Source organism: Heteronotia binoei, chromosome 17 (genome assembly GCF_032191835.1).
Source record: "Heteronotia binoei isolate CCM8104 ecotype False Entrance Well chromosome 17, APGP_CSIRO_Hbin_v1, whole genome shotgun sequence".
Taxonomy (NCBI): Eukaryota; Metazoa; Chordata; class Lepidosauria; order Squamata; family Gekkonidae; genus Heteronotia; species Heteronotia binoei.
Genome location: NC_083239.1, coordinates 4,220,940 through 4,281,887, shown reverse-complemented (window position 1 = coordinate 4,281,887; position 60,948 = coordinate 4,220,940). Strand labels below are relative to the sequence as shown.

Genomic DNA, 60,948 nt, shown 5'->3' with positions numbered 1-60,948 from the left:
ATGTGATGGCCAGAACTCCCTTTGGAGTTCAATTATGCTTGTCACACCTTTGCTCTTGGCTCTGCCCCCAATGTCTCCTGGCTCCACCCCCAAAGTCTCCTGGCTCCACCCCCAAAGTCCCCAGCCATTTCTTGAATGGGACTTGGCAACCCTAGAGCCCCAAAAGAATGAAAGGCATTAAAAAGATGTGCCGTCCCTTTAAATGTGATGGCCAGAACTCCCTTTGGAGTTGCATGATGCTTGTCACAGGCTTGATCTTGGCTCCACCCCTAATGTCTCCTGCCTCCACCCCCCAAAGTCTCCCGGCTCCACCCCCAAAGTCCCCAGATAGTTCTAGAATTGGACTCGGCAACCCTATTTTTCCTCCATTTGCCCAATATGACTCCCAAGTAAATGCTTTGTGGAGTTCAAGACAAATATTGAAGAACGCCTTCAAGTCAGATCAAGGTTTACTTGGGAAGCATAAAAGCAGGTGACGGAACTACTGTGGAGGACCTTTTTTTCCCCCCTTACGGGGGAAGCTTTTTTCCAACGCACCCGTCCTCCGCCAGGGTTTCCGGTTCCGCCGGCTGGCCGCCGCTGCTAGGCAACCCCGCGCGCAATGGCTGCCACGGCGAGCCGGGCGTGGAGGGCTGCGAGGGCCAGGCGGTGGCTTTGCCGGGGCAGCCTGCCTCCGTGGCTGGGCGACATCCCGCCGGAGCAGCTGCTGCGGACGGCGACGGTGGAGGAGGAGGAAGAGGCGGTGGCGGCGGCGAGGCCCCCCGAAGAAGGCTCGGTGCTCCTTTTCCCGGGGCAGGGCAGCCAGCGCGTGGGCATGGGCCGCGGACTGCTGCGTTATGGGGCCGCGCGCGAGCTCTTCCGCGTCGCCGAGCGCGTGCTGGGCTACGACCTGCTGGGCTTGTGCCTGGGCGGGCCGCGCGCGGAGCTCGACCGCACGGTGCACAGCCAGCCCGCCGTCTTCGTCTGCTCGCTGGCCGCCGTGGAGAAGCTGCACCAGCAGCACGGAGCGGTGAGGAGGGCCGGGGGCACGGAGCGACCGAAGCCCGCGATGGAGGCAGCTACGCGCTCTGCAATGGCTGCACAGGTGGAGGCGCTTTTTGTCCCTCTGCTTGGGTGCCGAGCAGGAGGTCATGGGAACACAGGAAGCTGCCTTCTACTGAATCAGACCCCCCTGGGTCCATCAAAGTCAGTATTGTCTTCGCAGACTGGTAGCGGCTCTTCAGGGTCTCAAGCTGAGGTTTTTCACACCTATTTGCCTGGACCCTTTTTGGTTGGAGATGCCAGGGATTGAACCTGGGATCTTCTGCTTCCCCAGCAGATGCTCTACCACTGAGCCACCGTCCTTCCCCTAACTGGCAGTGGCTCTCCAGGGTCTCAAGCTGAGGTTTTTCATGCCTATTTGCCTGGACCCTTTTTTTTGAGATGCCAGGGATTGAACCTGGGACCTTCTGCTTCCCAAGCAGATGCTCTACCACTGAGCCACAGCCCCATTCATGGCTCTCCAGGGTCTCAAGCTGAGGTTTTTCACACCTCTTTGCCTGGACCCTTTTTTCAAGATGCTGGGGATTGAACCTGGGACCTTCTGCTTCCCCAGCAGATGCTCTACCACTGAGCCACCGTCCTTCCTCTAACTGGCAGTGGCTCTCCAGGGTCTCAAGCTGAGGTTTTTCATGCCTATTTGCCTGGACCCTTTTTTTTGAGATGCCAGGGATTGAACCTGGGACCTTCTGCTTCCCAAGCAGATGCTCTACCACTGAGCCACAGCCCCATTCATGGATCTCCAGGGTCTCAAGCTGAGGTTTTTCACAACTATTTGCCTGGACCCTTTTTGGTTGGAGATGCCAGGGATTGAACCTGGGACCTTCTGCTTCCCAAGTAGATGCTCTGCCACTGAACCACCGTCCCTCCCCAAACATATGAACATACGAAGCTGCCTTATACTGAATCAGACTTTTGGTCCATCAAAGTCAGTATTGTCTACTCAGACTGGCAGCGGCTCTCCAGGGTCTCAAGCTGAGGTTTTTCACACCTATTTGCCTGGACCCTTTTTAGTTGGAGATGCCAGGGATTGAACCTGGGACCTTCTGCTTCCCAAGCAGATGCTCTGCCACTGAGCCACCATCCCTCCCCAAGCATATGAACATATGAAGCTGCCTTATACAGAATCAGACCCTTGGTCCATCAAAGTCAGTATTGTCTACTCAGACTGACAGCGGCTCTCCAGCGTCTCAAGCTGAGGTTTTTCAGACCTATTTGCCTGCACCCTTTTTTGGAGATGCCGGGGATTGAACCTGGGACCTTCTGCTTCTCAAGCAGATGCTCTACCACTGAGCCACCGTCCCGCCCCAGTCTGTAAAGGTCAGACTTTGTGGTTTCTTTGGGCTGGGGAAACACTTCACCTGTAGGTTAATAACATAGAGGACAGGCGAGGCCGCGAGAAAAAAGTGTGTTTGAGGCAGTGGGATCCCTTTTTCTTTATGGAGATAAGGCTGAAATGGCAAGAAACCTTTGTATCTGTCGTTCCCTTTCCTAAAGTCCACTGTTTCCTCTCTGTCCCATTCCCCATGGTATGTTTTAAGCCGTACTTAATTTGAGGAACTCTAGCACTTCGGGCTTTACCATGTAAAAAAATGGGGGGGGGGGTGTTTCCAGAACCGGTGCACAATAAATTTTATTTTGTTCGCAGCTGTATAAAAATGTTCTGTCCCTTTAACCAAGGTTTAATGGAATGTTAATTCTTTTCATGTCATAAAGTTTCAATTACCGACTTCAACACATTGTTCAAAGTATTTTTAAAAATACATAGTAAAAAACAGAACTATGAACAAGATTTAAAACGTAAATAATAAAATGTGACAGAATGAGACTATAACTTTGCCAAAATTCTTGTATGGGTGTCTGTGGTTATCATCTTCCTTATTTTTGTTGCTAAAAAGATGAAAGTAGCCACCTTAAGGGAGAGCCAGTTTGGTGTAGTGGTTAAGTGTGTGGACTCTTATCTGGGAGAACCGGGTTTGATTCCCCACTCCTCCACTTGCACCTGCTGGAATGGCCTTGGGTCAGCCATAGCTCTGGCAGAGGTTGTCCTTGAAAGGGCAGCTGCTGTGAGAGTCCTCTCCAGCCCCACCCACCTCACAGGGTGTCTGTTGTGGGGGAGGAAGGTAAAGGAGATTGTGAGCCGCTCTGAGGCTCTTTGGAGTGGAGAGCGGGATATAAATCCAATATCTTCTTCTTCTTCTTCTTCTAACATCTGGAATGGCATCAGCCAAACAAAATGATTGTCCTGAAACTAACCAATAAACAAACAGTACGCCTTCACTATACCTGATGTGTTGTCAATTTGTAAATCCTAACAGAATAGTACTGTAAATCAATTTGTAAATCCTAACATAATAGTACTGTAGGCTCAATGTGAGATAGCTTACTCCTTAGCTCTTGAAACTGGGCACAAGAGTCTTGGATTCAGCAAGTACATAGGTTGAAACTTTCCAATTGACCATATGTGTCTAGAAATGTCAGCTTTAAGTAACAAGAAGATTTTTTTTCCCATTCTGAAATGTCTTTATCTCATTTCTTCAGGTAATTGAAAACTGCGTCGCAGCTGCTGGATTCAGCATTGGAGAATATGCAGCACTTGTTTTTGCAGGAGCTATAGAGTTTGCAGAAGGTATTGAGAAACATCCACACACTACCATGTTAAATGATTGTCCTTATGTAACATTGCAGTGTCAATACGAGTATCATAGTGTTTTGCTCTGGTTTGTTCATCAGTATGTTTTGCTGACACAGATTTAGTTGTGAGCGTAAAGTTGTTCTTCCTAAATCACAAAGTAAAGGCGTACAGTTGCATATTGCATTTTCTTGAGCTGCATTGTGAAACTTAATTCAGAATAGGGTTAAAGGTAACGGTAGTCCCCTGTGCAAGCACCAGTCATTTCTGACTCTGCGGTGACGTCGCATCACAACGTTTTCACTGCAGACTTTTTTTATGGGGTTGTTTGCCATTGCCTTCCCCAGTCATGTACACCCTATAAGAAAATGTCTTAAAAGAAATGCTGGGAACTCTTCATTTAATTTCAACCCATTGGTTCTGGTCCTACCTTCCGGGGCCACAGAAAACAATTCCACACCATCCTCTATAGGACAGCCCTTCAGGTACTTGAAGATGGTGATCATATCACCTCTCAGCCGCTGCTTTCAAACAGGCTATGACTCAATTTATTTACATGCCAAACTGTAGAAAGTCTGAGTTGAAAGTCCTCATAGAATGCTATGCGGTGATAAGTTACAGAGTTTTTGACCTTTCCCCTCTATATATTGGCAACCAGGCCTTTTTTTGAGCAGGAACTCACAGGAACGTAGTTCCGGCTGGCTTGGTGTCAGGGGTTGTGGCCTAATTTGCAAATGAGCTCCTGCTGGACTTTTTCTAGAAAATAGCCTTGTGTGAAACAATGGTGACATCAGGGGGTGTGGCCTAATATGCATATGAGTTCCTGCTGGGCTTTTTCTACAAAAGGAGCCCTGTTGGCAACCGTTGGAAGTGGCAGCAGTTTTTCTTGGCAATACCATTTGCCTTACCTGAAAAAGTTTTTATTTGAGGCCTCTGAAGCGTACGTTTTCTTTTCTTTTTTTAGCTTTATATGCAGTAAAGGTACGTGCTGAAGCCATGCAGAAAGCATCAGAAGCTGTTCCCAGTGGAATGCTGTCTGTTATTGGTCAACATAAATCAGATTACATTACTGCCTGCGTAGAAGCTTGCCAACACTGTAAATCAGTGGGCATAGAAGATCCTGTGTGTGAAGTTTCAAACTACCTGTTTCCTGATGGCAGAGTCATTGCGGGACACTTGCAGGTATACTTTTAAAATAATGTTTTTCATTATTTTAGAAATCATGACATTTTCCATTAGCATCTGTGACGACGACAAATATAAAGAGACCCAAACAAAACAGTGATTTGCTTCTGCTGTTCATTTGTGAGTTAAGCCAGGCTTTAGGAATTAACTTTTAAATGACACTTGCGCTGAGGTAACTTTAATGGTGGCTAGATTTCTCCAACAGGCCATGGAAATACGACAGAGAATAGTTCTGGAATGACCACATTTTATTTGTTTTAATTATTTAATTTGGCTGAACTCGACATATATATTTTACTTATTTCATGTATATTAGCTCCCTATGTACTCTATAATCTAGGATTTTATATTATTTATATTGCTACTTTACTGCTAAATCTGTTTTATGCCAATAAAGGCTTGCTGTTTGCTGTATTCATTTGTGATCTGAAGAGAAACCAGAGCATATTAACCTCATACTACAGTCTATTTAGTTCTGTTTTTTTAGGTTAAAAATTTGCATGCTTGTTGCTTTGCAGGTAGACAGGTAGATGACTAACAGACATGGCATCATGTAAACCTTCATGAAGTATTTAAAAATGCTTGTAGTTTAAAACACCCTTTGTAACATGGGTTCAGGCTGTTCAGTCCTTCTAAAGTGAAGAATCTGCATCTTGAGCTGAGCGCAGGAACTGATGTTAGTGTTATGTATTCTGATGTTTGCAAACTAATCACTGGCAGCCTCATGCCATTTAGCTACTGTCCTATCGGCCACATTTAATGACCTGTGAACATAAAGCATCTTGAAAGCCAAGTGGACCAAGTACAGCCCACTTGCTTGCTCTTTTTTTATAGCTTTTATATTTACCTTAGATTCAGTTTTCTGAATAAAACTAATAAGCCAGACACTTCATGAGCAGCCAGGGCTGGATTTAGATGAAGAGAGGCCCTAGGCTGCTCCACTTGTGAGGCCCCTCCCAGTCCCCCACCCTCACGACTAGAAGAAAATGGAAGAGTGTTATAAACAGAATTGAGTGAAGCCAAGAATGATGACGGGTATTTAAAATTCTGCAATTCACAATTTCTCCTCCAAAGGACATAAGGTGTTTTTGTTAAATACCGTAGCGGTTGAAAAAAAACACGCATAAATGTTAAAATCAACACTGAAAAACTTTTGCAATAACTGAACTTTGTAAAACTTTTGTAGAGTAAGCATTAATTTTTACGAAAAATGAAGTTGTAATGTTATTCTCAAGAAAAAAAACAACCCTTGACTGAGTAGCCGGCTCATGAGCCCCGCTTTGCCTTCCCACTTCCTTGGTGGGCTTCTGTCACTCTTCAGTAGCTGCCGCCACTCGCTGACTTCCCTATGCCTTTCTTGAGGGGAGGGGAGACCCCCTCTGGCTGACTCCTGGGGTTTGGAGATAAAAATGCCTAACTTTGTGTTTCTCCTGGAGAGTTGGCACCTGCACATGTTTGGGCTTTTTCCCTCCCCGGACCCTTCTGAAGGCACTGGTAGTAGGCAGAGTGGGGGAGACTCCATGGTCAGAGCACCAGGCTGGGGTTTTAAACAAAGAACAAAGATTTTATTGACTATTTACAAGTAACAGGATTTTAAACACAAAAAGGCACTTTAAATCAAACACAGAAAGGAAAACACCACCAGGCACAAATAAAATAAGACAAAATGCAGTTCCTCTGTCCCTGAACTGATCCCTACACTTATTTTCCCTTGGGATGAGGTTCAGTTATCAACCTGCAGCCTGGCCTCCTGCCGTCTACAGGTAGTTCTGGATCCCTTCCCACTGCTGCCTTCCCTGATTCCCAAGGCCTCTCCCTGCCTTTGGGCAATCTGCAGCAAGAGCTTCCTGGCCTCTCTGAGGGTTGCAGGACGACTCCCCCCCCCCCAGGCTGGCTGGAGCACTTATATCTTCTGACTCTGCCCCCTGGCTTTCCCACACTTTTTGGCCGTAGAGGCATCTGGGATTTGTAGGTCTACCCTGGAGTTTTGCCCTACTTCCCAGGGTGGGTGGCCATTTTAACTAAACTAAACAACCTAAACTAAAGCAAACACAAGATGGATATTCTGTTACATCCAACAAGCCAGCCCTATAGCACAACACCATTTTCCAATCTAAACATTTCCAAAAGTTTATAAACTCCCACAATTGCCAGTGTCACAGCCGACACTTAAAGGATTCAAGGATAATTGAAAGGATTCAAAATAATTTTCTCCAAGACACATGCAATTAGGAGGCTTGAAAATGATGCAAAAACATAGGTGAATAATTAACTATAATTTCTCATCTAATAATCCCAGCAGCAGCAAACACCAGGCTCCCATCCAGCAATCGATACTAGCTATTTAAAAGAGCCAACTGCCAAAAAATGTTATATAAAATAAATATGTAAAACTTTGATTAGATTCTTCAATGGCTTTAGAACAATTAACCTACTATTAATGTATGAAGCAGTACTGTTTGGATTTATTGGCATGACAACTGACACCATCCAGATTTCTTTTCACGTCCAAGAAGGTCTGAGAAAAGGGTTGCAAGTGCAGGCTGCAGGCACCGACAGGGCTCTGTGACATGTGAAAGACAGACTTCCCTGCCTGGGAGGGGTGAGGCCAGTGCCAGTCACATGTGCTTGACCTGTTCAAGCCAAGGAGGAGGGAAGGAATAGAAGGGACTTGGTGTCAGACCCAGAGGCAAGGAAAAGACAAGTAGAGTTCAAGATCTTTATTCCAGCATCATGGGCATACACACGCGTTGTCAGAACTGGCTCTCCCGCCAGTTCCTAGTGCTTATAAACCTTTGCCTTGACCATTATAAATTGCCAAGCATGCCAAGCTAAAGCGGGGATTTGCGCAGGTTCTCTATTAAGTTCTCATCACCCCAGGTGGTGTTATCAGTTCTTGAGTTACATCTCCTCCAGCTCCTCAACCATGGTTGTGTAGTAACTAGCCAGTTCCCAGACGTGCCACCCTCCCTCCAGATAAGCTGCAAGCAATGGGATGCTTCAAAGCCAGCATAGCAAAGCACAAGCATTAGCATTGTATAAATTGGCATGTGGCAAGAGGAACAAAATGGAGTGACTCTTGACACTTGGGAGAGCTTGCTTGCCTGGTCTATCTGCCCCAGCCAGCCCCCCACTCGCACTCTCCCACTGATTAAAGTGCAGCACGTGCCACTACTGACCTGACCCTTGAGCTGGGCAGCTGGTTGTTTTTGACTCCGGGCTGCTGGCTCTGGAGTCCTGGAGTCTGTACTCTGAATAGTGGCACCAGGGACCTAGAAGGGGCAGGGCTTGTCAGTCCAACCCCTGCACAGTCTCATCAGGGCTGGCCTTAAGGCAATTGGAGTAATTTGGCCAAAATGGGCCCCACGGGCCGCTCCTAAGGGGGCCCCTGCACCAGGGCAATCTAGATGGATTTTATTTATATCTCTAAGATTCTGCAGACTTTGGCTGTGAACGGGGGCCCCACAAAATTTTTTCCAGCTGGGCCCCAGAGTTTCAAATTGGGCCCCACTGGCCGGCCCTGAGTCTCATAGTTGCTGGGCCTGAGTTGCCATGCCTTCGCATAAAGTCTTGGGTTTGCAATTTTGGGAGAGGGGAGACTGCCCGCTGGGGGTGGGGTGGGCTGTGGAGGCCCCCTAGATTTAGAGGCCCTAGGCTTCAGTCTACGTAGCCTATACATAAATCTGGCACTGTGAGCAGCCAAATGTACTATTACCTCCATTAATCACCACTGTTATCAATTTGTATGTTTTTCATGTCTCTTTTGGCACCTGTACATACAGACAGCTTGAATTTGCAGTGTTGTTAATTACATTAATAATAGATTTCGATTAGGTAAAATAATACTCTTCCCCTTCCATCTTACAGGCTTTGGAGTTTTTGCAACAAAATGCCAAAAAATTCTCATTTGCACGTATGAAAATGTTGCCAGTCAGTGGAGCTTTTCACACTCAACTTATGGAGCCGGCCGTCAAACCTTTATCTGAAGCTCTTGAATCGATCAGCATTCAGAAACCTCTCATCCCCGTCTATTCAAATGTGAACAGCCAGCGGTACATGCAATCAAACCAGATTAAGTGTATGTTAGCAAAGCACCTTATTTCGCCAGTGAAGTGGGAACAGACAATGCATGCCATTTATGAAAGGAAAAAAGGAGTAGGGTTTCCTTACACTTATGAAGTGGGACCTGGAAAACAGCTTGGAACAATACTCAAAAACTGCAACAAGAGAGCCTGGAACTTTTATAAAAATATTGATGCTTTAGAAGATTATGAAGAAGAAGAAACATAGAGGTGCCCGCAAAAAAAAAGATTTCACAATGAATTTTGCTTCTCTGCCCTGCTTAATGTTAAATGGGCATGACCGCAGGGGAACTTCATAGGGGTACCATCATAGTCTGTGAACAGAGAACCGATGCGAAGACATTCCACCTTCAGGCAGAGCTGCACACAGAAATTGTGTGGTTAAGCTATGTGCTATGAATGAAGAAAATGACCATCAAATGACGTTGTGCGTCCTGGTCCTTCGAGCTGAAAGACTTTCCCTCAGGAAGCCTTCTAATATAATGGTCCCAGTGACAAGGCTTTTGAAATCTTATACATGTAAATTTAGCTGTCTTTGTTGATCATTTTAAATAAACCAAAGACTTGTGAGGACTTCTGATGTCTTTTGTTCATCGGTATCTCATTTTGTCTTTTAAGAATCTGAGATGCAGAGCATATTTTAATGGGTTTTGTATCCAGCCACATCTTTCACTCAGTCACACCCAAACCCCATCTTTATTCCAGCTTCCGTCCCACATGCAGGTCCCATGCTTAGCAGCATAATGTTCTGGGGTGGTCAAAGGGATTCCTCACTTCTTCACCATGGAAGACTGGCTAGCTCCAATGCAATATTTCTATGGTTGGTTTTGTGGTTTGGTACTTATAACTTTGGATGCAGCTGTTCTTCCAAGAATAATATTTCAGGTTATGCAGTTGCAGTAACTCATGGCACAGAGTCTCTATGGATAATGATGACTCTCTCAGCCCTTTTTTGGGGTCTTTAAATATTCATCGTTCAATTTAACCTTTGAAAATTCTCATTTTTGTGGACTTAGGGCTGGATTAAACCTCAGTCCTTTGCTAAACCTGTTACATCAATTTCTGTAGTAAATTAGCCTCTGTAGTGGAATCTTCAGTTCTGTTTTCAAAGATGCTTCGGGGCTCAGCTAGCGTGTTAACCTTGGATACAGATTGCCTGGTCCATGACTTTTGCCTTAGAGCAGGGGTGTCAAACTCATTTATTATGGGGGCCAGATTTGACATAAAGGAGGCCTTGTTGGCAAGGCATATGCGTCATAAAATGTAACGCCCGGTAGCACAGACAGACAGACAGACAGACAGATAGATAGATAGATAGATACATTTTATTTGTATCCCGCCCTCCCCGACCAAGCGGCTCAGGGCGGCTGAGATAGGGCACGGACAGTGATTTTTTTTTTTTACTTAAGACATGCTTAAAACATTAGCACACTTGTAATATTTTGTTTAACCGTCTCTGATAACTGACACCTCTTGCTCTGAGTTACGGCATCAAAAACCGGAGACGATGTCTGAGCTGTAGCAATCTTGAGTATGCAGTTCAGGTGTGCATCTGTAAGCTGCAAACCTCCTTTTGATTTACTGACATTCGTTACAGAAATCTCATGGTCATTGCTTTGATCCTAAGACCCAGAAGAAAACATGAAATGGCTGGGCATTGTGAGCTTTTGTACATAAACTGCTTCATGTGCTGGTCAAGACCATGTGAAGGCACCATAGCACGGACTGAGGGCTATGTGTCTATTCACAAAACTATAGAAAAATAACTACAGCTCTTATGAGACAGTACAGGAACAGAGAGACAATCATGTATAGTATAGGCAGTACCAGCTTATAGTCTTGGAAGTCTTAAGTTCAGAATCCCCAATCAATCAAAGGAAACTGAAAGAAAAATCAAAGGAAATGTGCTGAGTAAACTTGGTTTGGATGCACACTCAGTCTAATCCTGGCTTCTTGTTATTCCTCTTCTAAACAGTTTGTATGCTTTTCCTATTGAGAAAGATTGGATCATGAGAACATGAATAAAGGGGGAAGCAAACTCAGCTGCACCTAAAACAAGCCCAGCAAAACACATGCACACTCTGTCTCTGTAGTAAGGCAAAAACTCATACCTTGAATAAAACATTGCTGGTCTTGCAGTTGCTTTTTTAATATCTCTCCAGTGGAATCAAAGGAACTCAGCTAAGGAGACTCTCCCTCTTTCCCTCCTTCCTCAGGAGATGAGGAGAGGGAGGAGCCTCAGCCACTAGGAGGAAGAGAGGCTTGGCTCAGTAGCTCTTCAGTATGATTGAGCCTGGCAAACTTAATCACACCAACAAAAGAGGACGCCATGTAAAGAAAAGCAAACAACTGCTCACAGCCACACAAGCTGTCAATGTACTTTGTCATAGAAACAAAAATTTAATGACACAGTAATTGAGAACACCTTCAAATGTATACAATAGGTTGTGATTCAAACCCTACAATGTTTTTCATATCCAGTTGCATTGCAGACTCAAAAAGAACATATGTAAAGTCAATAAAGAGCACGAAGTCCACATATAAGCTTAATATATTTCCCAGAACTCCCGTTCCTTTCCATGCGCTGAAAACAAAAGCTCAGTTGCCCCTGCATACGATGTTGCGACATAGCTAGCAATACCAAGCTGTTTTCCATAGGCTTCCTCAAGTATGCATGTTCTCAGGACACATTCATACAAAATCCGCAATTGCTTTCGAGTCATGCAAAGATGCTAGCGTCATGGTGTAGGGCTTGGATTGCAGCCTATTTTTTGTGTATACAGGGATGGTCCTAGACTGTATACAGGGATGGTCCTAGCCTAGGCAAGGCTGACTTCTGGTTCCCCCCACTGCAATGATAACATCACCGAGTCATGGGGGGCACCCAATTTGGCACCCCCAAAAGGCCGGCACCCTAGGAAATTGCCTAGTGCACTCCCTGCCCTTTGCAGTGCCGTGCTCCCATCACACACACCCCCACCACAACGAGGCAAGGCTCCCCGCCACCACCAAGGCCCATCCGCTCCCTTTCCCCAGTGCCGTGGAGCTCCGCCCCCTCTCCCCCACCCACACGATCAGAGGAGGCTCAAAGTCGGTCCTACCCACTTTGGCAGGGCCCGGGCTAATTCTAAGTTGTTTGAAGAGCAGGCTGGAGGAGGAGTTTCGCCCCCTCCCTCACTACTGGAAGTTAAGGGGGGGGGGGAGGAAAGCCTCCTTCAGCGTGCTATTCAAATAACTTAGAAACAGCCCAGGCTCTGCCGAAGAGGGTAGAGCCGAGCCCCGTCGCTTGCCCGCCCCGCCTGGCGCGATCAGAGGGGCGCTGCGACGAGGCTCGGCCGCTTCGGGCTGATTCTAGCATGCTGAAGGAGGCTTCTTCCCCCAAAAAATACTTCCAGAAGTGAAGGAGGGGCGAAACTCCTCTTCCAGCCTGCTCTTCAAACAACTTAGAATCAGCCCAGGCTGAAGTGGGTAGGGCTGACTCCGAGCCTCCTTTGATCACGCAGGTGGAGGAGGGGGGCGGAGCATGGCACGGTGCTGGGGAAAGGAAGGGAGGGGGCGGGGCCTGGCAGTGGTGGGAGCCGAGCCTCATTGTGGGGGAGGGGTGGAGTGTGGCGCTGCATTGCGGCACTGTGAAAGGCAGGAGGCCGAGCATGGCACAGCGCTGAGGAAGGGAGGGGGTGGCCCGTGGTGGTGGCAGTGGCAAAACCAATCCCTGATGCCAAAAGGTTTGGGGACTGCTGGTCTAGAGTGTTATAATAACTTGCAACTCGGTAATCTTTCCTTCTAGTCTGTTTATAAAGTTCCTTTGCAATGAAACAGGTACTTTGAAGTCTTCAATTGAATTTCCCGGAAGGTGAAGCGCTGAGCTCTTTGGAATAAAAATGATTTACAATGCAATCTTTAACAGTACTCTTTGAAATCCTATTCATATCTCCTCAATGGGGCTTACTCTCAGGGAAGTGTTGTTAGGATTGCACTGGTAGGAGTACAGTCCAACTTAGTAAGTACCAGAAACAAATGTTCTATACACTTTTTAACAGGGCCAGCTATCACTAAAAGGTATGTGAGGTTGTGAGTCTGGATGTTTAGTTCAAAACAAAAACGGGGGGGGGGGAGGGGGAGGAAATAGTATTTAAACTGTGATGGAAAAGACCTGATTTGCATCTTATATGTGCAATTTGAAAATGAAATATAGGGTGCTATTGCAGACTTAATTGGCAGTAAGTGCAAACAGACTCTAGATTGCAGGAAGCAGGAAAAATCGCCAAGAGAAACTTTGAGAAGAACAGTAACTAATCTGATGATGATAAATTATTTTTTACCAGTAATACAAAAGAAACATTTTCCTCCAAGAAAAGAGCAGCATAAATCAGGGGGGAAAGGTCCAGTCAGAATATCTACCAGATTGAATGTTAGATATTTGGGAACACTGGATTCGTTTTAGAAAATACAGAGCTAGCTCAAGTAATTTTTTGCCAGGGAATGACAACAACGAGGGCTGCAAATTTTTTACAATTGAGGTTGGTACAAACTTGACATTTCCAGAGTTTCAGATGTTTTGCTTTGAGCAATTTGTAAGAGCTGATTGAGGTAATAGAGTTTTGGTGTGCAATTGCCAATAGCAGCAGAATAGAAACCAGTTATTATCTTATTACTGGCAAATACTCCGGAGGGCCAGATTTTACTAAGAGACTCCAAATAGAAAGCTGAGAGCACAGCAGCAGCTTTCAGGATTTTTTTCCTCCACCACAAGTGCTTAATTTGTTCCTCCAGCTTTGGATGCTTTTCAGGCAAAAATAACTTTACTGATTTTGTATGGTATTCTGGTGTGTTTCGGTAGCCTGGGTATATGCTATCAATATAATCCAGATGACTTTCCATAGATCTTTTTTTTGTTGTTATTCAGTCGCACAGTTGAGTCCGACCCCCCGAAAAACCATGGGCAAAGCCACACCAGGCCCTCCTGTCCTCCACCATCCTCCGAAGTCTGCTCAAATTCGTGTTAGTTACATCAGTAACGCTGTCCAGCCATCTCATCTTTTGCTGTCCCCTTCTTCTTTTGCCTTCTGTTTTTTCCAGCATCAGGATCTTCTTCAGTGAATGCTCCCTTCTCATTTGGTGGCCACAGTATTTGAGCTTCAACTTCAGCATCTGGCCTTCCAGGGAACAGTCTGGGTTGATTTCCCTTAGGACTGACTGATTTGATCTTCTTGCAGTCCAAGGGACTCTCAAGATTCTTCTCCAGCACCACAGCTCGAAAGCATCTATTCTTCTGCGCTCAACCTTCCATATGGTCCAACTCTCAAAGCCATACATTAGAATAATAGAGTTGGAAGGGACCTCCAGGGTCACCTAGTCCAACCCCCTGCACAATGCAAGAAACAAATACCTCCCCCTAAATTCACAGGATCTTCATTGCTGTCAGATGGCCATCCAGCCTCTGTTTAAAAACCTCCAAGAAAGAAGAGCCCACCACCTCTTGGCAAAGTCTGTTCCACTGAGGAACCGCTCTAACGGTCAGCAGGTTCTTACTAATTTGAGCCGGAAACTCTTTTGATTTAATTTCAACCCATTGGTTCTGGTCCTAAGTTCTGGGGCCACAGAAAACATTTCCACACCATCCTCTCCAGGCTAAACATCCCCAGCTCCTTCAACCTTTCCTCATACGACTTGGTCTCCAGACCCCTCACTATCTTAGTCGCCCTCCTCTGGACCCGTTCCAGTTGTCTATATCCTTCTTAAAATGTGGTGCCCAAAACGGAACACAATACTCCAGGTGAGGTCTTACCAGAGCAGAGTAAAGCGATATCATCACATCACGTGATCTAAACACTATACTTCTGTTGATATAGCCCAAAATTGCATTTGCCTTTTTAGCCACCGCATCACACTGTTGACTCATGTTCAGCGTATGATCCACTAAGACCCCTAGATCCTTTTCGCACATACTGTTGCTAAGACAAGTCTCCCCCATCCTATAACCATGCATTGGATTTTTCCTACCTAAATGCAGAACTTTACATTTATCCCTGATAAAATTCATTTTATTGGTTTTCGTCCAGTTTTCCAGCCTGTCAAGGTCATCCTGTATCCTGTTTCTGTCTTCTACTGTATTTGCAACCCCTTCCAATTTAGTATCATTGGCAAATTTTATAAGCATTCCCTCTATTCCTTCATCCCAATCATTGATAAAGATGTTGAACAAAACAGGTCCCAGGACAGATCCTTGAGTCACTCCACTTGTCACTCGTCTCCAAGAGGATGAGGAGCCATTCACAAGCACTCTTGGGGTGTGACCTGTCAACCAGTTACAGATCCACTTAACATGATCCAAACCACATTTTACCACACTTCAGCTAGTCTGCCGCCAGAAGCTAGGTGTCAATATGCATATTAACCTGTAAGGGGAAGCCCTAATTGGGTAATCAATAGAATGGGGATTGTTTGGGGAGAAACCGTTAGGTTACAGTTTATGATCTTTTGTTTAAGTCCCCAGATCTCAATGTAGTTGCTGTTTAGAACTGAGAGAGTCAACATGTAAGTTAGAGGATGTTAAATCCTTTTCTTGTTTTATATAACTCCAAGTTATACCCCCTTTCCTTTCCTTTACTAGACAAGTAAAGATTTCTTTGTTAAAGCTAAATGCACGTGCCTGGCTATTTTTGCAGTTTACTCTGCATTACTCTGCTAACAAAATCCTAACACAGGTTATGGGTGTCCAGGAAGCTTTTAGCTGCGCATAACAGCCACAGGCCAAATTTAGCTAGGAAAGGCATTGAGGTGCTAAACGTGAATTTCTCCAGAAATCTACATTTGAAAGGATTGCTTTCAGCTTCTTGCAATTGCCCTGGATAGCTATGCAATTGCATAGCCAACAGGAATAGATCCTCTTCGACGTCGCATGGTTGGAGAAACAGAGCCAGAGTTAGACAAAGGCAGACGCCTGCTGATTCCAGAACAGCATCTTCACCTATAAGCCATGAGGGAACGATGACAGAACAACAGCTGAAACAGGTTGTATTGAACTCTGATAATCCCACTAAACTGAGTATCCATAAATTGAGCAGGAAGAACTTCCTTTTATGAAAAATTACAATTGAGTGCCATTGTTTCAATGGACTTTATTGTCCAACTACCCCCCTCCCAGGGGAAAACAGTGATGTTGGTGGTAGTAGATACCTTTTCCAAACAAGCACATTTTATACCTTGCTCGAAAATCCCCATGGCCAAGAAACTAGCTCAGCTATTCTTCCAACACGTGGTGAAATTACACTCATTCCCAGACAAGATAATTAGCGACCACGGGGTCCAGTTCGTTGCCAACTTCTGGTGGGAGGTTTGCAAATTGACCCAAATAGAGCAAGGACTCAGTTCAGGGCATTACCCTCAGACTGACAGCCAAATGGAATGCACCAATGGCATTCTCAAGCAATATTTGAGATGTTTCATAAAACATCAACAATCGGACTGGGCTGAATTACTGCCATTTGCTGAGTACGTGTATAACAGTGTACACAACTCTTCCAAAACCTTCCCCATGTCCATAGTGAGCAGCTACAAAGGGAAGCCCCTTTCCTACCGGGGGGAGAGACCCCCAAGTCTTCTTCCAACTCTGAACAATGGTGGTCCAAACTCAGTGACTCATGGAAAATTATTCAGACTAATTTGGAAGCAGCCAAGTAAACGTATAAGAGGCACTATGATAAATATCATTCCCCCACTTGGGACTTTAAAGTGGAAGACACAATATTCCTGTCTACAAAAAATTTACCGTTACATCAACCTTCCAATAAACTCACCTATAAGTTTCTGGGACCTTTCCACATCAAAGAGTTATTAATAAAGTGACTGTTGAGTTAGATTTACCTAAGTTGTTTAGTAAAGTACACCCTGTTTTCCATTCCAGCCTACTCCGCAGGGACCCAGGTGGATCAAAGTGGCACCCTTGAACAGAGGCTCCAGACCCGATCCCAGTAGGGGATCAAAATCATCATGAAGTGAAAGAAATATTAGATGCCAAAGTTAAACAGAGGACTCTATATTATTTGATCAGGTGGCTACATTTTCCACCCTCACACGATAAATGGGTCAGTTCAGAGCACATTGAGGCTCCCTCATTAATTCACCAATTCTACAAAAAATATCCTTCCAAGCCCCAAGGGGCCGCTTAAGGGGGGCAGTATGTCAAGTCCCCCATTCTTTCATCCTATTTGGTTTACCACTGTTGTGGGATTACTATATGTTTTATTAGCCCTCTCTGTGTTGTGTCTACAGAAGAATGCGAAGTGTCGAAGTTATAAACATCCCCTGCCTTTTCTCAGGTTCCTTATTAGCTATCCAGAGCTGTGTAGAATTGCTTTGTAGAACTTTGTAGTGAGCTATAGATATTATTGTAACCTCGTGACCTTTAGGTTCAAAATGTTTCCACCATTTGCTAATGGCTATTGCCCATCTATATAATGTTTCCCCTACTTTCGTTCCTTAATCTTCTCACTGACTCACCTGCAATATGTTCTTTTCTATCTACAATAAATGAATCTATTTGGAAATACAAAGGATCTCGTTATTGTTAGCATGGGTGACTTGACAGAGGGTGTTACAAGAGTAAAATCTGGAAGTGACCGTTGTATGAATCACTGTGGCCAGATCGTGAGAGGCAGCTCACTGCCTTCTTCACTATCTTGCCCAGAAACGGTAAATTTGATACTGGGTGGTAGTTAGTAAAGACCATAGGGTCCAAAAAAATTTTTCAGGAGAGGGTGAACCATTGCCTCCTTCAAAGTCCCCCGGAACATCCCTGATAACAGAGATGCGTTGACAATCTCCTGCAGGGTAATCCTAACCTGATCGCCACTGTTTTTAATCAGCCATGATGGGCAGGGATCAAGGGGGCACGTTTCACAGCTGCCAGCAACATAGCCATGGGTGGTGTAATTTTACAAGAGGGCTCAAGGAACGAGTTACATCCCTGTGTGTATGTCTCACAGAAGTTTTAGGAAGCAGAGGGCATTGGTCCGTGTAGGATAAAGAAGCTGCTGCCGTAAAATTGGCACTCTTCACCTGGTGACACTGGCTGGAGGGCTCCAAAGTGCTATTTAAAGTATGGACCAGCCACAAGAATTTGGAGATAATACACTCCCCCCAGCAGTTGGGAGATAAACAACTCAGGTGGGCAGAATTCTTTTTAAAATTTCAATTCACCTTAAAGCATCTCCCAGGGAAATTGAACTTTTTGGCTGACGTCTTGTCGCATCTCCCCCAACATGAAAGCCAGAAAAAAGAAACTGTGAACACGATGTTGACACCTGCCCAGTTTGGGGGGGGGGGTGCAGTAATGACTCACTGCCAGGCAAAAGAACTTGATCACCCCTGGACACAGAAAATCAAAGACGCATTGGCGAAAGCAGGGGAGTTAAGACTTCAAAGAAACCCTTGCCTCTGGGGATGATGGCTGCCTTTACAGTGGTGAAAAGTTATATGTACTCAAGGCTCTGAGGGGGGAGATTCTGAAACAGTATCATCACAGCAAACTTGCTGGACATTTTGGATTTGTAAAGACGTTCCATCTAGCCCAGACGCAATTTTGGTGGTCGAGTATGCAAAAAGACATTTCCTAGTATGTAACCTCTTGTCGAACTTGCATAATGGAAAAGAAAAGGGGGGAAGCCGCCTCGACTCTTGCAACCCCTGGAAACCCCCTCCTGTCTCTGGTCAGTGATCCCAATGGACTTATTACAGAGTTGCCTCCCAGCAAAGAGAAAACCACGATTCTAGGAATTGTGGAAGTTTTTCCTAAGCAAGCTCACTTTGTACAACTCCCTACCACTCAAAAACTAGCTAAACTATTTATGCAGCATGTAGTACAACTGCATTTTTTTCCAGATGAAATAATCTCGGACTGGGGTCCCCGATTCGTGGCTAAATTCTGGAGGGAGTTTATGAAATTGACTGGCACAGAACAAGGGCTCAGTTTGCCTTACCATCCAGAAACGGATGAACAGGCAGAAAGGAATGATCAAGTGCTAGAGCAATTCCTCAGTTGTTATATCAATTACCAACAAGATGATTGGGTGCACTTTCCACTACGTGCTGAGTACTGTTACAATAACAGTCTGCACAGTTCGATTGGAACCTCCACTTTCCAAGTGGTGCAAGGATTTGAGGGCAAGCCGTTGTCTGGTTTGAGAGAAAACCATGGGGGGGGGGGGGATCTCAAAAATCAATCAATCAACCAACATTTTATTTATATCCCGCCCTTGTCAGACTCTGTTCATTGATACTCTTCTTGAATGCTGATCACCAACCAGATTGATTAATAAAGTTATATGCTTACTAACCCATATTGGTAGAGTAGTAGAGGGGGGGGGGCTAAGTAGGGAATAGCCCAAGAGTAGCTTCCCAGGAATATCAAAGGTTGTTAGCCAGTCTTTGAAGTAGAAAGTGCCTGGCAGATTCTCACCTCCCCCCTAGAGGCAGCAAGGACATTGCCGCCGGGAAATGTAACCACCAACTGTAGAAGATAAGGGGGAGCCGTGTGAAATGTCTCACATGCAAAGACTGCCTTTGTTTTGGGAATTGGGGGTAGTTGTGATAGTTGTGAATGCTTTGATGTATATTGTTAAATACCAATAACTCGAACTGCTAGCCATCAGTTCCAATGTCTTTCATGCTGAAGTAACTTTGGAGAATACAATAAATGCAACTTTGTTTCAAATAACTAAGGCTGCTCATTTTGGGAACTTCAATGAAACTTCGCTGACAGCCCTCCGCGCCGAAGCAGGCTCAGGGCGGCTAACAACATCAAATACAATAGATTAAGCAATAAGTATTTAAAATCAGTATCTAACTTTAAAACTGTCTAATTTAAAATTAACATTCTGGTGCTATTTCCAATAAGCATGATGGCGAAAATCACTTAGGCGAGTCTCTCTGTCATTTAATCGGTAAAGGTGGTCTAACTGGTATTACTGGTGGTCTAAGCTGGTATTACAGTGGGAATTGGTGCACAAAATGTTGGTAAAGGCTAAAATGGATTATAAACAACTAATTGATATATCCTGTTTTTCATTTTAGCTTACACAAGAAAAATCCTGGTTCAGATAAATGGCATCCCAAACCAGCTACCCCTCCCACCATCATAGCTGATGGACAACCACATCAAGAAATCAAGCAAAGTTTTAAATGATGGTGGCAAACATATAAACATATGAAGCTGCCTTATACTGAATCAGACCTTTGGTCCATCAAAGTCAGTATTGTCTTCTCAGACTGGCAGCGGCTCTCCAGGGTCTCAAGCTGAGGTTTTTCACACCAATTTGCCTGGACCCTTTTTTGAAGATGCTGGGGATTGCACCTGGGACCTTCTGCTTCCCAAGCAGATGCTCTACCATGGAGCCACTGTCCCTCCCCATCATAGCTGATGGACAACCACATCAAAAAGTCAAGCAAAGTTTTAAATGATGGTGGCAAACTCTTGGCAGGTCAGGCTTTTCCATAAGATTAAGTTTGGATCTAAGTTATCATTCAGACAGTGGTGGTGGACTGTGGGAAAGAAACTAGCGTTGCTTTTAAAAGTGAAAGTTGACATTTACAAGGAGAATACAGGCAATGAGTGTTCTGTTAATATGATTCATGTTTAGATATATCTTACTTGTGATAATTGACAAGATAAAAAGCTGAAACGCTTATTTCCCTTATTCCCATTCCCATTAATTAGGAAGTCCAACTTCATCCTTGTCATGGGTTGTGTGTAGCACTTAGTCATGTGACCTTGACATCATAAAACAGTTAATTTGTAGGATGTTTTAAAAAAAATCAGTTTCAAGTATATATTTCATATAGAGATCACCAAGGGCTTCTAGTTCATCAGACGTTCTCCTTCTACAAACAAACTGGATTTTCACTCAATCACACTGCTATTCTGAAAGGCTGTTTTAATGTAAATATCAGTAATCCTCACCCCAGGGATATCTACCTAGAAATAAGTGTATTGCGTTCAATGGCACGGGCTTCTAGGCGTGTAAACTTAAGATTTTAAGTGTAACAGGCTAGAGATGGTTGGTGTGTTGTTAAAAATATAAGCAGAGTTTCAGAATAATTGAATCCTTTTTCAGATTTTCCAGCTTTCATATTCATGGATAAGAACAGAGACTCAAACAAAGCCCAGATATCAATTCAGGTTCAGTAAATCAGAACTGAACCTGAAATCTATCCACTGCTTTGGACTGGAACCATCCCCTTAAACATAAGCAATACAGAAATAGAGAGAGATGAATTCAACAGGTCTTGTGGTTAGGAGGAATTGTGCCCAACACTCATACGGAAAAAAAAAAACAAGTAACAAAATCAGATGATTTGAAAAATCAATTTAATTTTAATTTTATTTTGTAAGACTTTTCAGATTTCAACTTCTATCGTACATCTTAAAGTGAAATGTTAGAAAGGATGACCAGCATTCCTTCCCAAATTCCATTAAAAAAACCTCTTTCCTTGTAAAACAGGAAACATATAAAATACATACTTTAATCACCTGAACATACATATTTTTAAAGGAGAGACCCAGGGAGTCATCCAGCAACAACCCTGTATTAGTATTTTAAAAGTATGAAAACAGCCATGACCCAGCAGTAGCCTACATTTTAAATAAGGAGAAAGAAAACCTCTTCAAAGATGATTTTTAAAAAAAAAGCAAATGGCACCTTCTGGGTGTGATGTCGATTGGTCAGAGTCCAGCAGTGACCTTCAGTGACATTCCCGATGCTAGTCCTGCAGGTCATACATAAATGAGTAGGCACCACATCAAAAGAGCAAATATGGTGGCTGGCACCCATCGCCGGTACACATACTTAAGAAGAACCTGAAGAATCTGTTCATAGACAGAACAGGGATTTTGATTAAAAATTTAGAGCAAGAACTCAACAAGACACTCTGAAAAACCACTTAGCCCTGAATGGACTGCATTTTTCAGTGCTTTCCAACATGAAAAGTTCCCTCTCCCTATGAAATCTTTCACCGCTCAAGAAAATAAATTATAGATGTCAATAAAATAAACCTACCCAATGTCCAGGGTCAATAATCTTTCTCCAGCCATTGTTGAAGACACTTCCAAAAGTCTTCATAGCAACACCTTTGAAATTGATACAGGTCTGGAAAACACCGGCCACTAGCCTATCAAGTAACAAAAGAATATGAGAAATTATTAAATTCAGTTTACAAATCGGCTCTAAAAATCAGTTTTATTTTTAAAGACTTTTCAGATTTCAATTTTTATCAAACATCTTAAAGTGAAATATGAAAAAAAGATGACCAGCATTCCTTTTGTTACCTTCCCAAATTACATTAAAAATAAGTAAAATAAATTGGTAATTAAATGGGGGGGGGGGGAATTCTTTTTGCCTGCTGACTACTTATTATCAAACTGACTTGCTACTGGCATAGCCTGCATATTGAAAGGACTCTAAGAGGGGGCTACAGTGGACGTATGCCACGACACATTTGGAATTTTCATGAAGGACAGTGGTCCCTACTGCTACATAAGGCTGGTAATTATATAACACAGACGAAATTATATATAGCAATACATACAAATGACATTGAAATTTTCCAACAAATCATTCTTGTGTCTGTAACCCTAATGTAGGAACACTACAGAAACTCATTATTTTAGATAAAACACAAACAAGATTTTTAGTGGTCTGCTCATTTGCATCAGCGGTGGTGTGACTGGCAGATATAGCAATTTCTTACCTTGTGTACGTGGGAATGGCTAAATAGCTGGCTTTGAGAATTACTCAACGTAGGTCCAGGGCTTTTTGTGAGCAGGACCGCAGTTCTGACTGCCTTGGCATCAGGGTGTGTGGCCTAATATGGCAATGAGCTCCTGCTGGGCTTTTTCTACAAAAAAAAAGCCTTGAGTAGGTCTATGCCAGGGGTGGCCAAAATTGATTAATGTAAGAGCCACATAGAATAAACGTCAAATGTTTGAGAGCCTCAAGACATGGATGACAGATGTTTGAGAGCTGCAAGCCAGGAAGGCAGGCACAGACAATAGATGGGTGGAGGGAGAGGTGGAAAGAAATCAACTTTAAATGTATTCTCCAAGCCACCATCTGGCTTGGCTTCGGAGAAGTGATTTAAAGAGAGAAATGCCTTCTCCAAGCTGACTGACAGGGCAGTGAGGCTTTCGAGAGCCCCACAATATGTGTGAAAGAGCCACAGGTGGCTCCTGAGCCACAGTTTGGCCACCCCTGGTCTTTGCTGAAGTAAAACCGATATTATACTAGAAGCCTATGGCACTAGGAAATACCAGTCCCATAATCAGATTGTGCTGATTTGAGTGCCAAATTGATTTGCAAACTGGCTTCAAACTATGTTTTCTGCTTTTAGTTTGGCAACTGCTTGCAGACCACAGTTTGTCAACTCAGATGCAGCTGAACTGAAAACAGGATTTGGCTTTGCAAAAGCTTTGAGTGTTGTGTTTGGGTTCAGTTCAGACACAGCAAACCAACCATGCTTTTTGTTCATCACAAGAATGAGCCTCTGAAGGCTTGGCTTGCACTTGCCTCTCCCTCCTCCCAAGGTGTATAGTCTGGCTACTGAACATTTCCTGTTTCCAAAGAAATTGTAGTTTGTTCTCTTAAAGAGTTTATAGGAAACAGAATGCAATACAGAAGTTTTATTCAGATGTCACGAGTAACAGCCGTTTCTTGGGAGCTCAGAAATCTTTAGTAACTTCATGAGAGGCGAGCAGGAGGAAGCATGCCGGCCAAAGAACTGCAGAGGCTTGCTCTACATCTGAATTAAGACTCTGTTTTTGGCGAGTGACTACCACTCTGAACCAATGTGCTGATGATCTCAAACCATACTGTCTGTTGTTTGGGGGGGGGGGGGAATTCTATCCTTCCTAGCAGTGATGTCTTCAAGAAGTCTCAGACCTGACCCTCACGCAGGGCCGACTCGCCCACTAGGCAAATGCCTAGGGCGCCGGGAGGGTGGAAGCGCCAAATTGGGCTCTCCCCGCCCCCCCGCACCCAAGGCAAATGCCTAGTTTACCTGTCACCATCCTCGCCACCGCTGTCCTCGCTGTGCCGCCTTCTCCACCCTCCCCTCCCACGGGTAAAATACTTCCGCTCTCCCCTAATGCAGCGACGGGCTCTGCCGCCAACCCCACCCCCACCTCAAAGGAGCTCTAGAATCGGTTCTACCCGCTTAAACGTGACTTAGGCCTTTCAGCACTGAACAAGCCTTTGTTTCTCCCCGAGGGAGGAGCGAAGTCTCATTCAGCGCTGAGAGGCCTGGCTGCATTTAAGCAGGTATGGCCAATTCTAGCAGCATTCCTCCTCCCTCCCCCCCTCCCCTTTGGCAGCGGCCTGCTCCGCCACTCCCCCCACGCTAAAAGGAGCACTAGGAGGCTTTGCTCTGGAGCTCCCTCATTCAGAGCTGAGAGGCCCAAGCCGTGTTTAAGCAGGGAGGGCCAATTCTAGCGGTGCTCCTCCTCCCTTCCCCTTCTGCAGCGGCACGCTCCGCCGCCCCGCCCCCCCCGGCATGCTCAAAGTAGAGCCACTAGAATTGGCCCTTCCTGCTTGAACGCAGGCCTGGTCTCTCATTGCCGAATGAGGCTTCGCTTCGGAGCAAAGCCTCGTTCACCGATGAGAGGCCCGGGCCACATTTAAGCAGGTAGGGCCAATTCTAGCGGCACCACTTTGAGAGCACCGAGGGGGGGGGGCGGCAGAGCGTGCTGCTGCAGAAGGGAAAGGGGGGAGGAGCACCACTAGAATTGGCCCTACCTGTTTAAACACGGCTTGGGCCTCTTAAGCAACTTTAACTTTAAATGCATTCTCCAAGGCTCCAGCTGGCTTGGCTTGGAGAAGAGATTTAAAAAGAGAAATGCCTTCTCCAAGCTGGCCAACAAGGTAGAAGATGAAGATGAAGATATTGGATTTATATCCCGCCCTCCACTCCGAAGAGTCTCAGAGCGGCTCACCATCTCCTTTCCCTTCCTCCCCCACAACAGACACCCTGTGAGGTAGATGAAGATATTGGATTTATATCCTGCCCTCCACTCCAAAGAGTCTCAGAGGGGCTCACAACCTCCTTTCCCTTCCTCCCCCACAACAGACACCCTGTGAGGTAGATGAAGATATTGGATTTATATCCCGCCCTCCAGAGTCTCAGAGCGGCTCACAATCTCCTTTACCTTCCTCCCCCACAACAGACACCCTGTGAGGTAGATGGAGATATTGGATTTATATCCCTCCCTCCACTCAGAAGAGTCTCAGAGCGGCTCAAAATCTCCTTTACCTTCCTCCCCCACAACAGACACCCTGTGAGGTAGATGAAGATATTGGATTTCTATCCCGCCCTCCACTCCGAAGAGTCTCAGAGCGGCTCACCATCTGCTTTACCTTCCTCCCCCACAACAGACACCCTGTGAGGTGGGTGGGGCTGGAGAGGGCTCTTCACAGCAGCTGCCCTTTCAAGGACAACCTCTGCCAGAGCTATGGCTGACCCAAGGCCATGCTAGCAGGTGCAAGTGGAGGAGTGGGGAATCAAACCCGGTTCTCCCAGATAAGAGTCCTCACACTTAACCACTACACCAAACTGCCTCTGGACACTTAACCACTACACCAAACTGGCCTCACACTTAACCACTACACCAAACTGGCACCAAACTGGCTCTGGTAGTGGAGGCTTTGAGAGCCACACAATATGTGTGTAAGAGCCACATATTCGGCCACCCCTGGATTATAGTAATACAGCAATACTTTTGGTAGTGTTGATCATGAAAAGTTATGGTTGGTTTTAAAATAAAAGGGTATGCTACAACATCTCATCGTTTGATGCAACCTATACTCTGGAAAAGAAATGGGAAAATTTCCACCCCGCATCCCTGCTGAGAGAGAAGTTTTAACCCAGCCCAGTCCTCACTTTGCTTTTTCCCATTTAACATACAGATAGGTGCTCCCTGGTTTTTAACTACAGGAACTTTTTAAAATGGCATTCCTCACCTGCAGGCTAAAGGGGATTACTACAAATACTAGAATATGAAGAAATTCCTTAGGCAGTTCTTACCCTTTTGTAAGGCAAAACAGTGAATTCTCCAGCTTCCTACTGTATGTCCTGTTACACTCGTCCCCAATCATAGCAAGCTGATGGCCAATCTGGTTCACAGCACTGCAAGCATTCAATGAAACAGATTATCATTTACTAATCCAGGAGTCATCGTTGAGTATAAGCATAGGGCTGTGGTTCTATCATCTTATAAATGATCCCATAAAGGTTAGAAAAGGGCTTGGACTGTCTGCCCTATAAGAAAAGGGTAAAAGCCCTGGGGTTATAGAAAACAGGCAACTAACATTAAGAAGACATGGTTGAAGGTTAGAAGGTTATATGATTATGGAATCATTGAGTAAGGATGTACTGACTGTTAGCAGCTCTCCAGGGCCTCGAGTAAGATATCTGCCAGCCCTGCTACCTAAGGTCAACAACATTTTGGAAACTAAAGACACACACACACACACAAACTATATTTGAATTCACTACCCCAAGACAATTTCAAATGTCATCAAATCCATGTTAATAGCAACAGAAATTAGTGTTTCCACAATGGCCCAACTTTGAACCTCAAGTGTTATAAAACCTGCATAAATTGTAAAGGAAAACATCTATCATTCTCTCAGTGCCAATATTTGGGATAGAGTTTTTAATTCTTCCCTGCTGTTAACATATATAATCTGTGATGGTGCGAAAAAAAGACTGGGGCTCCATTGATTTCTGGGAGAGTATTATCAGAGATCTAAGAGAGGAACCCCCACTGTACCACTGACTCTCAGGGCTACAACGCTCCTACCACCCGTGGGGATTCCAGGGCGACAAGAGTCGAGGGGACCCCCAAGCTAGTTGGTCCAGGGACGCGACCGCAGAGTGGATGCAAGAAGTCTTAGCCACCCAAAGCGGCCAACTCCGTGAGGAGATGAAAGCCATGCACACCATGATTCAGGAGATGCAGAACCTCGCCTGGCGAGTGCAGGCGATGGAGGAGCAAATTGCAGCTGCCCCTCCCCTGCAACCTATCCCAGAGGGGGATAAGAAACCACTGATCTCAGCTGGGGGGGAGCCCCCGCAGGAGGGGACCCACCCACAGGTGGCAACCCGGTACCCCAACTTCAACTGGAACCAGAGGGGCCAGCGCCGGTACCAGGGGGCTCCCGAGTAAGTGAGGCAAAATTCGATGGGGACCCGTCGGAACTGGCCTATTTCATTGTGACGGTACGGGAGCACCTCAGCGTCTGGGCCTGCGACTTCCCAATGGAACAATCCTGGGTAGTGTACATCAGCAGTTGTCTCCAGGGCCCGGCGGCTCAATGGTATGTCACACTATTCAAGAGGTGATCCCCCGCCCTGAACTCAGCCACTGATCTCTTGAGGGCTTTGCAACACCACTTCGAAGACCCTCTACAAGAGACTAATGCGATAACGGCCCTGCAAGACCTAAAGCAGGCCGCCAGGTCGGTCCGAAACTACCTCAACGAATTCAGGGTGCTAAATTCCAAGGTCCAGTGATGGGATGACGAGGCCAGGATCAAGCAGTTCAAAAGGGGCCTAAATTTTAAGTTTAGTACACCGGTGGGGGTCAAGTAACAGGGTGAGGGGTGGGTAGAAAGTAATATATGGGATAGAGGAAAAAAGTAGTTATTAATGATGTAAATTGATTATGCTACCATATGTTACTAATAAATTGTTTGAAACAGTGTTCAGGAACAGAAAAGGTTCCTAAATTCCCACATCTATGGAGAGGCTCTGAAACTGGGGGAACCGTGAGATCTGGTCCGGTGGACCCAGTTGGCTTGCGAGATAGAGGATTACAACAAGATGATCGCTCTCCATAAGAAAAACAAGGGGGCCCCCCGAAAGAAGCTCGGGAGAAGACGCCCCGACCCAGTCTGCCCAAGTGAGCCCCTGAGCAGCTCTCGCATAAGGAGCACGACTGGGAAGCAAAAGCAAAGTTGTGCTCCAAGTGCAGAGGGGAAAATCACATTGCCAGTGAGTGTCCCAGCAACCCAAAGGAGCCGAGGACCTCCACACCACTGAAGCCAGAGGTGAAGAAGAAACTTGGCAGCACCAGCACTCCAACAGCTAAGGCCAAGTCAGTGGAGTTGCAGTTTCGGGAACCGATCCCCAAGGAATCTGAGGAGGAGGACAGGTAGGGGCCAAGCTGTCAGGAAATGACCCAGACCTGCTGTGAGCACGCAACAGCAGGTTAGAGCCACGGCCGCGCCACTACAGGTGAGATTATCCGGGACCTTGTATTATGTACCCATAACTCTAGTGAACCCCATTACAAAATGATTTTCCTGCATCAGGGCCCTACTGGACTCGGGATGCTCCAAAGACTTATTATCCCCGAGCTTAGTGGAAATGTTAAAACTAAAAACTGTGCCCCTTCAAGAATCCTATGTGTTTGAGCAGATGGATGGGAGCCCAATGAAAGGGGAGCCGTGTAGAACGGGGACAGAAGTGTGCACCTTGGGGATGGGGGAACATTGGAAACCCTGCACTTTCATTATTGCCCCGGCCGCCAAGTTCCAAGCCGATCTCAGCCTGGAATGGCTGACCGATCATGACCTGCTTGTCCAGTAGAGTGGAAGCGCCATTTACTTCCTGTATCCGGTGTGCGAGGCTCACAAGTAGAACAAAGAATGGGAGCCACACACCCCTCCCCAGCTTGAAAAACTTTGCGTCACCAAAATCGAAGTGCCCAGCCTGTCTCTCAAGTATCAGGACTTGCAAGGGGTGTTTGACGTCCAGGAGGCGGACAAACTCCCCCCACACAGACCCACTGACTGTGCCATTGAACTGGTGAAGGGGGAGCCACTACCCAAAGCCAAGCTGTACTCAATGAGTCGGGGGTAAAGGGAGGAGTTACAAAGATTCCTGGAACTCAACCGACATAGGGTGTTCATAAGACCCGCCAAGTCCCCTCATGCCGCCCCAGTATTATTCAGAAAAAAAAGGATAGCAGTTTGCAGCTCTGCACTGACTTTCGCGGCTTGGACGCGATTTCCATGAGTAATGCGTACCCCCTCCCTCTTACACGAGACCTCCTAGGGGAGGTGTCCCAAGGGAAAATCTTCACCAAACTTGATCTCCAGGATGCTTACGTCTGGGTGCCCATCAAAGAGGAGGATGAATGGAAAATTGCCTTTAACACATCCCTGGGTCAATACGAGTATTTGGTCATGCCATTCGGTCTCAAGGGGGCCCTGGGGGTATTCATGAACCTAATCGATGAAGTATTGCATAAGTACCTATATAAGGGCGTGGTCTGTTACCTGGATGATGTTTTGATATACTCAAAAGACCTGCCCTCACATGTTCAATTAGTGAGGGAGGTTACAACTGCTATACAAGCACAAACTGTTTGCCAAACTGTCTAAGTGCAAGTTCCACAAGACGGAGCTCAATTTTTAGGGGTACCAGATCTCTATGGGGGGGGGGGCTGGGAATAGACCCAATCAAAGTACAAGCAGTGGTGGAATGGGAGCCCCCTCGAACCTGAAAACAGTTCCAGAGTTTCTTCGGGTCCGCAAATTTTTATAGGGGGTTCATCAATAACTTTGCCAAGGTCACCTTACCCCTCACTGAACTGCTGAAAACCAAGGGGAAGGGGCTGCAAACCACCAAGGGAAACTCCAGTCTCCCGTGGACGGGGGAGTGCCAAAAAGCATTCGATGAACTGAAGGGCCAGTTTACATCCGAGCCCTGCCTAATACATCCCGATGAAAACAAAAGGCTTGTGGTGCAATGTGACACGAGTGACGTCACCCGCGCAGCTGTATTACTCCATGAGGGGCCAGATGGCCAATTGCACCCTTGCGCATACTCGTCCCAAAAGTTCAGCCCAACCAAACGCAATTGGTCAGTGTGGGACAAGGCCTCCACCATCAAACTTGCCCTAGAAAAATGGAGGCACTATCTAGAGGGGGCGCGAGAGCCATTCGAACTATGGACAGATCACAAAAATTTAGGCACCCTCATTGCCACTCGCAACCTCAACAACAAACAAGTGCAGTGAGCAGGACTGTTCAGGCGGTTCGATTTTAAGCTAGGGCACATCCCTGGAAAACTGAACTTCCTGGCGAATGCGTTGTCCTGCCTCCCTGGACACGACAGCAAACGGGAGAAGATTATTGACACACTGTTCAGTCCCTCCCAGCTAAGCGTCAGTGATGTGAACATCATTCACAAATTAAAATACAGGATGCGGTCAGTGCAGGGAGGCCGATTAGATGGTGTGAGGATGCCTGCCTGCCTGATCCATTTTACAGGCCCTCTGGAATGGCAATAGATCCAGTAGGGCCCGTATCTCCTTGGGGAGCAGATTCCACCAGGTTGGGGCCAGGGCCAAAAAGGGCAAAGTTATCGAGAGGGCAGTGGCAGCACAATTACAGGGGTTTTGGGATGCCACTTCTGTGCTAGATCCATTTCAGTCTGGTTTTCACCCGGGCCATGGGATGGAGACAGTACTGGTTGCCCTCATGGATGATCTCCTCAGACATCTGGATCAAGGCCAATCAGCAGTGCTGTTGCTATTAGATCTGTCAGCTGCCTTCGATACAGTTGACCACCAGCTGCTGTTGCACTGCCTTGCCAACACAGGGATCCAGGGATTTGCCCTCCAATGGCTTACCTCTTTCCTCCAAGGTCGGGGTGGCCATTGGGGACAAATCATCCCAGAGACACCCACTTGTGTGTGGAGTGCCTCAGGGGGCTGTTCTTTCCTTGATGCTATTTAACATCTACATGTGCCCTCTCACCCACATTGTATGGAGATACGGACTGGGATGTTACCAATATGTCGATGACATTCAGCTCTATCTTTTGATGGGCGGCTGGACTGACTGCGTCCTGGAAAATCTGGACTGGGCACTACAAGCCATAGTGAAATGGCTTAGAGTCGACTGATATTGAACCCAGCAAAGACGGATGTTCTGTGCCTAAACCATGGAGGCCTGGGAAGAGAGATATCTCTGCTGTTCTTTGATGGGGTGCCTTTAGTGCCAGCTTTGAAGGTCAAGAGCCTAGGGGAACTTCTGGAGCCTTCATTATTTATGGAGGCCCAGGTGGCAGCCACTGCCAAATCTGCATTTTACCATCTTAGGCAGATAAGGCAGTTGGCTCCATACCTGGAGCGCAGCAACTTAGTCACAGTAATCCACGCAACAGTCACCTCAAGAATAGACTACTGTAATGCCCTTTATGTGGGGCTGCCCTTGACATGGACCTGGAAGTTGCAACTGGTGCAGAATGCTGCAGTCAGGTTGGTACTGAAGCTTCCTTTAGGGGTACACATCCAACCTGCACTGGAGACGCTGCACTGGTTGCCTATGGCGTTCCGAGCCCCGTTCAAGGTGATGGTCACAACCATTAAAGCCCTATATGGCCTGGGACCTGTCTACCTCCGGGACCACCTTTCCCCACACGAACCTCAGCACTATGATCCAGCTCCCAAAATCTTTTAAAGATCCCCAGGCTAAAGGATGTCTTCCTGTCCACCATGAGGACAAGAGCCTTCTCGGTGGCTGCTCCCACCCTCTGGATGCCCTCCCTGAAGAGATCAGGGCCCTGTGGGACTTGCCACAATTCCACAGGGCCTGTAAGACATACCTGTTTAGACAGGCTTTTAATACCTAATTGGAAGTGCTTTAACATCGACGGCGGCGCTTAGTATCCACCATCCCACAACATTAATATTTATCTCGGACCAGACAGAAGAATAAGGTGCTTAAACACCAAAGAATTTAACGATTAGCGCTATTAATGGCATCTTGGAATCAAAAATTGTATTTTAAGATATTTTAATAATGTTTTATTGTATTAATTTAAAATTGTTGTTCAATTGTTTTAACTGTTAGCTGCCCTGAGCCCAATAGGGGAGGGCGGGATATAAATGCAACAAATAAATAAATAAATAAAATGTCTCTTGGCCGTCCCCTGTGTGCAGAACCTAGAGGGCCAAGTCTATAAGCGTTAAACCATTGCAAGAGCTGAATCTCTGACAGATTCAAATGTATTACAGAACCATTTTTAAATAAAAGTATAAGTAGAATCGCTCTCCTCTGCCCCCTCCAAAAGACAACGCACTTTCAGGTTACAGGATCTCCAGCAGGCTTCTAGCTGGTTAATGCGATCAGTAAAGATTTTTTTCAGATGCTTGAAGAGCTTCCACTTCATCCTGAAGCGTATATGCAAGCTCCAATGTATTTTCTGCAATTTTAGAGGACTCTTTAAGCTCAGCAGATAAAGTGTCTAATTTGGCATTAATGAGTGAAAGGAGATTAGTCATAGAATTTTGAAAGAAATTGCAGAGATCCTCTCTCAGCTCGAGAAAGTCCTGTTTATTAATTTGCTCCAATTCCTTTTCTATTTGTAAACAATTACTGCTTTACTTAGTATATACTGTAACACTGTTGTATGCAATACAAATCTCAATAAAATTCTAAATTGAAAAAAAAAAAAGAAGGCTTTCCACCTGATTTTCATTGGGGAAGGGAGGGTGTATAAGGAACTCCACTAAGTGTCCATTTTAGAGCCTGGTGATGTCACGCCTCCCCACCTTGAGCTTTTAACTGACTCTTAAGGTCTCTAAAGGCAGTTTCTAACCACACCAGACCAAGTATCTCTGAACTCTACAAAGCTAACTCCCTGTTTCACTGGGTAGGTAATTCTCTCTCTAGAAGATCTACCCCTTTCCTTGGCCTCAATGGAAGTCTTTGCCTGCATTTAGTCAAAGCAGAAACCTGAATGAATCTCTCCTCAGCATGCAGCTGTCTCCAGACTTTCTCTGCTCAGCTGATGCTAACCAATCTGATGGCTTGGAGGAGCCTATCACTCAAGGTTCTCTGTTTCTGTGAAGAATTAACCCTTCATAGTCCTTCAGCTGTTTGTACAGCTTTTAAAAAGGTGCAGTCCATCAATTTCCTAAAAGGATAAAGTTGTGGAGTCACTTATCTAATTAAAAAAATACAACTGGGATGGAATTTCTCCTCAGATTATTTCCAAAATTAAGTGGACACACAGGCAACTGACTTTGGGACCTTCCCCAGTCCACGATGGTCTCTTCTCTTCTCAAAGTTTAATAAACGTTTAATAAATGTAATGTTATTAATAAATTAATAAATGTACCATAGGCTATGCCTTGTTGGGCTTGAGCACACAGCTACAGGCAAGAACAAAGAGAAATGCAGCAGCTCACTTTTCTATATCTCAAGTATCTCAAAGAGCTTACAATCACATTCCCTTCCCTTTCTTGGAGCAGGCACTTTGTGAAGCAGGTGGAACTGAAGAAAGTTCTGAGAGAACTGTGGTTGGTCCATGGTCATCTAGCAGGCTTCGAGTGGCCTTGATGAATTCTATATCTTCTGGTGTGTTCACTTCTCCTCTCAATTTGGTGTCATCTGGTATGGCCATTAAGTGTGCGGGCTCTTATCTGGGAGAACCAGATTTGATTCCCCACTCCTCCACTTGCAGCTGCTAGCATGGCCTTGGGTCAGCCATAGATCTCACAGAGTTGTCCTTGAAAGGGCAGCTTCTGGGAGAGCTCTCTCAGCCCCACCCACCTCACAGGGTGTCTGTTGTAGGCGAAGAAGATAAAGGAGATTGTGAGCTGCTCTGAGACTTGGAGTGGAGGGCAGGATATAAATTCAATGTCTTATTATTAGTATTATTATTGTTACTACTACTACTACTACTACTACTACTACTACATTGTAATATATAATGAAGTAATTATACAACTCATGGCCCAGTTGCTAACAGGCCATGGACCAGTACCTGCCCATGGCCCAGAGGTTGGGGACCCCTGATCTACAGAATTCAGTAAATGTAGCTTTGCTGCATTTTGTAATGGTTAGGCTTCTAATGGACAGCCATTTGTGTGACCACATGGAGACTAGAAAGTGGTATCAATTCAGTGAAAAATGAGCAGTGGTGAGATCTGGCCATCATAACTCACCTGGAATTATTACACAGGATATTTTTATTCAAGTTACTTATCGAACGCAACAAGCTTACCTACAAATATGTTTTAAGGAAAAGAAAGGTATTTTAAGAAAAAAAAAAAGAGAATGAATAGCATGTGATACCTGACATTAATCTCCATTTGCTCTGGAACATCTGGAATTGCTACAGATCTCATGTGAATGTCATCTCCTTGCACTGTAGCAACATTCTGGTAGCTGAAGAGGAGAAAGTATCTGGAGGTTTGTTCTGCATGAGTCATTTCTTCTGACTGAAAGAGCCATAACATTAAATTAGTTTCTTCCATTTAAGCCATGATAAATCGGTACACACAGAAGTACATAACGACTTAAAGTAAGCCTTCTCTGCACTAATTGTAGTATTTTGTTAATAACAGTTGTTCAGACTTGTCAGTCTGGCCTCTGTCTCAGGGAAGATACTGGAGCAGATTTTAAAGGGGTAAGTCTGTGAACATCTGAAAGATAACTCTGTGATCCAGGGAAGTCAGCAAGAATTTGTCCACAACATGCCCTCCCAGACCAACCTTGTTTCCTTCTTTGATTTAGTGACAAGCTTACTGTATCATTGGAACAGCATCAACGTTATTTACCTTGGTTCCCCATGATGTTCTGATGGGCAAACTGGATTCTAGAGTAGTTAGGCAGATAGTGAACTGGCTGGAGAACCACACTTAAAGGTTAGCTGTCAATGGCATTTCATCTTATTGGAGAGAGGTACCCAATGAGGAGAGGGGATGTATCTAGTGAGGTGCCACAGGGCTCAGTACTTTTCAGTATTTTCATAAATTATCAAGATGAGGGGATAGATTAAATTTGCAGATGACACCAAATTGAGAGGAGAAGTGAACACACCAGAAGATGTAGAATTCATCAAGACCTGAACACACTGGAAAAGAGGGAAGATGTAAATAAGGTGTTGGGGTATGGATGGACTGTAAGCTAAATTCACATTCCTCTCTAGCTGGCCCAGGATCACACCCTTCAAATGAGGAATTCAATTCTCCAGCCTTAATCTAGCATACTCCAACAAGACAGAATATTCCTTTTTCTGGTTTTACCGCCAGAGCTTAAACAAGCCATCATTTTCTTCCTCAGGTTAAGACCCCTAGTCTTTTTGTAGCCTCCCAACTCCAAACAGGATATCTCACCTGTTATACAAATTCAAATCTGTGGAGGAGTCTTCCACCTTCTCTTTTGTACCTTGGTACGTATGTCAAATTAGGTAGACTTGATGTGGGTGCAGACAACCTGAACTCTGAATAAATAAAAAGAAAAAAAATAACTACTGTAATTGAAGAAACTGGTTAAATAAGAAAGAGCGTGCAGTTGAGCAAAAGGCTATGCAACAGCTACAGAACAAAGGGAAAATAAAATGAGTGATAAAAGCAATCCTTTTTCTTGAGGATTAAACATGTCTTCCTGTGAATTTAATACTAGAATAAAGTTAATATTTATCAAATTTGTTTCCATCTTTTGTGCTGGTTCCCGCTAGACCTTCATGATTACAGGGGTTGACCTAGCATATGCCTCTAAGACCTGGTTGGGAGAGGTGTTAACAAGAATAAATGGATTCTAGATCAAATCAAGTCTGAACTTTCCCTAGAAACTAAAGTCGTTTTCGCACTTACCTTATTCCGGAGCGACGTCCCTCTTCACCGCGCAGCATCTGCGCGGATTTCGCACTACTTGCTCCGCAGAACCCGGAAGTCCCGCGGCTTTTGCGTCGCAAATGTAAATTGATTTTTGCCGGTTTACATTTGCGACGCAAAAGCCGCGGGACTTCCAGGTTCTGCGGAGCAAGTAGTGCGAAATCCGCGCAGACGCTGCGCGGTGAAGAGGGACATCACTCCGGAATAAGGTAAGTGCGAAAACGACCTAAAATAACTATACTGAAGACGCTACTGTACTTTAGTCACATTATGAGAAGACAAAAGAATAATGAGAATAATGCTAGGAAAAGGTGAAGACAAGAGGAAAAGAGGAAGATCCAATATGAGATGAATTTCCACAACACAACAAAGGAAGCCACAGTCCTCAGTTTGCAGGTCCTGAGCAAAGCTGTTAATTATAGACCATTTTGGAGGTCAAGGTCATCAAAAGCAGGTAGTGACGATGGCATTTAATACACACAATTATACCCCTGGGGTATTCCATTATAACATACTATAGGCCTATTGGTTGGAAGGAGCAAGTTGCCGCACTCTATCAGGACTCGGTAGCGCAGTGCCTGTCCAGGATTTTCTAGGTTTTGAGAGTATTAGGACTGTGAGACAGGACTAGAGTTCTGTTTGTGTACCACCTACCCCACTGGCCACCTTGCTTCCTGGGCTGATGGAGGTTCATAGAATCATAGAGTTGGAAGGGACCTCCAGGGTCACCTAGTCCAACCCCCTGCACAATGCAGGAAACTCACAAACACCTCCCCGCTAAATTCACAGGATCTTCATTGCTGTCAGATGGCCATCCAGCATCTGTATAAAAACCTCCAAGAAAGGAAAGCCCACCACCTCCTGAGGAAGCCTGTTCCACTGAGGAACTCCTCTAACGGTCAGGAAGTTCTTCCTAATGTTGAGCCAGACACTCTTTTGACTTAATTTCAACCCATTGGTTCTGGTCCTACTTTCTGGGGCCACAGAAAACAATCTCACACCATCCTCACTATGACAGCCCTTCAAGTACTTGAAGATGTTGATCATATCACCTCTCAGCTGCCTCCTCTCCAGGCTAAACATGGCCAACTACTTCAACCTTTCCTCATAGGACTTGGTCTCCAGACCCCTCAACATCTTCATCGCCCTACTATGAACCTGTTTCAGCTTTATATCCTTCTTAAAATGTGGTGCCCAAAACTGAACACAATACTCCAGGTGAGGTCTTACCAGAGCAGAGTAAAGCGATACTATCGCATCACGTGATCTGGGCACTATACTTCTTTTGATACAGCCCAAAATTGCATTTGCCTTTTTAGCCACCACATCACACCTAAATGCAGAACTTTACATTTATCCCTGTTAAAATTCATTTTATTGGTTTTTGCCCAATTTTCCAGCCTATCAAGGTCATCCTCTATCCTGTTTCTTTCTACTGTATCTGCAACCCCTCCCAATTTAGTATCATCGGCAAATTTAATAAGCATTCCCTCTATTCCTTCATCCAAATCATTTATAGGGATGTTGAATAAAACAGGTCCCAGGACAGATCCTTGAAGCACTCCACTTGTCACTCCTCTCCAAGTGGATGAGCAACCATTCACAAGCACTCTTTGTGTGTGATCTGTCAACCAGTTGCAGATCCACCTAATGGTAACAGGATCCAAACCACATTTTACCAACTTGTCAACAAGGATAGTATGTGGAACCTTATCAAAAGCCTTACTGAAATCAAGATAAACGATGTCTACAGCATTCCCCTGATCCAGCAAGGTAGTCACTTTCTCAAAAAAAAAAAGAGATCAGGTTAGTCTGACATGACTTGTTCTTGAGAAACCCATGCTGGCTCTTAGTTATCACAGCAATCCTTTCTAAATGTTCCAGGATTGACTTTTGATGATTTGTTCCAAAACTTTTCCAGGTATAGATGTCAAGCTGACGGGTCGGTAGTTACCCAGATCCTCCTTTTCCCCCTTCTTGAAGATGGGGACAACATTCACCCGCCTCCAATCTTCTGGCACCTCTCCTGTTCTCCAAGAATTTTCAAAAATAATAGCCAGAGGCTGAGAAATTACATCCGCAAGCTCCTTTAGAACCATTAGGATTTGTAGAATCTTTCGGGCTCAAGTGCCGTGTTCTACTGGAGAAAGTTTTTCTTCCAGACGTTTCGTTCTCAGCTTTAGAACCCTTGGATGCAGTTCATCTGACCCTGAGGACTTCGTTTCATTTAAAGAAACTAGGTGTTTATGTACTACCCCTATGCTGATCCTAGGTTGGAACTTCATACCCTCATTATATGTTCTGTTTTTGCCATGTTCAGCACTGTTTACCTCAGCTCTTTATTCAGTGATTCAGCATAGAGAGATAGGAACAGAATTGTCTGGCAGGACCAACGGCCCTGCTTAAATGCATGCAAACCTCCCCGCCCAAAAACCCATTACCATCATCCCATTACAAATAACTATAGGTTAATAGCTGGCCTAATGATCCCTGATGGGCCTCCTTCCTGAATCCCATTACCATAATCCCATCACACACAACTGTAGGTTAATAGCTGGCCTAACAATCCCTGATGGGCCTCCTTTCTGAATCCAGGTGGCTATTGTTTTAGGGTCTCAAGCTCAGCCAAGTCTCTGCTGGCCCTAAGGCCAAACTCCAGTTCCAATACATAACACTCCTCCCCCCAAAGTTTCCCAACACCTAACAAACATAGTCTCTAAGATGTGCTGGTTTCTGTCACTCCATGTTGGACCAACGAAGCCCCTCAGGTGTGGCCGAGGAGTCTGGTTCCCTTGTCTGGGCTGCTGGTGCCAGGCTGCTGGAAGGCTGCAGCGGTGTTGCAGTTGAAGGGTCCCCGATGTCAGAGGTGCCCAGTGGGGGTTCCTCCAATTTCTGGTGGTCTGGCTGGGTGCTGACTCTCTCTGGCTCTTGCAACGGCACCAACTAGGGTTGCTCTGCGGTGTCCGATGTAGCATCTGGCTTGGCAGGGAGCATGCAGCAGCGGAGTTGATTCACGTGTCTGCGCAGGACTTGGCCCCCGTCGGTTCAAACCTCGTATGAAACGGCCCGTGACTTGGATGACTCAAGTGGGGATCCTTGCTGGGCCACTGCCAAAGTTCCAGGCATATATGGGTCTCCCAGAAAAAATCCTAGGGGCGCCTCCTGGCAGCACTCCAGTGATGGCCAGGGTTCGGGGGCTCTATCTGGGTGGAGACGGTCCAGTCTGGTTGTCAGGCGGCAGCCCATGAGAAACTCCGCTGGGCTATGACCCGTGGTAGCACTAGGGGTCACTCGATGGCTGAAAAGGAACGCAGCTAATCGGTGGTTCCAGTCTCCATTAATTAATCTCTGGAGAGACTCTTTTGTTGTGCGCACCATGTGTTCCGCCTGTCCGTTGGTGGCCGTGTGGAACAGGGCAGAGCGGATGTGCCTGATTAGGTAGCAACCCAGAAACTCTTGGAACTCCTCTGAAGTGAAGGCCGTTCTGTTGTCTGTGACCACCGTGTCCAGGATGCTGCGTGTGCAGAAAATCCTATGGAGCGCTCGGATTGCCGCTCAGGAGGAGGTGGAAGTGACTGGGACTACTTCCAACCACTTGATGTAGGAGTCCAGCAAAATAAAGAATATTTGCCCCTGGAAGGGGCCTGCAAAGTCCAAGTGCAACCAGGACCATGGGTTGCGGGTGGACTCCCAGTGTCGCACAGGGGAGCGGGGTGGTTCTGGCCGGGTTTCCTGGCAGGCCTGACATTGCTTGGCCTCAATCTCACTGTCCATCCCGGGCCACCATACATAGCTCCAGGTGAGTGCTTTCATTTTAACGATGCCTGGGTGAGTCTTGTGCAGGGCTTTCAAAACTCTGCACAAGGCAAAGGGAGCCACCACCCGGCTGCCCCAGAGTAAGCATCCCTTGTAGGAAGAGAGTTCATCCCGGCATGAGAAAAAAGCTGTAAATTTGGGGTCTATCCGGCCGGTAGGCCACCCCCTCCCAACCAAGTAGAGGATGCGGGATAAGATGTGGTCCTTACCCGAGTGATGGGCGATGTCAACAGCATGCAATGGTCGGTCAGGGAGATCCTCAATGAGTAGGATCTGGTGGGCCGACGCCGGGTCCGGGTCTTGGGCAGGTAATAGCAGGCAACTGGAGGCATCGGTGTGCCCCATCGCTTTTCCTGGCCTGTGCTGAAGGGAGTATTGGTAGCCTGTTAGAAAAATAGACCAGCGCAGGACCTGGGGTAAAAGCATCTGGGGGGTTTGCTGGTTGGGAGCGAGTAGACCCAGCAAGGGTTTGTGGTTGTGGCAATGGTGTACGGCCGCCTGTAGAGGTAGTTCTGAAACTTTTTTACTCTCATGACAATGGCCAGTGCTTCTTTGTCGATTTGCGCGTAGTTGCGTTCAGCCAAATTCAGGGTGCGGGAGTAATAAGCTACTGGCACCTCCCTGCCATCCGGGAGGCGATGGCCGAGGACCGCCCCAACACCGTATGGGGAAGTGTCGCAGGCAAGGATGACCGGCAAGGATTCATCGAAGTGTGCCAGGACTTTGTTGGAGGTCAGCAGGTCTTTGACGGCCCGGAATGTTCCTTGGGTCTTACCCCAGACCCAAGGAACATTCTTGTTGAGGAGACGGTGAAGGGGTTCCGCGAATGTGGCTTTGAGGGGCAGGAAGGAATGATAAAAGTTTAAGAGCCCCAAAAATGCTTGTAGCTCCTGTTTGGATTTGGATTCCGGGGCATCGACTACGGTGCTGACTTTGCTGGGAGCCAGATGGATGCCCTCTGTGTCAACTAAGAATCCCAGGAACTTGACCCGCGGGACTCCCAGGCGACACTTTTCCCGCTTCACTTTTAGCCCAGCTGAGTCGAAACTTGAACTCTGCACTAGGGATGCTGTGAATTTATCAGTGAACCTACTTGGCAGACCAACCCACCTTGTTCAAAGCTCACAGTCTAACACAGGGTGTCAAACATCTGGCCAGTGGGCCAAAACTGGCCCGCTGAGGCCCTCAATCCAATGCACAGAGAGAACACACTCCACCCTCAGAGGGAGGGAACAGAGCACAGAGCCTAATGCTGCTCTGCCCAGCAGTGAGGACTGGAGGGGCCCGAGGCCCAGAAAGCAACTTGCCTTACTCTCTGGGCAGTGGTGAGAACAACTTTTCTCTTTGCTTCCACACACACCCCCCCCCCCGCCTCTTACCTGCCCTGCATGTCTCTATTTGCACGAAGCTAAGTTTGAGTCCACCGACTAAAGACGACGTTTACTTGAATATAGGAGCCGGCTCTGCTTCCTTGTCACCCTCTCCCCACTGCCTGCCTCTTCACTGCCCTGTGTGTCTCTGTGCTTCTGTGTGTGTGTGTGTGTGTGTGTGCATGAGTGTGCGCAGCACTAAGTTTTGACTCCACCAGCACTAAAGAAGACGTTTACTTGAAGATAGGAGCCAGCTCTGCTTCCTCCTCCCCTCTCCCCCACCACCTGCCTCTTCCCTGCCCCACGTGTCTCTGTGCTTCTGTGTGTGTGTGTGTGGTGCTAAGTTTTGAGTCTACCGGCACTAAAGAAGACATTTACTTGAATATATGAACCAGCTCTGCTTCCTACTCCCCTCTCCCCACCACTTGCCTCTTCCCTTCCCAGATGTGTGTGTGTGTGTGTGTGTGTGTGTGTGAGAGAGAGAGAGAGAAAGATAGAGAAGCCAAGTTTTGAGTCCACTGACACCTAAAAACATTTCTTCCAAGGTATGGTATTCCTGTGCATTGTTCCTCTGTGTGTGTGTGTGTCTTTCTTGGGCTTGTTATGCTGCACTTCTGAATGCGACTGGGTCCGCCTCCCCTCCCCCAAGCCTTGATACTGAGTGTCCCTCTCTGTGTGAAGCAAGCCACAGAGGTGGGTTAGTAATAATAAACACAACTGGAACCGGTGTACTCAATAGATAATATAAGGAAATCACTGGAAACAATGTAACTTTCACAAAACTGTATACAAATATATTTAGTGCAAACTGAATTGAACAAAAAGAACAGAACACTGAGTATACAGTATAAGTAACGTCCCCACAAAGTCTTTCCACAGCCTGGAAGTCGGCTTCTTCTAATAGACACAGGGGTGGGCAAAATCCTTTGAACTCAGCGTTCGGCTCCAAACTCCAAACACCGTTTGGAGTCATCTATTCCTAAGAAATATCTCAAGTTTTTGTTTTACTGATATTGCTATATGATAGTGCAAAACTCACTTAAAGTGGCAATTACCTAAAGGAAAAACAAAAGAATAACAACAATAGAACAAAACTTTAAATAATAACCTAACTTTCCATTACCGGAACAATTTCAGAGTGTTCTCTCCCCTTAGGGAGAGAAAAAGGGAAGGTTTAATGCAAACTTCTGTACCTGAAAAAGAAAAAATTAAAGGCCTAGAAGGGCCTGATTGCACGGTTATAGAAAAACGTTTCCATTTTCTACCAGCCACTCTCCCATAGTTATACAAAAAAACCTTAAGTTGCCTGATCGCTTCTTGTTCATAGGCATTATAGTCTGTATGTTGTATCATTTATCTTATGTTGTACAGATGCGTTTTACTCCACTTACACCATTTCAGCATATATTCACTTAAAGGAGCAGTAAAGCATTCACGGTACTGCTGCCAGGTATCATTCAATACCCTGAACTTCCTCTATGTTACCACCCTAGGACTAATTCCTAAGTGGGCTGGATCTTAGTTATGAACTAACTAGTAATTATAACAATTTTAACTGGTACAATTACGTTAATAAAACCGATGCCGAGTGGTCCTTTGTTAAAACCAAAGTTAATACATATTAATCTGTTCTCAGGTGTCAAAGCGTGTTGAATTAATTTCAAAGTTTGCTTTTCCTAAGTTTGCTTTTCATAAGAGATGCATATGTGTGTGTGTGTGTGTGTATCTCGAAGAGCCCTATGGCGGAAAGTGTTAAAGCTGAAGAACTGCAGTCCTAAGCTCTGCTCACGACCTGAGTTCGATCCCCGGTGGAAGCTGGGTTTTCAGGTAGCCGGCTCAAGGTTGACTCAGCCTTCCATCCTTCTGAGGTCGGTAAAATGAGTACCCAGCTTGCTGGGGGGAAAGTCTAGATGACTGGGGAAGGCAATGGCAAACCACCCCGTAAAAAGTCTGCCGTGAAAACGTTGTGAAAGCAACGTCGCCCCAGAGTTGGAAACGACTGGTGCTTGCACAGGGGACCTTTCCTTTCCTTTCCTTTCCTTTCCTTTCCTTTCCTTTCCTTTCCTTTCCTTTCCTTTCCTTTCCTTTCCTTTCCTTTCCTTTCCTTTCCTTTCCATATATGTGTATATATAGAGAGAGAGACAGACATACACTAGTTCAAGTTTATTTATATTTAAACATCCATTCTAATTCAGATTCTCCGTATGCACTCTGCAGCCATAACCTATCCTATCCACCCCCTCCCTCCCTTCCATTCTCAGCCATTCATTTAACTAGCATACTTTCCATTCATTCACAAAACATCCACATTCAGTGCCTCTTCATTTGCCTTATGCATTGACATTCATTCTTCCATACAAGCTTCTGGTCAGCCATTCCATACGCATACCCTCTCCCCTCGTGCCCTTCCCCTCCCTAGCCCAATCGCAGCTTCCCATCCCAGTGGTAAATTAATTTAACAGTAAAAGACAACAATGATCAACTAAGTAAACCATCCTCCCTCCTTCCTGTAGTATCTATTTCTAATTGCCAATGTGCAAATACAGAATATAATAAAGGCGCCAACATGAGTAGCTAGGTGTCTCCAACCACATCTTGAATTGCAATATAAAATGCATGCAGGGCCAAACAGCACTGGAATTATTTCCCCCCAATTATATTTATAATTATATTTATTGCAAGATTTCTCCACAAACTCCCCTGCGGACTAACTATTTTAAATAGTAAAACAAATGTGCAATGAGATGTGCTCTCCCACTCATTCACTGAAACCTATCAACATGCACAACCCCAAATATGGCCCTGATTCAAGTCGGAGAAAATGACTACCGTCCCAAATGACTATAAGCCCCAAAGAAGGTGCCCCTATCCTTCATTACTCCTAATGGAGGGAAGGCATTTAAAAGGTATTTGGTCCCTTTAAATATACAGATACGCAGTAGCTAAGATCAGGGCATAGCTTTGCCAAAGATGTTAGGCAGTTCTATAATGTATGCATTTTCTTTAATGTATGTTTGGCCTATGTGTTATTATTGGAATTAAATTTGAACTAAAATTAGATTTACTTTCCTCTAATGCTACTGGGGGGGAAGAAAAAGAAGAAGGGCACTTTTACATGTGCTAAATAAAGCAGTTTCCATCTACTTCAGTGACTGTTTGCAAGCGGATTCTACATTTCACATCGAAAAATCCAGTTGTAAAGTGCATCGAATGTGGATTGAAAGTGTGTTGTTTAGCATGTGTGTATGTGCCTGAAGAAAAATAAGAAGAGTTGGATTTATACCTTGCCCTTCACTTGGAATCTCAGACCAACTAACAATCTCCTTCCCTTCCTCTCCCCACAACAGACACCCTGTGAGGTAGGCAGGGCTCAGAGAGCTCTGAGAAAACTGCTCTTGAGAGAACAGTTCTGTGAGAACTATGACTGACCCAGTCACCCAGCTAACTGCATGTGGAGGAGTGGGAATCAAATCATTCTTCAGATTAGAGTCCACTGCTTTTAACCACTACACCAAACTGGTTCTGGAATATTTCTTGGGATGTCCTGCAATTACATGTTTGGATTTTGCATAATCCACATTTACCCGCATTTTCTAAACTGGTTCTGTACCATTTGAGATATTAGAGGTATTTTTTCTTCTTTATATTGGACAGCATTTAGACACATTTGTCTTTTGTTACTTACTGCCTGTGTACAAGATATTTGGTGTATATATGGAAACTTAATAAAGTTGCAATGGCTTATCACTAAAAGTAATGCTATAGCAGAGCTCAAATAACTTATATTTCTCAATAATGTTTCCAGAGCTTATTTGCTATTTAGCTTCCTGAGAATCATTAAAATTCTGATTCCAACACACAAGTTCTGGCCTTAACTTAAGTAGGGTTGTAGGTTTGGCAGAGCTTGAGATTCCAATAGCAGAGGTTAGAAATTCTACATTATTATTACCACTTGTGCCTGTTTTGAGCCATTCCCTGATCTTTTGCCATGCAAGCCTTTGCCAGAGAATTCTCACAGAACTGAGCATTCCAGTATTAAGCACCTTTCTTACAGTTTTGTATACTTGTGTTTAGAGACTGGCTCAGAATTTGATACAATCCTAATCGGATGTTTTAAGCAGGGCTTCGGTAAAATGAGTACCCAGCTTGCCGGGGGGGAAGTGTAGATGACTGGGGAAGGCAATGGCAAACCACCCCGTAAAAAGTCTGCCTTGAAAACGTTGTGAAAGCAACGTTGCCCCAGAGTGGGAAACGACTGGTGCTTGCCCAGGGGACCTTTCCTTCTTTTGAGCAGGAATGCACAGGAACACAGTTCCGGCTGGCTTGGCACCACGGGGTGTGTCCTAATATACAAATTAGTTTCTGCCAGGCTTTTTCTACAAAAAAGCCCTGTGTGAAACAATGGTGATGTCAGGGGGTGTGGCCTAATATGCAAATGAGTTCCTGCTTCCCCCCCCCTACAAATAAGCCTTGGTTTTAAGGATATGTGCATAAGAGAGGTAACTTTCCTTCTCACATGACAATGCTGCTATGCTAACTATGGGGAAACTCAGAGAAGAGAAACAGAAGCTCCTGTTTTGAACAGGTCTTATTTTGGACTGGTCTAAGTTGTTTATTCATTCTCGCATGAGGTTTTTCCTTTTAAGTAATCAGAAGGATGTTTTTTTGTCTTTGTTTTTTTTTACTCAGATGTCAGGCTTACATTTTAAATTTCATTTCCTGGTTGGCTAATAGTGGAAACAAGGAAATGCATTTGTACAATAGCAAATAGAGCAATAGCAAATACGTTGAAAACCTAACAGTCAATTTTTGTGTTCTTGCAGGCCACTCTAGGGACCAGAGGCAGAGGCTGTAATAGGGATGCCAATCCCCAGTTGGGGGCAAGGGATCCCGTGCTTTGGCGGTCCTCCCCCTGCTTCAGGGTCACCAGAAATGGGCGGGCGGATGTCTGCTGGGGTCTCCATTATATCCCATGCGAATCGGTCTCCATAGGTTATAATGGAGACCCCAGCAGACATCCCCCTGCGCTGGAGAACTGATCAATGGGAGAATTGATAAATAATGGAGAATTGATCAATGGGTATCTGGGACCCTGAGGGCTGTTTTTTCAAGTCAAGGCACCAAATTTTCCACATAGCATCCGATGCCTCTCCTCAAAACACCCCCAAGTTTCAGAAAGATTGGACCAGGGGGTCGAATTCGATAAGCTCCAAAAGAAGGTGCCGCTATCCTTCATTACTCCAAATAGAGGAAAGGCATTTAAAAGACGTTTGGTCCCTTTAAATGTGACGGCCAGAACTCCCTTTGGAATTCAATCATGCTTGTCACACCCTTGCTCCTGGCTCCACCCCCAAAGTCTCCTGACTCCACCCCCAAAGTCCCCAGATATTTATTGAGTCAGATCTGGGAACCCTACAGAGGCACCAGGAGGTGAAATAATAGATGGTTTACTTGCAAAAAGACTCAACTTGGCATTGTCAGTTCAATAAATACAGGAGAAAGGCCCCTGCGCAAGACCCCGGATAACCGCTGCCTACCCAGAGTTCTGTGCTAGATGGGGCACCTTTCTTTCTCTACTCCTCTGACCTACAGGTCTTGGCTAGTATCAATCCCAGGTAAGAATAAAAGGAAGAATTCAAGCCACAGAGGAAATGCTAGATGGATCAGTTGCCTGGCTTAAAATAAGACGACTGTCCTTTTATATCTAAGTATATGTTGCTTCGGGGAGGGAAAGTGGTGGTGGCGGCCACAAGCATACCCACCTTCAAGAGGGGTTTAGATAAAAATATGGAGCAGAGGTCCATCAGTGGCTATTAGCAACAGTGTGTGTGTATATATAAATTTTTTTGCCACTGTGTGACACAGAGTGTTGGACTGGATGGGCCATTGGCCTGATCCAACAAGGCATCTCTTATGTGACACAGAGTGTTGGACTGGATGGGCCACTGGCCTGATCTAACATGGCTTCTCTTATGTTCTTATGTGACACAGAGTGTTGGACTGGATGGGCCATTGGCCTGATCCAACAAGGCATCTTATGTGACACAGAGTGTTGGACTGGATGGGCCACTGGCCTGATCCAACATGGCTTCTCTGATGTTCTTATGTGACACAGAGTGTTGGACTGGATGGGCCGTTGGCCTGATCCAACATGGCTTCTCTTATGTTCTTATGTGACACAGAGTGTTGGACTGGATGGGCCACTGGCCTGATCCAACATGGCTTCTCTTATGTTCTTATGTGACACAGAGTGTTGGACTGGATGGGCCACTGGCCTGATCCAGCATGGCTTCTCTTATGTTCTTATGTGACACAGAGTGTTGGACTGGATGGGCCACTGGCCTGATCCAGCATGGCTTCTCTGATGCTCTTATGTGACACAGAGTGTTGGACTGGATGGGCCGTTGGCCTGATCCAACATGGCTTCTCTTCTGTTCTTATGTGACACAGAGTGTTGGACTGGATGGGCCACTGGCCTGATCCAACATGGCTTCTCTTCTGTTCTTATGTGACACAGAGTGTTGGACTGCATGGGCCACTGGCCTGATCCAACATGGCTTCTCTTATGTGACACAGAGTGTTGGACTGGATGGGCCACTGGCCTGATCCAACATGGCTTCTCTTCTGTTCTTATGTGACACAGAGTGTTGGACTGGATAGGCCACTGGCCTGATCCAACATGGCTTCTCTTATGTTCTTATGTGACACAGAGTGTTGGACTGGATGGGCCACTGGCCTGATCCAACATGGCTTCTCTTATGTTCTTATGTGACACAGAGTGTTGGACTGGATGGGCCACTGGCCTGATCCAACATGGCTTCTCTTATGTGACACAGAGTGTTGGACTGGATGGGCCACTGGCCTGATCCAACATGGCTTCTCTTATGTTCTTATGTGACACAGAGTGTTGGACTGGATGGCCCATTGGCCTGATCCAACATGGCTTCTCTTATGTTCTTAAAGTGATATGGTATAGGCCAGTCTTGTCGAATATTGGAACCTAAGCAGAACATTAGATGGGAGATTGCCCAGGAAGACTCTGCCGAGGAAGGCAGATCACCTCTTGCTTGCTTCTCACTGGCATGGGTCGCCATAAATGGGATGCAATTTGACAGCATTCATGTACATGTATGTTGCTTCAGTAGTTAATCCGACTCTAGAGTGATTTCAGACTCCAGCTAGTAGTAAGGACTTCCTGCTTCGTCACTTTACTTCATTTACACCCTATCTTTTCCCCCATTGGGGACCCAAACTGGATTACATTGTTCTCCTCACCGCCAATTTATCCTCACAACCACCCTGTGAGGCGGATTAGGTTGAAAGCATGTGATTGGCCCAGGGTTACCCAAGAAGCCTTCATGGCAGAGGGCCAAACCATGCATCTGGGTTTTTAGTGAGTTGGATTAAGTACCCTGCAGTCGCAACAGCAGCTGCTGGAAACAGCTTTTTTTTTTTTAAAAAAAAGGAAAGCCCAAATGAGCTTGAATCACCACTAGGCAGTTGAGAGAAAGGCCCGCCCTCCCCAAGCCATTTTCCCACACAGAAACAGTCCTGGGAGGGAGTTATTTCCCTGTTTTTGATGCTCTACTTGCACAGAATATCCCACATGGAGCAGCAAAAACAGAGGAAATAATACTCTCCCAGCTCTGATTCCATGCAGGAAAACAGCTCCAGGTCCTAGTATCTGCTGTGTGGTGGCAAGGAACCTGGATTACACTAATTAAAAACCTGAATGTGTCGTTTGTCGCAGAATGTAGGTTCAACCCGAGTCTCTTAGATCCTAGTCCAATAATCGAAACCATTATACCCCACTGCCTCTTACATACCATACTGTGTTATATTATGACCCAGATGTTACATACACAGTCTCAAGAGCAGGGGTGTCAAATGTGTGGCCCAAGTGCCAGATGAGGCCCCTAGAGGGCTCCTATCAGATCCACGAGCAACTGGCTGTCATCTGCTTCCTTCTCCCTCTCTCTTGCTTCCTTCTGCACCACAGCTTGCTTTGCCAGGCTTGCTCAATCACACAGGAGCTACAGAGCAAAGCCTCTATTTTCTCCATTGCCTGAGGCTCCTCCCTTGGGGGAGGAGGGAGAGCTTGCTTTGCCAGGCTCTCTCAATCATAGAGCAGAGATACTGAGGCAATCATCTTTTGGCTGAGGCTCCTTCCCTTCCTTGTTCCCTGGGGAGGGAAAGAGCAAGAGATTCCTTTGTCCCATTCCCTCAGTCGCATGGGAGAGATATAAAGGCACCTTCTAGACCAACAAAGTTTTAATTCAAGGTATGAGCTGTTTATCTTGTTAGAGAGAGAAGGAGAGAGGAAATCATTGTTGGCACATTATGCCAGGGCTCTCCTGGGTGCAACTGGGTTACCCTCCCTCTTTTCATTGTATTCATGCCTTAATGATTCAGTCTTTCTCAGTAGGAAAGCAATATGAACTATTTAGATAAGGAATAGCAACAAGCCAGTGAGATGCATGAGGCTGAGAGTGTGTGTCCAGACCAAGTTCACTCAGCACATTTACTTTGTAGACTGGGGGTTTTAACCTAGGCTTCCCAGATAGAAGGCGATATCGACCACTATACATTGCTGTCTCTCTATTCTTGCACTGCTCCATAGCAGTTGCAGTTATTCTTCTGAGAAAACTATAGTTTTGTAGACAAACACACAGCCCTCACTCTGTGTCATGATGCCTTCACATGTTCTTGACCAGCACACAAAGCAATTTATGTACAAAAGCTCACAATGCTCAGGCATTTCACGTTTTCCCCTGCATCCCAGGCTCAAACCATTGACCATGAGATTTCCGTAATGAAAGTAAATGAATCAAGATTAGGTTTGCAATTTACAGGCACACACCTGAACAGCATACGCAAGATGGCTACAGCACAGACATTATCTCCAGATTTTGAAGCAATAATTCAGAGCAAGAGATGTCAGTTATCAGAGACCGTTAAATAAACAAAATATTGCAAGAGTGCTAATCTTTTAAGCAAGTTTTATTTTAAGGTTTTTTTTTTTAAAAATCTTTAATTGTATTTGTCTTTGTCCTTTATAAAGTTTATATCTCCACTACCTGGCATTACTTTTTATGACACGCATGGCTCGGCCCAACAGGGTCTCATTTATGTCAAATCGGGCTCTCGTAACAAATGAGTTCGACACCCCTGTTCTTGAGAGAGCTAATATTGCAGCTTCTCATACACACAGCTCTCCATAAGCCTTTTTCTATGTTTTCATCAAACTGTGGACATTTTCATGACAGCCTGATTAAAATTTGAGGAATATATTGGGAGGTCAGTTACTATCATATTTTGCAGGACATCCCGGGTCCTACTGTTTTCTATTAGATGACTAAATGATAACAAAAGAGGGGAGGCACATTCAGAAATGCCACAGTGCCAATACGTCATTTCAGAGAGTAAATGTGTTGGTCTGCACAGCAGAACTAGGTCCAGTAACGCCATGAAGACAAGCAAGATTTTCAGGGTCTGAGCTTTCCAACAAAGAGAGCTTTTGACTCTTGGTAGCTCATATGCTGAAAATCTTCTTGATATATCTTGAAAATCTAAGCTGCTACTGGACTCATATCAATAGGGCATTTTAGGGACTTTGTACCATTTAAGATGAAACACAAGCAGCAGAAGAAGAAGATATTGGATTTATATCCCGCCCTCCACTCCGAAGAGTCTCAGAGCGGCTCGCAATCCCTTTACCTTCCTCCCCCACAACATACACCCTGTGAGGTAGATGAAGATATTGGATTTATATTCCGCCCTCCACTCCGAAGAGTCTCAGAGCGGCTCGCAATCTCCTTTCCCTTCCTCCCCCACAACAGACACCCTGTGAGGTAGATGAAGATATTGGATTTATATCCTGCCCTCCACTCCGAAGAGTCTCAGAGCGGCTCGCAATCTCCTTTCCCTTCCTCCCCCACAACAGACACCCTGTGAGGTAGATGAAGATATTGGATTTATATCCCGCCCTCCACTCCAAAGAGTCTCAGAGCGGCTCACAATCTCCTTTACCTTCCTCCCCCACAACAGATACCCTGTGAGGTAGATGAAGATATTGGATTTATATCCCGCCCTCAACTCCGAAGAGTCTCAGAGCGGCTCGCAATCCCTTTACCTTCCTCCCCCCCAACAGACACCCTGTGAGGTAGATGAAGATATTGGATTTATATCCCACCCTCCACTCCGAAGAGTCTCAGAGCGGCTCACAATCTCCTTTCCCTTCCTCCTCCACAACAGACACCCTGTGAGGTAGATGAAGATATTGGATTTATATCCCGCCCTCCACTCCGAAGAGTCTGAGAGCGGCTCACAATCTCCTTTCCCTTCCTCCCCCACAACAGACACCCTGTGGGGTGGGTGGGGCTGGAGAGGGCTCTCACAGCAGCTGCCCTTTCAAGGACAGCCTCTGCCAGGGGTACGGCTGACCCAAGGCCATTCCAGCAGGTGCAAGTGGAGGAGTGGGGAATCAAACCCGGTTCTCCCAGATAAGAGTCCGCACACTTAACCACTACACCAAACAATTATTCTTCCCTTCTTCCACTAGAATTCAAAAGAGATTCAAAAGAGAACACAGTATGCTTCTTGTTTTGTGCTACAGCATGCATACAGTACTTCCTCCATCACCATTGTAATAGAAGTATTTCCATTTCCACCATTAGCTTCTATATGGAGTGAGAGGGACCAGAAGAGAGACGGCGATAAGCTAAGCTTGAAACCTATAGACAGCCCCCAGTCTTGGTCCAAGCACAAAATAACCAAGGTTTGGCTATGGGGTTCCCAGTGAGAGTCTATGAGAAGCGGTGCTCTACAAATCCATTCAGAAAAGTGAACGGCAGCCCACATATTTTCATGCTGATTTGGCATAACAGTTTCAAAGCCCTTCAACAGAAAATAGATGGAAATGCAAGACTGGACAGCTGATCAGACAAAGCACTCAAAACTGCACTTCGGGTGTGAAAAGACAACCCCCAACACAGACTGTTGCATGAAGAAGAAAATTTAGGAAGTTTCCCCAAAAGCAGCAAAAACATGGTAGTAAGCTAACTGCTAACGTAATTGAAGAGGTGTGCACACACACACACACACAAATGTATATCCGGAATAAAACTTCATTGGTCTTAAAGGTGCCACTGGACGCAAGCTTCGTTCTGTTAATAACTATGTTTCAGTAGTTTCCCACAAGATGCGACCTGAAGCGGTGGACCTGATTTTTACCTAACAAGATGTTGCTTTGCTGTATTTTATGCTCATTTTAAAAACAATTCTTCTTCCCTTCTTCCACTAGAATTCGAAAGAGATTCAAAAGAGAACAGCATGCTTTTGTTGTGTGTCACAGCATGCATACAGTACTTCCTCCATCACCACTGTAACAGAAGTATTTCCATTTCCACCATTAGCTTCTATATGGAGTGAGAGGGACCAGAAGAGAGAAGGCGATAAGCTAAGCTTGCGAACCTACAGACAGCCCCCAGTCTTGGTCCAAGCACAAAATAACCAAGGTGTGGCTATGGGGTTCCCACTGAGAGTCTATGAGAATGTTCCCAAATGTACAAAGATTATAAACGGAGTGTCCTTGTGACTGGTTTCTTATGGGCTCCAAATCCTCTTTTGGCATTCAAGCAAACCAGGCCCAGTGGTTCTATTTCAACAGAAGTAAAAACAACTAGCCTGCTATGGGGGACAGTGCGAAGAGCCTTTCCAATCCCGAGGCAAAAAAGCAACGCACGGTAAAGGCAGCATTGCAGCAGAAACCATCAGCAAAGTAAGAACATAAGAGAAGCCATATTGGATCAGGCCAACGGCCCATCCAGTCCAACCCTCTGTGTCACATAAGAACATAAGAGAAGCCCTGTTGGATCAGGCCAGTGGCCCATCCAGTCCAACACTCTGTGTCACATAAGAACATAACAGAAGCCATGTTGGATCAGGCCAGTGGTCCCTCCAGTCCAACACTCTGTGTCACATAAGAACATAAGAGGAGCCCTGTTGGATCAGGCCAATGGCCCATCCAGTCCAACCCTCTGTGTCACATAAGAACATAAGAGAAGCCCTGTTGGATCAGGCCAGTGGCCCATCCAGTCCAACACTCTGTGTCACATAAGAACATAAAAGAAGCCATGTTGGATCAGGCCAGTGGCTCATCCAGTCCAACACTCTGTGTCACATAAGAACATCAGAGAAGCCATGTTGGATCAGGCCAGTGGCCCACCCAGTCCAACACTCTGTGTCACATAAGAGGAGCCATGTTGGATCAGGCCAGTGGTCCCTCCAGTCCAACACTCTGTGTCACATAAGAACATAAGAGAAGCCATGTTGGATCAGGCCAGTGGCTCATCCAGTCCAACACTCTGTGTCACATAAGAGAAGCCCTGTTGGATCAGGCCAGTGGCCCCTCCAGTCTAACACTCTGTGTCACATAAGAACATAAGAGAAGCCATGTTGGATCAGGTCAAGAGCCCATCCAGTCCAACACTCTGAGTCACATAAGAACATCAGAGAAGCCATGTTGGATCAGGCCAGTGGCCCCTCCAGTCCAACACTCTGTGTCACACAGTGGCAAAAACACACACACATACACTGTGGCTAATAGCGACTGATGGACCTGTGTATTTCAACCAAAGAGTTTGCAACGTTAGAGAACAAACGCAGCCCCTGGCCTCGCCACGGCAAGCGCGCTGCTGCTTGTTTTTCCTCCAGCAACCGCAGGTGCAATCCCGGAAACAGGACTCGGCGCAGCCCACGGCTTTTCTCCCTCTCGCGCCAGTTTCTTGCACCCCCTTTGGGACAAACAGTTCCCCGGCCTGCAGAAGGCGGCAACCGGACTCCCACATTAACACGCCGCGTCGCTTGCACGCTCGGAAAAACAATCCGAGTTAACCGTGTACTTTTTCCTCGCTCCGTTATTCGATTCCTTCCGCAAGAACGCGATCTGGGCGTTCCGAGCCCGGCAGCCCGCGGGGTTGTGCAAGGCGCCCACCTGAGCGCTCCCAGACGGCCGCCGCGCCATCGGTCTCCGCCTTACCTGGGTTTCCTCCGCGCTCTGCCTCTTGCGGGGGGAGGCGGAGCGAGCGCCGGCCTGCCGCTCAAGGCAGAGGGAAGGAGGAGGGTGACGCAGGGCTCCTTGTTGCCCGCCGCGCCGCTGGCCCTCCGGGCGCGGCGGTCTCCTCCTCTGCTCCTCCTTCCCCACGCCGTGGCGCCCCTCCTCCGGAAAGCCCAAAGTCGGACAGGGACTCGGCTCGCCTTCGCCCCGACAGCGAGCTCAGCTTTGCTCCAGCTTGGAATTGAACAGGGCTGCGGCTAGGCTTGCCAAGGCCAATTGAAGAAATATCTGGAGGCTTTGGGGGTGGAGCCAGGAGACTCCACCCCCAAAGGGACAGTGAGGAGGGATGGTGGCTCAGTGGTAGAGCATCTGCTCGGGAAGCAGAAGGTCCCAGGTTCGATCCCCGGCATCTCCAACTGAAAAGGGTCCAGGCAAATAGGTGTGAAAAACCTCAGCTGGAGACCCTGGAGAGCAGGGGAGGGATGGTGGCTCAGTGGTAGAGCATCTGCTCGGGAAGCAGAAGGTCCCAGGTTCGATCCCCGGCATCTCCAATAAAGGGTCCAGGCAAATAGGTGTGAAGAACCTCAGCTTGAGACCCTGGAGAGCCGCTGCCAGTCTGAGAAGACAATACCGACTTTGATGGACCCAGGGTCTGATTCAGTATGAGACAGCTTCATATGTTCATATGTTTGGGGAGGGATGGTGGCTCAGTGGTAGAGCATCTGCTTGGGAAGCAGAAGGTCCCAGGTTCAATCCTTGGCATCTCCAAAAAAGGGTCCAGGCAAATAGGTGTGGAAAAACCTCCACTTGAGACCCTGGAGAGCCGCTGCCAGTCTGAGAAGGCGATACTGACTTTGATGGACCAAGGAACTGATTCAGTAGAAGGCAGCTTCATATGTTTGGGGAGGGACGGTGGCTCAGTGGTAGAGCATCTGCTTGGGAAGCAGAAGGTCCCAGGTTCGATCCCCGGCATCTCCAAAAAAGGGTCCAGGCAAAGAGGTGTGAAAAGCCTCAGGTTGAGACCCTGGAGAGCCGCTGCCAGTCTGAGAAGACGACTTTGATGGACCGAGGGTCTGATTCAGTATAAGGCAGCTTCATATGTTCATTGTTCATTAGAGACATTGGGGGCGGAGCCAGGAGCAAGGGTGTGACAAGCATCATTGAACTCCAAGGGAGTTCTGGCCATCACATTTAAAGGGACTGCACATCTTTTAAAATGTCTTCCATCCATAGGAAATAATGAAGGATAGGGGCACCTTCTTTTTGGGGCTCATAGAATTGGACCCCCTGGTCCAATCGTTTTGAAACTTGGGGGGGCACTTTGGGAAGAGGCACTAGATGCTATACTGAAAATTTGGTGCCCCTCCCTCAAAAAGCAGCTCTCCCAGAGCCCCGAAACCTCCAGATCAATTCCCCATTATACCCTATGAGAATTGATCTCCACATAGGGAATAATGAAGTGCTCAGCAGATGTTTCCCTCCTCCCCCCCCCCCCCGTTTCTGGCGACTCTGAAGCGAGGGAGTGGCCTCTCTACTCAAGAGTTGCTGCCAACTTCTTCAAAGTAACACAAACACACCATCCCAAGAGGAAGCCTTTCAATTGGAGACTGAAGCCTCCAGAGGGGGAAAGGCACATGGTCCTGTGGGGGCGGGGCTCCCCCCCCCCCCCGTCGGCCAGCTGACTGGGGGCAGGAAGGAGCCTGGGAAAGCGGAAGAACCCCCGCTGGGACCTGGGGATTGGCAAGCCTAGGCATTTTATCATGCTGAGGCCCCTCCCCTCCCCTCTCCAAACCCCACCCTCAAAGTTTCCAGGTATTTTCCAACACAGACTGGCAACCCGACTTTGTCAGTACAATGATCATTTTGACTAGATTAGGGGTGGGGGGAGAGAATTGGGGGGGGGGGAGAGAAAGGGAGAACCTTGAGTTGAACTGAAAAAAAATCTGTCTTCTCACTGAAGAACAGCAGGGAACCAGTCCAACCTTTCCAGAGAGAGAACTCTTCTGATTGCAACCTCCCCGGAGAGAACAATTCCCTGTCTGAAGCTCAGCCTTTTATTTTTTTTCCTCCCAGGTCCCACTCCCCTCTAGCCTTCACTGGGCAAGTTTTCCCATCGAAACTTCTGCCCACCCAATCTAAGGTACACATTACAAAAGTGGCAACATAGTCTATAGCAGAAAACAACAACTGTGTACAAAACACACACAATATATATATATATTGTGTGTGTTTTGTACACAGTTGTTGTTTTCTGGTAGAGTTACCAATCCTCAGGTGGGGGCAGGGGATTCCCCGGTTTGGAGGCCCTCCCCCCGCTTCAGGGTCGTCAAAAAGCGGGGGGGGGGGGGAGAGAAGGGAAATGTCTGCTAGGAACTCTGTTATTCCCTATGGAGATTTATTCCCATAGAAAATAATGGAGAATCGATCTGCAGGTATCTGGGGCTCTGGGGAGGGGCTGTTTTTTGGGGTAGAAGGACCAAATTTTCAGTATAGCATCTAGTGCCTCTCCCCAAAATACCTCCCAAGTTTCAAAACGATTGGACCAGCGGGTGAAATTCTATGAGCCCCCCCAAAGGTGCCCCTATCCTTCATGATTTCCTATGGAAGGAAGGCATTGAAAAGGTGTGCCGTCCCTTTAAATGTGATAGCCAGAACCTCCCTTTGGAGTTCAATGATGCTTGTCACAGCCTTGATCTTGGCCCCACCCCTAATGTCTCCTGGCTCCACCCCCAATGTCTCCTGGCTCCACCCCCAAAGTCTCCTGGCTCCACCCCCAAAGTCCCCAGATATTTCTTGAATTGGACTTGGCAAGCCTACTTCCCTGTCATTTAAAGGGAGATACTTTGCGGGGTGCATTCTCTGCGCCGAGCTTTTCTCGCAAGGCAAGTCTGGCTTGGAGAAGAGCGCGCACCGATGCAGCATTTGAAAGGGCGATTTCCCTTTGAATGGTTGGGGGCAAGTGGGGGTGGGAGGAGGAGGAGGAGGAGACGCGAAGCATGACGTCAGGGTGGCCACGCCTCTTCCGGAACGCCCCCCTGGCAGTCCTGCCCCCACCGCCTCCTCCTAGGAAAACGGCGCTTTTGGAACGGCCGCCTCTCGCGGGACGGGCGCGCCAGGCTCTCGCTTGAAATGAGTGCGGGCGCGTCTTAGTCCCCGCCTGCTTTTCTGGCGCAGGAGAGCCGCTCGGCGCCCTCGTTGGCCCGCTGCGGCCGGAGGCAGCAGGACGGGGCGCGGGTGCCTGGTGTGCTCGGTGCCCATGCCTTCCCTTGGGGCGCAAAGCGCCGGGGAGCACGCCTAAGGAGGAGGCCGAGCTGCAGCTGAGGCTCCGGGCCAGAGTGGGGGGAGGCTCCCCGGCCAGGCTCGAGGAAGTGCCCCCGCCGCCGCCGGGTCTTCTGACTGCAAACGAAGTAGGTGGAAGCGGGGTTGCTCCTTCGCCCCCGAGGTGGCCACTGGCCGTCGCCGCCCGGCTTCTGCAACGTGAAGCACCCGCGGGATGCTTGGTGCACGAGAAGCCCTCGGAGCAGGCGGGAACCCCGTCGAAATGTAGGGCGGCCGCAGTCCCCCCCCCCCCGCCCAAACCATACCTCCACAGTGGGACTTTGCCCCGACGGTGGTACTTGGGGTTGCCAAATCCAATTCTAGAAATATCTGGGGACTTTGGGGGTGGAGCCAGGAGACTTTGGGGGTGGAGCCAGGAGACTTTGGGGGTGGAGCCAGGAGACATTATGGGTGGAGCCAAGATCAAGGCTGTGACGAGCATCATTGAACTCCAAAGGGAGTGCTGGCCGTCACGTTGAAAGGGACGGCACACCTTTTCAGTTCCTTCCTTCCGTAGGAAATAATGAAGGATAGGGGCACCTTCTTTTGGGACTCAAAGAACTGGACCCCCTGGTCCAATCGTTTTGAAACTTGGGGAGTATTTTGGGGAGAGGCACTAGATGCTGTACTGAAAATTTGGTGCCTCTACCTCAAAAAACAGCTCCCCTAGATACCCGCGGATCAATTCTCCATTATTTTCTATGGGGATAAATCTCCCTAGGGAATAATAGAGTTCCCAGCAGACATTTCCCTCCCCTCCCCCCTGCTTTCTGATGACCCTGAAGCGGGGGGGAGGGCCTCCAAACCGGGGGATCCCCTGCCGCCACCTGGGGATTGGCAACCCTAGTGGTACTTTGCCCAGAAGATTGATTTTAGGGGGTTGTGGGGAGGGGGGGGGATGCTGTGTTTGCAAATCCCTGCTATAGCCCTATCCCCAGATATGGGTTTCACTTGATGCGCCCCCCTGGCATAAATGCAGTCCAGTTATGGCTCCCCTCCTTTGCATCAGGTCCGTAAACGGGTCATTTGTTTCGCACTTGCATCGCGGCGGATTTTCTTGAAAACCAGGCGAATTCATAACAAGCACACAGGCAAGGCCCTGCTGACACCATGCCCGGCTGCCTTCCCCTTGAAGCAACGGCAGCCGGGCGGGGGTGCGTTCTCTGAGCCGAGCTTTTCTCGCAAGGGAAGTCCGGCTCGGAGAAGAGCGCGCGCCGATGCAGCGTTTTATTATTACAAAACTAGAGAAACAAATTTAACGTAATACATTTCTGTGATGTACAGGTAAGTTAATAAGTGGGCGCCCCATCCGAAGAGAGCCAGTTTGGTGTAGTGGTTAAGTGTGCGGACTCTTATTTGGGAGAACCGGGTTTGATTCCCCACTCCTCCACTTGCACCTACTGGAATGGCCTTGGGTCAGCCATAGCTCTGGCAGAGGTTGTCCTTGAAAGCGCAGCTGCTGGGAGAGCCCTCTCCAGCTCACCCACCTCACAGGGTGTTTGTTGTGGGGGAGGAAGATAAAGGAGATTGTGAGCCGCTCTGAGACTCTTCGGAGTGGAGGGCGGGATATAAATCCAATATCTTCATCCACCTCACAGGGTGTCTGTTGTGGGGGAGGAAGGGAAAGGAGATTGTGAGCCGCTCTGAGACTCTTCGGAGTGGAGGGCGGGATATAAATCCAATATCATCTTCTTCTTCTTCTTGGCAGCCCTTTGCCACAGCTCGTCAGCATCCTGTGGCCATTCCGCAGGATGCAAAGGAACAACAGCCATCCCTCTGCAGGGTCCAAGCCACACAGGGCCCATGCCCAAATTTCCAGCAACAGGCATGGCCAACCATTGTCTGACAGTGCTGCTGCGGGCCCCAAATGTCATGCCTCTCCTGCCAAACAGACAGAATACCAGACAGCGAAGAAAGACTTGGTGATACTACAACTCCCGAGGAGGCCAATAGTATGAGTAGGAGCCTTGGAGTCAACTCATTGCAATGAACAGTGCCATAGGTGTAGGTTCAAGTGCCCTCTTGCAGTCAAATTCAGTTTTGTCTGCAGACAGTGGGGCAGCAGACCTGCAGACGGTGCGCCAACAATTAGGGAATGCTCAACTGTGCTTTCAGCAAAGTCTATGCCGTTCCCCCCTCCCATGCACATATCTCACTGGGTGAGGGCACCCATGTGACAAATGGGGAACATGGACTTGATTCCCAGGAAGGGAGATGTTGGTCAGAAAGCAAAGTCTACCTTTTGCCCAGCAAAACATGAGACTGACCCATGTCTCCCTCGCTCAACACCACATCCCTAACCACTGAGCCAACCAGGTGCACAGACATGGGAGGAGAAGACCGCAGATTTATACCCCATTCCTCTCTCTGGATCAGAGTCTTAGAACGGCTTACAATCTCCTTTATCTCCTTTCCCCACGACAGAAACCCTGTAAGATGGGTGGGGCTGAGAGAGCTCTCCCAGAAGCTGCCTTTTCAAGGACAATTCCTACGAGAGCTATGGCTAACCCAAGACCGTTCCAGCAGGTGCAAGTGGAGGAGTTGGGAATCAAACTCGGTTCTCCCAGATAAGAGTCCACGCACTTAACCACTACGCCAAACATTGTCCCCCAGGAGATTGGGGGTGGGGGGGGCTTGAGTCCTGATATTTTCCCCAAAGTTAATGTTCACAGACAGGTCTTCTATGTTAAGTCTTTCTTTTTTCCCCTATGAAGTTACAATTGAATTATGGTGACCACATAGGATTTTCAAGGCAGGAAACATTCAAAGATGCTTTGCCATTGCCTACCTCTGTGTAATGACCCTGGTATTCCTTGGTGGTCTCCCTACTTAGCTTCTGAGATCTGATGAGATTCCTTGGTGGTCTCCTGAGATTCTGAGATTCCTTGGTGGTCTCCCTACTTAGCTTCTGAGATCTGATGAAATTAGGTTATTCTGGCCTACCCAGGTCAGGGCAAGGTAAAGGTAGTCCCCTGTGCAAGCACCAGTTGTACTGCTACCTAAATTGAAAAAAAAATTAAACATGCATAGCTAGGATAGTAGGCATTCCTCGCCAGCTGTGATGTAACCCACCACATTAAGCCGGGCAGGGAGCATTGCAAAGATGATTAGGGCCCAAGAGAGAGGCACCAAAAGTTCTTAACTCTCGATTGAGGAGATAGGGAGAGCAAAGGAGAAGGAGGAAACAGGCTCAGGATGCGCTGTTAATATAGTAATAAATAAAACTAGAGATGTGAAGGCCCAGAGGAAAAAAACTGGAAACATTTGGGTTAGTCACTGAGGACTTTTCTTCCATTTTTCTGTTGGAAACTGAGGAATTTGGCAAGCGCCAAACAAATTCCCATGAAGTGTTTTTATCTGAAATGAGCAAAATACTTTTGACGACCCGGCTTTGCTCACTCAAATGTATGGCTTGGGAGTCTTAGTATACCTCATAGGATGAAATTAAGAGAGATCAGGGATTCTGTTAGTGCCCTACTTATCTGTACAGCAGAACTTTCCTGGGGTGTGAGCCAGGTTTGTAGTTGGATCCCTGTAGATTAAAGGCATTTTTCAGTCAAAATTGCTCTCGTTTGCCACAGCTTCAATTTTGGAGTTATTTCTGTTAAGTCTAGGATATTGTCAGAAAGCAGATTGATCCTAGTTGTGTGTATTATTTTCAATTGGTGAGGCCTAACAAAGTTAACAAACTACTTAAAAGTGTGCATTTGCTACGTTTAGGCTTCTTTTGCTCTTCTTGGCTGACAGGAGCGAGCCAGGATGGC

At 46.5% G+C, this 60,948-nt stretch overlaps 1 protein-coding gene across 1 annotated transcript; it reads left to right on the top strand.

Moving 5' to 3' along the window:
- Positions 1 to 549: 549 nt before the first annotated feature.
- MCAT (malonyl-CoA-acyl carrier protein transacylase) lies at positions 550 to 9,510 on the top strand. The gene is made up of 4 exons (XM_060258324.1): positions 550 to 1,009; positions 3,580 to 3,667; positions 4,635 to 4,852; positions 8,723 to 9,510. Exons 1-4 carry the CDS (start codon positions 602 to 604, stop codon positions 9,143 to 9,145), a joined length of 1,137 nt encoding a protein of 378 aa, XP_060114307.1. The 5' UTR covers positions 550 to 601; the 3' UTR covers positions 9,146 to 9,510.
- Positions 9,511 to 60,948: the final 51,438 nt, after the last annotated feature.

Excerpts from the sequence above, each read along its gene's own strand:
- MCAT (XM_060258324.1), top strand. The coding sequence starts at position 602 with ATGGCTGCCACGGCGAGCCGGGCGTGGAGGGCTGCGAGGGCCAGGCGG. Across the intron at positions 3,668-4,634 it reads AGCTATAGAGTTTGCAGAAG|CTTTATATGCAGTAAAGGTA; the intron begins GTATTGAGAAAC and ends TTCTTTTTTTAG. Across the intron at positions 4,853-8,722 it reads TCATTGCGGGACACTTGCAG|GCTTTGGAGTTTTTGCAACA; the intron begins GTATACTTTTAA and ends TCCATCTTACAG.